The sequence below is a fragment of the Silurus aristotelis genome (assembly GCF_946808225.1).
Source record: "Silurus aristotelis genome assembly, chromosome: 7".
NCBI lineage: Eukaryota > Metazoa > Chordata > Actinopteri > Siluriformes > Siluridae > Silurus > Silurus aristotelis.
In genome coordinates this window covers 29,862,087-29,934,175 of record NC_139580.1, presented here as the reverse complement: position 1 = coordinate 29,934,175, position 72,089 = coordinate 29,862,087, and the positions used below count along the sequence as shown (strand labels likewise).

Genomic DNA, 72,089 nt, shown 5'->3' with positions numbered 1-72,089 from the left:
TCGAGTTAACTAACTACAGGCACAAGTCAGGAAGACAAAAACAATTAAGAAATATTAAAAGAGAAAAAACGGATAGATAGATAGCAAAGTTTGTTTGAAAGACGCCAAGAGATACAAACACGTAACTCGCGGCAAACAAGTCAAACACAGGAAGCTACGTCACAGGAAGCTACGTCATGGTCTAAAGTAAGGAATGGCAGAAAAAGTTTGAGAACCACTGCTGTCACTGCTATTCTTCACTGCAAACTAAGTGTTTTACATCATTGTTGTAGTATAACAAATTGTCTGTTTATTTACAGGGTGACAATACACTCAGGGAAGCCAAGCCAGTGGACATTGAGGTCTAAGGGAGCGGGATAAATCAATGTTTTCCAACCCTGGTGTGATCTAAAAGAATTAGTGTTACGTGTTCTGAGTTGGCCATGCAAAAATTGTAGCTTTAGAACTTTAAAATGCTTAGTGCTCTTAAAACATTATAGATTGAAACATCTAAAGACTGGAAAAGGTTGGTAAGTACCCTGCTTGTACTCAGATTGTCCTTCACTTCACCCACATTTATTAAGAGCATACTCAAGCTGAACAGTTGGGCAAATTGTTTCATTTAAATGTCTGGTATGTAATTTGTGTAAGTGTTACTCAGAGAGGCAATATTTTGAACACCTTGGAGTTTTAAAATATCAGGAAACTATTCATGTGTTTTTAAAGACTTCAGCAGCAATATATATTAAATTCTTTACTACTGAAATTGGACTGCATCTTTAATTTGCCTAGTAAATGTATTGATGTATTGACGTCAGTTCCTGTTTCCTGTTGTTGAACTGTTTGCCGGGAATTTTGTTTGTATTGGCGTTTAAAATTTTCTACAGTTAATTTTTTCTCTTTCATCGATTTAAAATATCTAAATATCGTTTTGATTTCCTGCAACCTTTACTTTCCGTTGGCTCCGTCTCGTCTATTTTTGCTTTCGGAAGAGCCCTTTTTTTTTCCTGTTTGAGGGTTTGAAAGCAGTGAGTGGAGGCCATTCCCACCAGAACTATGAACACACACTACAGTAATCACATTAAGGTACGTAATTTCTCTGCTATGGCGAACATCCAGTTCATTCAGTGTGTGAAGTGTGACATGTTTAGTCAGTCATTCTCTGTCGTTAGCGATCATTTTATCTGTGACAAGTGTAAGCTAGTTTGCTCTTTGACGGAGAAGATCTTAGCATTAGAGGAGCGCATCCAGAGTCTAGAGAGAAGTAGTGAGTGCGAGAGCAGTCCAGGTGTTGCAGGGGAAAGTCTGGATGCCCTAGGTGTAGTTAGCATTCCCCTGACTCCGGCATTAGAGCCCTCGCAGCGGGGCGAATGGGTGACGACTCGGTGGCATACTTGCATTGACAAAGCTAATGCTAAAGCATTCCCACGGGAGCACCATTCCTCTCCGCTTCACGTGTCCAACAGGTTTGCTCTCCTCAGTGAAGCACCCGCTGAGAAATCTGAAAGAGCTCTGGTTTTAGGAGACTCCATTCTGAGGCACGTGAAATTAGCTAGACCTTAAGGGGCACCAGCAGCACAGGTTATGTGTATACCGGGAGCCAGGGCGCCGGACATAGCAGGTCATCTTAGATTCTTAGGAAAGCACAGGTTCTCTAAGATAGTTTTTCACACAGGAGCTAATGATATACGCCTTCCACAGTCCAAGGTTACTAAGAGTTATACCAGACCTGGGCAAACTGCAGCCCGCAGGCCACATCCGGCCCTTTGTACGTCCCTGTCCGGCCCGCGTGAGGCCAATCATAAATTACAGGGATGCACCGAAAATTCGGCCACCAAAAATTTTCGGCCGAAATGCCTAAATCACCGAAACAACACAGCAGAAACACATTGTAATGCCGCAATAAAAAAGCGCAGCCAGCACACGGTTATCTGGATAAGAGCAACATGTCTGCGGTGTGCGGAGAGCGATTTGCAAAACATGCAATGCTAAAATTTCAAGAGGGGGTGTATCTGCAAATAGTTTCTCCAAGTCGGGTTTATATTATCACCTAAAATCCAAACATCCCGATTGCCATTTTAAATATGAGAAGAACGCGGCGAAAAAAAAGTAGTCAATCCGAGCATGCGCATGAGTCTGTAGTGGACGTTTTTAAAAAGGCAGGAAAGTTTTCCAGTGATGGTGCCAGGACAAAAGGCATAACACAAAAAATGATGCAATTCATTGCCTTAGATCAGTGGTCTCTAGTGGCTCGACGGGTTGATTTTTGAAACATTCCCCGTGGATCCCGAAAATAATTATTATTATAATATAATATTATTTATTACACGGTTTTTCTTAATGCTGTAGATTAGAACCTTCCATTCACTTGAACGTTCGGCGGTCAATTATTTTCGTTTAACAGACCCGTTGCTAATAATAATTGACCGCTGCCTGTCTGTCAATACTATGAATGGTAACAAATAAATAGCAATAGTTTATAATAAATAAAACACTTTTGTAATTGATTTATTCTTTGAATTGCAATGCATTGATTTTAGTGAGGTTAGTACTCATTTATAGCCATAAATGCAATGGTTCTAAAAGTTGACAATCTTTTCTTTTGGTGTTTCGGTTTTGTCCTTGGTTTCCTCATTTTTGGTTTTTGGTTTCGGCCAAGAATTTTCATTTCGGTGCATCCCTAAAATATTATTGTTCGTGTGGCCCTCTGACACAATTCAGGTTTCTCATGTGGCCCCTTGTAAAAATTAATTGCCCACCCATGAGTTATACTATAGAGGTGTGTAAATTAGCAAAGGCAATGTCCGGTGCGGTAACATGCTCTGGCCCCATCCCAATGCGACGTGGCGATGTAGCCTACAGCAGGTTATGGTCGCTAAACTGCTGGATGTCCGAGTGGTGCTCCAAAAGCAATGTGGGCTTCATTAATAATTGGAGCATTTTTGAGGGCAAGGCTGGCCTGTTAGGGCGGGATGGTATCCATCCCACCCGGGAAGGTGCTGCTCTCATTTCTTGTAGTATAGGTAATAGTCTCAGAACAGCACTAGTTAACAGTTAAGTGACTGTCTAGAGCCGAGGCCAGGGAGCAGACAGACAGGCTAAACCGACCGTCTGCTAGCTGCATAGAGTCGTCACTCAGGATCCACCAAATTGAGACCAATATTGAAAACATCAGGCAAGAAATCCAGACAATTAATATAAATCCAAATTATTTTACAAGTAACCCTGTAGACAGCAGCGTAATTATAGCAGACAATCAACTACAAAGCTTCACTCCTATTCATGAGAATGACTTAATTGCATTAATTTCCTCATCAAAATCATCAACCTGCATTCTCGATCCCTTGCCTACAAGTTTCTTTAAACAAACTTGTAATTGGTAGAGGTTGTAGAGGTAATTGAACCTGTTTTAAAAATAATAAACTCTTCCATTAGCACTGGTTATGTACCAAAATCCTTCAAACTGGCAGTGATCCAGCCCCTAAATAAGTAACCTGACCTTGACCCATGTCAGCTGTCCAACTACAGACCAATATCAAATCTCCCCTTTATATCCAAAATTTTAGAAAAGGCTGTAGCACAGCAGTTATGCTCACATCTACTTATGAATAACATTTTTGAAATGTATCAGTCAGGATTTTGGCCTCATCATAGCACAGAGACGGCGCAAGTTAAGGTGGTAAATGACCTGTTATTGGCCTCTGATTAGGGTTTTGTCTCTTTACTTGTTTTGCTCGAGCTTAGTGCAACTTTTGACACCATTGATCACACTAGCAAACTTTCCGATTAAGCAAACTTTCCGATTACGTAGCATCTTTGGACAGTGTTTCTGTTTCAGCGTGTACGGCTGTCTAAGACCTTAGTGTTATTATTGACCCTAGTCTTTCCTTTGAGGCTCACGTGAATAATATCACCAAAATCGCCTTCTTTTACCTTAGAAATATTGCTAAAATTAGAAATATGATGTTACAGGATGCAGAAAAACTAGTTCATGCTATTGTTACTTCTAGATTAGATTACTGTAACGCTTTACTGTCTGGGTGTGCAAATAAGTGCAGTTAGTTCAGAATGCAGCAGCAAGAGTCCTCACTAGATCTAGGAAATATAACCACATCACCCCTGTTTTAATCAGTCTACTCTGGCTCCCAATTAAATCTTGCATTGATTATAAAATACTACTACTGACGTATAAAGCACTTAACGGTTTTGCACCACAACATTTGGGTGAACTTCTGTACCAGTATGATTCTCCACGCCTACTTAGATCAAAAGGTGCTGGCTATCTGTTGGTTCCTCAAATAATGAAGACTACAGCAGGGGGAAGATCTTTCTCTTATTAAGCCCCACAGTTATGAAACAGCCTTCCAATCAGTGTTCGGGACTCAGACACAGTCTCAGTGTTCAAGTCGATGTTGAAAACATATTTATTTAGTCAAGCCTTTGATCAGTAGATTTTTTTCTTAGGTAAAGGATCAGATCTGGAGGCAATATGGATATAGAGTGTTTGGTGAACTGGGATATTTGTATGCTGTTGTCCCCTCACATTCACACGTTCACTCAGGTTTGTTGATGGTGGTGTGGTGGGTCGTCTGTTATCCCAGAGATTCCTCATGTCTGTATTACCTTCTGGTTCTCCCTTTTAGTTATGTTGCCATAGCGAGACTTGCCGGAGTCTAAACTGCATAGTGATATTAACTTTCATACAACAATAAGGACACTTAATAATCCATATCCTTCTCTTCCTGTCACCTCTCTCTCTCTCTCTCTCTCTCGGTCGAGTTAAACTTGCTCCTGAGGCTCCAGTGACCATTGTTCCTGCCCCTCTCCCCTCCGTGGATCTTCCCACTTCATCCAGGCCTGCCTCTGGATAGTGTTCTCTTTGACTGGAGGCCACTCTGTGCAGCTTGGGACAGTTTCTCATCAACGCCTTGGTTGTTTTCATGATATTCCGGATTAAGAACGGGCGCTTTGAGGATGGATTGGAATGTAGTTAATGTCAACAGTCTCCTACACTGACTCAGGACTACAATTTGCTTCTGATCACCATCACTGTACCCCGCAACATTGTATATCTGCTTCAAATGGACATTCGGTGCAACCCAGATGAGGATGGGTTCCCTCTTGAGTCTGGTTCCTCTCAAGGTTTCTTCTTTATGCCATCTCGGGGAGTTTTTCCTTGCCACAGTTGCTCATCAGGGACAAACTTACTTACAAAGAACATATTTCCTTTTATCACCACATTATCTGTGTAAAGCTGCTTTAAGACAATTTATTGTTAAAAGCGCTATACAAATAAAAATGAATTGAATTGAATTGAATGTCAATGTTGAAGAGATTCAATTTATTGTGGGTTCAGCATCCACAGCTTTGATCAGAAACATTGTCCATGACACATTAAAATCCAATAACTGCTCAATAACTGCCAATAACCCAGCCATTAGGGAGGCACAAGCCAGTGCACTCTTAGTGCCGGTCCCAAGCCCGGATAAATGGGGAGGGTTGCGTTAGGAAGGGCATCCAGCGTAAAACGTGCCAAATCGAATATGTGGGTCACGATTAAGAATTTTATACCGGATCGGTTGAGGCCCGGGTTACCAACGACCGCCACAGGTATCATTGACCAACAGGGTACCGGTGGAAATTGGGCTACCTTTGGCTGAAGGAGGAGAAGGAGAGGAGGAAGACATCTACAGAGGTGACAGGGAAAGGAGAAGTTTAGGAGAGTAGAGGTTCGGGTTGGTACTTTAAATGTTGGCACTATGACTGGTAAAGGGAGAGAGGGAGCTGATATGATGGAGAGGAGAAAGGTCAATATTTTGTGTGTTCAGGAGACCAAGTGGAAAGGGAGTAAGGCCAGGAACATTGGAGGTGTTTAAACTGTTCTATCATGGTGTGGATGGAAAAAGAAATAGTGTAGGGGTGATTCTGAAGGAAGAGTACAGTATGAGTGTAGTGGAGGTGAAGAGAGTTTCTGGTAGGGTGATGAACGTGAAGCTGGAAGTTGAAGAGATGATGGTAAATGTCATCAGTGCCTATGCTCCACAAGTGGGTTGTGAGATGAAGGAGAAGGAAAGATTCTAGAGTGAATTAGATGACGTGGTAGATGGTGTACCTAGAAATGAACGATTGGTGATTGGTGCAGACTTTAATGGACATGTAGGTGAAGGGAACAGAGGTGATGAGGAGGTTATGGGTAGGTATGGTTCTAAGGAGTGGAATGTGGAAGGGCAGATGGTGGTAGCTTTTGCTAAAAGGATGGAAATGTGGAACTACTGCAGGAGTGATGAGGGAGGCAGCTGGAAAACCACTTGGTGTGACATCTGAAAATAGAAAGGAAGACAAAGAGACGTGGTGGTGGAATGAGGAAGTGCAGGAGAGCATAAGGGGAAAGAGGTTAACAAAACAGAAGTGGGATCAACAGAGTGATGAGAAAAGTAGGCAGGAGTACAAGGAGATGCGGCAGCAGTTAAAGAGAGATGTGGTGAAAGCCAAGGAAAAGGCATATGAGGAGCTGTAGGAGAAGTTGGACACTAAGGAAGGAGAAAAGGATTTGTACCGATTAGCCAGGCAGAGGAACCAAGCTGGGAAGGATGTGCTGCAAGTTAGAGCAATAAAGGATTTCCATCTCCGAAATGTGTTGACTAGTGAGGAGAGTGTTGAGAAGATGGAGGAAGTATTTTGAGCAGCTGATGAACGAGGAAAATCAGAGAGAGAGAAGGTTGGATGATGTGGAGTTGGTGAAGCAGGAAGTGTATAGGATTAGTAAGTAGGAAGTGAGAGCAGCGATTAAGAGGATGAAAAGTGGAAAGTCGGTTGGACCAGATGACATTCTGGTAGAAGCATGGAGATGTTTAGGAGAGATGCAGTGGAGTTTTTAACCAGATTGTTTAACAAGATTCTGGAAGGTGAGCGGATGCCTGAGGAATGGAGAAGGAGTGTGCTGGTGCAGATCTTTAAGCATAATGGAGATGTGCAGACCTGCAGTAACTACAGGGGAATAAAATTGATCAGTAACACCATGAAGTTATGGGAAAGAGTAGTGGAAGCCAGGCTGAGAGAAGAGGTGACCATCTCAAATAAAATTTTATTCGTCACATACATACAGAGTACGACATGCAGTGAAATGCTTTGTATGATTGTCCGGGAATAGAAAGGGGGGGGGGTTAAAACAAGGGGGAAAAAATAAGGCAGATAAATAAAAACAAACTATGTAAAATATAAAATATGTATATATATATATATATATATATATATATATATATATATATATATAGGAAAATAAGAAAAATTGTATATACAGGGTATGTTTATGGATACAGGAGCCGGAGCAGTTGTGACTGCAGCCGACCTCACGGCGCCATCTTGACTTGTGGAAGGAGAAGTGAGCAACAGTATGGTTTCATGCCGAGGAAGAGCACCACTTCCTCGAGAATTGCTTTGAGAATGTTGATTGAGAAGTATAGAGAAAGACAGAAGGAATTGCATTGTGGATTTAGAGAAAGCGTACGACAGGGTGGAGAGAGGAGTTGTGATATTGTATGAGGACATCAGGTGTGTCAGAGAAGTATGTGAGGGTGGTGCAGGACCCCTCCTTGAACTGCCACCTTACCGTGGTGGAGGGGTTTGAGTACCCGAATGACCCTAGGAGCTATGTTGTCCGGGGCTATATGCCCCTGGTAGGGTCTCCTAAGGCAAACAGGTCCTAGGCGACGGGTCAGACTAAGAGCGGTTCAAAACCCCTTATGAGAAATGGTAGACCAAGGACCGTGACGTCGCCTGGTATGGCGCAGCCGGGGCCCCACCCTGGAGCCAGGCCCGGGGTTGGGGCTCGTATGCGAGCGCCTGGTGGCCGGGCCTTCCCCCACGGGGTCCGGCCGGGCTCAGCCCGAAGGAGCGACGTGGGGCCGCCTTCCAGTGGGCTCACCACCTGCAGGAGGGACCGTAAGGGGCCGGTGCTGAGAGGATCGGGCAGCAGTCGAAGGCGGGGACCTCGACAACCCGATCCCTGGACACGGAAGCTAGCTCTAGGGACGTGGAATGTCACCTCGCTGGCAGGGAAGGAGCCTGAGATTGTGCGTGAGGTTGAGAGGTTCCGACTAGAGATAGTCGGGATCACCTCTATGCACGGCCTGGGCTCTGGAACCACACTCCTCGAGAGAGGATGGACTCTCCACCACTCTGGAGTTGCCCATGGTGAAAGGCGTCGGGCTGGTGTGGGTTTGCTTATAGCCCCCTAGCTCAGCTGCCATGTGTTGGAGTTTACCCCGGTGAATGAGAGGGTCGTTCCCCTGCGCCTACGGGTCGGGGATAGGTCTCTCACTGTCGTGTGTGCCTACGGGCCAAACGGCAGTATAGAGTACCCGGCCTTCTTGGGGTCTCTGGGAGGGGTGCTGGACAGTGCTCCGACTGGGGACTCAGTCGTTCTACTAGGAGACTTCAATGCTCATGTGGGCAGCGACAGTGACACCTGGAGGGGCGTGATTGGGAGGAACGGCCCCCCTGATCTGAACCCGAGCGGTGTTCAGTTATTGGACTTCTGTGCTAGTTACAGTTTGTCCATAACGAACACCATGTTCAAGCATAAGGGTGTCCATCAGTGCACGTGGCACCAGGACACCCTAGGCCGTAGGTCGATGATCGACTTTGTGGTCGTTTCATCTGACCTGCGGCCGTATGTCTTGGACACTCGGGTAAAGAGAGGGGCGGAGCTGTCAACTGATCACCACCTGGTGGTGAGTTGGATCCAATGGCGGGGGAGGAAGCTGGACAGACTCGGCAGACCCAAGCGTACTGTGAGGGTCTGCTGGGAACGTTTGGCCGAGTCTCCTGTCAGAGAGATCTTCAACTCCCACCTCCGGCGGAGCTTTGACCGGATCCCGAGGGATGTCGGAGATATTGAGTCCGAGTGGACCATGTTCTCCACCTCCATTGTCGAAGCGGCCGCTCGGAGCTGTGGCCGTAAGGTCTCCGGTGCCTGTCGAGGCGGCAATCCCCGAACCCGGTGGTGGAAACCGGAAGTAAGGGATGCCGCCAAGCTGAAGAAGGAGTCCTATCGGGCTGGGTTGGCTTGTGGGACTCCTGAGGCAGCTGACGGGTACCGGCAGGCCAAGCAAACTGCAGCCCGGGTGGTTGTCGAGGCAAAAACTCGCGGTGGAAGGAATACTTCGAGGATCTCCTCAATCCCGCCGTCACGTCTTCCATTGAGGAAGCAGAGGCTGAGGGCTCAGAGGCGGACTTGTCCATCACCCAAGCTGAAGTCACCGAGGTAGTAAAGAAACTCCTCGGTGGCAAGGCACCGGGGGGGGATAAGATCCGCCCTGAGTACCTCAAGTCTCTAGATGTTGAGGGGCTGTCTTGGCTGACACACCTCTGCAGCATCGCGTGGCGGTCAGGGACAGTGCCTCTGGAATGGCAGACCGGGGTGGTGGTCCCTCTTTTTAAGAAGGGGGCCCGGAGGGTGTGTTCCAACTATAGGGGGATCACACTTCTCAGCCTACCTGGGAAAGTCTATGCCAGGGTACTGGAGAGGAGAATACGGCCGATAGTAGAACCTCGGATTCAGGAGGAACAGTGTGGTTTTCATCCAGGCCGTGGAACACTGGACCAGCTCTATACCCTCTACAGGGTGCTGGAGGGTTCATGGGAGTTTGCCCAACCAGTCCACATGTGTTTTGTGGATTTGGAAAAGACATTCGACTGTGTCCCTTGTGGCGGCCTGTGGAGGGTGCTCCAGGAGTATGGGGTCCGGGGCCCTTTACTAGGGGCTGTCCGGTCCCTGTACGACCGAAGCAGGAGCGTGTCCCCCGGAAGAGCTGGAACAAGTGGCTAGGGAGAGGGAAGTCTGGGCATCTTTGCTTAGACTGCTGCCCCGTGACCCGGCCTCGGATAAGCGGGAGAAGATGGATGGATGGATGGTGGTGCAGGACATGTATGAGGACAGTGTGACAGCAGTGAAATGTGCAGTAGGAACGACAGACTGGTTCAGGGTGAAGGTTGGACTGCATCAAGGATCGGCCCTGAGCCCTTTCCTGTTTGCAGTGGTGATGGACAGGTTGACGGACGAGGTCAGACAGGAGTCTCCAGGGACTATGATGTTTGCAGATGATATTGTCATTGGTGGTGAGAGTAGGGAGCAGGTTGAGAAGAGCCTGGAGAGGTGGAGGTACACTCTGGAGAGAAGGGAAATGAAAGTCAGTATTAGTAAGACAGAGTGCATGTGTGTGAATGAGAGGGAGGGCAGTGGAGTGGGGGGTTGCAGGGAGAAGAGGTGGAGAAGGTGGTGGAGTTCAGGTACCTGGGGTCAACAGTGCAAAGTAATGGAGAGTGTGTTCGAGAAATGAAGAGAAGAGTGCAGGCAGGGTGGAGTGGGTGGAGAAGAGTGATAGCAGGAGTGATTTTTGATAGAAGAGTATCTGCAAGAATGAAAGGGAAAGTTTATAGGACTGTGGTGAGACCTGCAATGTTGTGTGGCATTGAGTAAAAGGCAGGAGGCGGAGCTGGAGGTAGCAGAGCTGAAGATGTTGAGATGTTTATTGGGAGTGACGAGGATGGACAAGATTAGAAACGAGTTTATTAGAGGGACAGCGCATGTAGGATGTTTTGGTGACAAGATGAGGGAGGCGAGATTGAGATGGTTTGGTGTAGAGGAGGGACATGAGTTATATTGGTAGAAGAATGCTGAGGATGGAGCCACCAGGAAGAAGGAAAAGAGGAAGCCCAAGAAGGAGGTTTATTGATGTGGTGAAGGGAAACATGCAGGTAGTTGGTGTGAAAGAGGCAGATGCAGAGGACAGAGTGGTATGGAGACTGATGATCCGCTGTGGTGACCCCTAACTGAAAGAAGAAGAAAAGAAGAACTACTGCTCTGTTAAAGAATTGGTGATCACAGATTTGGTAAATAGCATAGCAAACGATGAAAAAATTGTTTTATTCAGGAGAAGGTTTCGAAGAATGCATGGCACTGTGGTTCTTTATGCCAGTACAGTCGTTTTTTTATGATGATTCCCACTTTAAGAATAACAGCTTTCTCTCTGGAGAGCAGACTTTTACTTCTACTCTACTGTGACGACTTAATCTGCAATAAGGTCTACACTATCATCAATTTACTCAGCCATTTTGTGCAAGACAGATTTGAAATGCTTTGAAGAGAATGGCATTTTTGTGACAGGTTTGGGAAAAATTATAAAAGGCACAGTATTTTCTGTGATTGCAGAAACCTTGGTGCTCACTCAGTCAGTGGGTTTCTTGCAAGTTTTATTGGGTCTTACATTTGCAGATTTTGTACAGTTGCAATTTCAGAAACTTGAAGTGAGGACAGGATCATTCCCTGGTAGAACAAAAGAGCAACACCAGTTAGATGTTGAAGCAGCATTGGCTAGTGCCTCCCACAGCTATTGAGTAAAAAGGCAATGTGCAGTTACTCAAAGATTTAATTATTTTCATGTGACAACAGTTTACCCACCAGATGTACTGCATGATTTACTTGCAGTGGCGAGTAAATCATGCAGTAATTGATTTGGTCTCGTACATACTTAAAAATCCTTTTTGAAGAAAAGCTAGAAATGGTGAGGAGGTTGTTCCTTCATATCAACTCCTTAAAAAGAAAGGCACCTTGAGAGATTTCCTGCTAAAAACTGCAAAAGACCAGAGAGAGCAGAGGTGAACTATCTCCCTCCATATCCAAGTGGAGAAAGTAACGACAGTCTGGAAATAGAAAGACAGGAGCTTATTAATAAAGTATAGAAAAAACAACACCAAGGTGATTAAAAAAAAATGGCCAAAACATTCTTCTATCGAAGGCGTGAGGTTGTGAGTGGCAGTCCAGCTGTAGTAACAGTAATATGATTAAATAATATAAATCATATAAATACCTACAGGATTTAAAGATCTTAAACCCTCACTTCCTGCTATAATACTTTTGTATCTTTTATCTATGGATGTCTATGTGAATGTCTGAACTCATCATGCATAGCATAGCATAGCATAGCATAAGATAAGATAAGACTTTATTAATACTGAGGAAATTCTTCTATCAGAAACTGCTCCAACAAAAGAATGCAAACACGTAATAGTGTTACAAATTATAGTTATGAAAACAAAAAATATTGCACATATTTTATCTGAAGCATATTGCTAAATAATAACATTGCTTATATTAGTTTAAATCCAAGCTTATTACATGTAACCACTATTCATCATTAATATAGTATAATACTCAGCTTTGCAAAGAACTCGGTTCAGAGAGTTCAGTCATGATTTAGAGTAAAGTTTAGCATGTATAACGTTTGGCATAAAGCATATAATCAAAAAGCTTGTAAATGTAATATGTTATAAAGGCCAGTGAGGAGATAATGATAATAGATTAGGTTAGGGGTCAGAGAAAATGGCAGTTTATATAAAATATGTAAAATAAATATATAAAATAATATAATATAATAAGTAAAAAGGCAACATACATTAACTATACTCAATCAGCATATATGCAAATATATTCAAAGCACAAGTAGAAACTTAAGTAAAAAATCATAAAAATATAAAAATAAATTATATAATGTATATAAATATATAAAAATATAAGAAATGAGAAGAGTAATAGGGTAATAGGCACATCATCAGATAATAAAGAACACAGGAGAATAGCTGCAAGAACTTGTATAAAGTTTCTTTTCGGCTTCTCCCGTTAGGGGTCGCCACAGCGGATCCTCCGCACGTTTGATTTGGCACATGTTTTACGCTGGATGCCCTTCCTAACGCAACCCTCCCCAATTTATCCGGGCTTGGGACCGGCACTAAGAGTGGCTGGGGATGGTTCCCTGACCGGGAATCGAACCCGGGTCGCAGCGGTGGGAGCGCTGCATCTTAACCACTAGACCACCAGGGGACCTGCAAGAACTTGTATAAGAGATCTAATGTCCAAAACACACAGGAAGTAAGATGTTTCTATCAGAGCATGAGCTTGAAGACGAGATTTTAAGAAAAGGTGTGAATATTGTGGGTGATGTGATTTGTTGAATTGTTGTGCAAAAGTGCACAATCAGGGGATTTTTTTCCGAAAAGGTCACTATCCACTATAAGCCACTATAAGATTATCAGTATGTATAAACTTACCAAAAAACATGTAAGCAAAAGGTGGGATATGCAAAGCCTCGTAAAATTATTGGTGTATGTGAATTGTTAGGAAGGAGATATTAGAGAAAATATGTAAATGTAACTAGGTGTGAGATATAAAAAGTGAGGATTTTTTTAATATAAATTTTGCACTCGCACGTGAAAGCTGACGAATGCCATTGCTGCCAGGATGGTTCTCTCCCGAGAGCTCCATTGGACAGGCCTGAATTGACTGCATATTTCATCCTTCTCATTCGTGACTGGAAAATGTCTTCATTTGGTTTGTTTCATGTACTATTTGAAGTTTTGACACTTATTGGTAATTGATCATTGATATTTTTAATTGTAGCCAAACTGCAGTGCAGACAGGAAAAAGCTGTAGAGTCACACTATGACCCTGCATGCTCCATTTGTCCACACATGGTTCTTGCTTTAATTGTTCGAATAACTGCTCCTTACACATGCATGCTTTTGTGTTGTCGCTTAATTCATTTAAGTTCAATGTTGTATAAATAAAAGGGTTTTGTAATGATACATTCATTTTTTTTCACAGGAACAAATCATCGAGATTAGACGTGAATCAATTATCCGCTGCCTCATTCTTTACCTTGGATAACTGATTCATGTCTAATCTCGATGCTGTGTTCCTGTAAAAATATATAAATTAGAAGATCTCTTTGAAGATTGCCTGGTGAATTAGGTTTTTCTTTTAAATAATACAGTTTAGAATGTTTTACCAGTGAATGTTAACCCTTAAGTAGAAGAGGGAAGGTAGATGAAGGGGTGGATCTGTTCTGATCAGTGATGGCATAAAGAAACCTTGCAAAAGTCCAAAGTTAAATCTTCTGGAAGAATAAACCAAATGTTTATCTGTCAGTTAATCAAATTAAAGGGTTAGATCACCCCAAAATTAAACTTCTGTCCTTAATTAATCATCCTCATGTCATTCCGAACCTCGTTCATCTTTTGAACACAAAAAGAAATTATTGATGAAATCCCAGAGCTTTCTGTCCCTCCATAGAGAGTACACAGCTGGCACTTTCCAGGCCTAGAAAGTGTGTAAAGACATGTTAAAGGTAGCCTACATGACTCCAGTGGTTCAAACCAGTATTTTATGTGAGTGCTTCGTTTGCACACAAAAAAATTTAACACTTTATTTAGAAAAGTTAATCTACAAGCCACGTTCACAAGATCACCATGACGCATGATTTTGTTGTGTGAACATGTGTTGAAGATTCATATTTTGTAAATAAAAAGTTAAATCATTTTTTGTGCAAACAAAGCACTTCCTTCGCTTCATAAAATTGAGGTAAAACCACTGTAGTCACATGAATTACTTCAATCATGTCTTTTACAAACTATTTGGGCCTTGAAAGTGCTAGTTGTGTAGATACCACCTGGCTCTGACTAGTGAAAATATCTTGTTTTTATGTATTGTTTGCTCTATTTTATGTCTGTCCAAACAAACAAATGTGATATATGGTGCATTGAATGCACACACACACATAATAATTTCTCTCACTGTGGTTTTCTGGAGTCCCAAAGCTTTAGAAATGGCTTTATAACCTTTTCCAAAATAATTGATCTCAATTACTTTCTTTCTCATTTGTTTCTGAATTTCTTCGGATCTCAGCATGATGTCTAGCTTTTGAGGTCCTATTTAAGAGATTTCTTGATGTGAACAGGTGTGGCAGTAATCAGGCCTGGTGATGGTGAGAGAAATTCAACTCAGGTGTGATAAACCACAGTTTTAACAGGGGGGCAAACACTTTTTCACACAGGGCCATGTAGTTTTGGATTTAGTTTTCCCTCAATAATAAAAACCTTAATTTAAAACTGCATGTCGTTTTCACTGGTGTTATCATTTACTAATATTTAATATTTATCAAGTATAACTGCACTGTCTCAAAAAGTCGTTTTATTTTTATCACCTCAAAAAAACAAAAAAAAAACAACTATGACAAAAAAAAAAAAGCCTCTCTTAGATGGTTTAGGGCTGATGGGTATCAATCTAATTTTGTAGCTAATCAACTCACCATTCCACAAACATGTGACATCAAACATGTGCTTTGTGGTTCTCTAATGGTGACTACTTGATCCTATAATCATTTGGATTCTACAACCATTTAGTTTAAAAAAAAAAAATCTCGCCTGTCAGCAAGAATTAACTCTTCATTGTGATGATTGAATAACTGCATCTGCAGGTGAGCTTTGATCAGAAGGTATACAGGTTATATTTGAAGTCTGGTGCTATTTGGAGACTGAAATGTAAATGTAAAGTTTGTATTTAAATGTTTATTTTATTTTATTAGTGTAATGCAATTGACAAATATGTATACGCAAATATGTTTATGCACATGTTTATTATTATTTATTACTATAAGATAATCAGGTTTCTATAGTTTTAATGTTATACTGGTTATTCAGATGCCATCACCATCTTATATGATGTTAAGAAATTACAGAAGAAAAGAGAAAAGATGCCAAGGCTTTTGTGTGGAAGAGGGTGAAATCTTCAGAGCCCAAGTGCATCTTCTTTAATTTGACAACCCAGTAGAGCATTACCTGCTCGTACACAGGCTGACTGGTTGACCACTGAAAGACACATACACATACACATCATCATCATCATCATCATTAATATAATTTTATCACCATAACAGTGAAACATTGTACATTGTAGTGTGTTACATTTGGTTGTGTAAATATGCTTATTAATCATATTTTAGCAAAAACCGTTTCAATAGAAACATGGAATCTTTCAAGAAAAAGTGTTTTAGAATTATTTCATCCCACAGTAACTTCTTGCACAACAGAACAGTTTACCTTTCTGACTGCGGATCCACGCCACTGCTTTCATGGCCAAAAACTGCCACTCAACCTGTGCATCGATCTTAAAGCCATGCAACCAAATCAGAGCCAGAAGTGTAGCCCAGACATCTGGCTTCACCTGAGCACAAAACCAAATATTAATCAATCATATACACCAATAAAGGATAAACCTTTAGATGTGAACTGAACTGAACTGAGACTCCCGCACGCGCACGCACGCGCACACACAACTGTGTGACTGATCTGTACAACCTGGATTCAAACACACAATCATACTCACTTCACACATTCGTGTTCAGCACTACTCATATTATATCACTTCATTACTCCAAACTGTTTACATGCTGTTTTTGCACATCTTTTTTGACTGCTGCTATTACTCTTTTGCACAACATTTTGTTTACATTTTTGTTTAATTACAATGTTCACTCCTGTACTCAGTACTCTTTTACACACTGCAATGTGCAATATAACAGGGTTACTGGCGGCACTATTTTGTGTTTTGTGTATTTGTCTTGTACACTGTCTTGTATTGTATTTGCACTGTTTGCACCAGGTTGTACACGATGCACTTTATGTGGCGAAGACACTTAATAGTCCTTAGCTCTGTGTTTTCTGTGATGTAGCTTTATGTTGTTAAATGTAGCATCAGGGTTTTACTGTGTACTGCGTCAGTTATACATGGTTGAAATAACAATAAAAGCTTCTTGACTTGATTGAGATGCAAGTTGCTCTGGCTAACAGCGTCTGTTTAATGGCGTAAATCAAAATAGGGGGCTAAAAATCTTACAATCACATTTTAATTACTTCAGTTAATGTTGTAAATAGGCAAAACAATATATTACTGCCCAAATACTTACACAGGAAACCAAATAACAAAAGTGGTAGGGGATCAAAATTTGGAAAAATATTTACTTTATATATATATTCATTAATACATTATCAAATGAAGCACTGTTTTATGTCCTGAAATATAACCTTTCTTGGGGGAATACTATAAGCAATATTTGAGTTATATATATATATATATATATATATATATATATATATATATATATATATATATATACACATATATATATATATATATATATATATATATATATATATATATATATTAAACACAGACACAATATGTGTGTATAGTAACCTGTGCAGGAATCTGCCCATTCAGGTCTTTTTCTGTCCTCCCAAACACCTTTGCCAGTTCAGCCTCCATTTCCCAGCAACCTGAAGCCTTCTGGAGGGAGATAAGCTGCAACAATGGGTCCTTTGGAACCTCAAGAGATTCTGCAGAGATATTTGAAACGATGTAGAAACAAATTGATCTTACTGAAGAAATAGTATAAAAAAAAAAAAAAAAGGATCAGTGGCGGGCGGTCAGTGTCAGTAAAACCTTCTCTGCTGGTCTAAACACTTTTAGAAGCACTGACCTACATTTACAACCTAAATTCTAATATTTGTTCCACGAAATTGTATTAATTTATTCCCAACAGTTTATTCTCTTCATTTCGTAGAGTTTCTCTCGGCTGCACTGCTTCCAGTACGTGTATGTGGATGTTAGATTTTTTTTTTGTCCAATCAGATTTCAGCCTTTATGTGCTGCCATGTTTATCTAATCTGCCCAGAGCCTTCAAAGTGTGCTGCTGGCCTTTTTTTTAACCACCGTCTCCTTAAGAAATATCTTGGTTTCTTTAACCAATCAGATTTCAGATTCTCCTGAAAGGGCAGCTAGCTGGCTCAGAATAGCATCAGCATTTTTCTGTCCTCTGATTGGTTGGTCAGAGGGAAACTGTTACAGCCGAGTTCGACTGGTAAAACACGTGTGAAGCTCTACACACGTTAATACATCAGAGTTAGACTTTTTTTATGCCTACGGAGGAAGAAAAATTGATTTGGTTTTGGACACAATACATTTGGAAAAAAAGCTAGACATGGTGAGGACATGTCTCAGCCCGGGAAAGGGTTTGTTCTCCACTTCCAGATCAGTGAATACGAGCGGTACCACTGGATTACAGCCTCTGGGGGCGCTGCACATTATGAGTCTGCATCTTGGGTGAGTAGGTTGGATTTTGTTTACATTTTAATGTTTTTATCATGTTATTACACAAATATTGATTGTGAACTGCTCCAGATGTTGTAGGTGCACAGTTGTGGTTGTAGTGTAGAGGTTTGGAGTCTTAACTGGGTTTGTTGCTTTAGTAAAATGGTTTTCACCTCCATATGTGAAACGTCTCTCTGTAAAGCCACGTGTTGTTATATTGCGTTTTTGTATTGTATTGATGGTTATAGTGGTGGTATTAAGAGGTGGATTCATTTGGGTACGTCCCCACTGAAGGCCCAGGTACCAAATGCACGGCCCGCCACTGATTTATTTTCATATTCATACAGTATATGAGCGCAGTCCTGACATGAACATGCTGAACATTACCTGGGTTTATGTCAAAACCTCCATCACCTAAAGCAATGGAAATTATTTTGTGTTTACCACAAGCATTGAAGATTGAAAGTAAACTTTTTACAAAAAACATTATGATGCTACAACTACATTATAATAATTCTGTCTGAAAGTGTTTTGTTTTCCAAATTAACTCTGATAAAGTAAGAATTCTTTAAAAAAATTATTTTTATATATCTTTTGAAATGCAATAACCTAAGTACTAACAGAAACTAAAATTTGTGTAACCTCCGGTATATTATGTAACACTAAATGGTAAAAAAATAAACTTCTCTAACATATATATGCCTTCACTTTGAGGCATGCTGTTACATATTTAATTTATGTTACAATATTACATTTTGTACACTGGGCCACATCAATTATTTTTCTATAACAGCACAGGAATCTGTTATTCATTATTTAATTTGAATTCATTTTTCACTTCAGTCAGAATTTAACATCTAATTAGTTGAACTTGATTAAACATTTACACTTACTGTAACCTTTTTATTTGAATACACGTTACTAACAAAGTCAGAAAAAAACTCAATGTGCAGACTTACACTCTACCACTGGGAGAAATCCACCAAAACAGTGAAAATAAAAACAATAAAAAGGAAAGCAAAATATTAGTCACATATTCAACACTGAGTATGTAGAGCTTTCAGGGACTAAAACGTTGATTTTGGTGCAGCCCTAAATACAGCTTCAAAAAGATCTATAGATTGTTTGAAAAATGAGTTAACAGTGCTTTTCTTTTCACTGGCATTTATGTATGGTGTATGAAATGCAAATATTTAACTTACTAGCATAATCTGAAGCACCTGCAGGCACACCGGAAAAAAAATAGAATCAGAAACTATGAATAAGTCAAGTCAGTAAATTTAACTATTTAACAACTACAAATTAGAAATTTTAATATTTTGTCATGTTTCACACTAATTTAGTTGTTTATATTGCTTATTTAGTAAAAAATGTTTAAATACAGTAAACACAACTACTTTGCTAAAGTTTTATGTTGAATTAATGTTGATGTAAATGGTTTGCTTTTGTTAACTAATGTAAGTAAAGTAAAGTTTAGGAAATCTTAATGTTATGAGTTACTTGTACTACAATAACCACAGCCACAATTCTGACACATTGGTTAAAAGACCATGATTTCTCTTAAAGATTATAACAAAACTTGCAGACCTTTACCATGGTGTGAAATCACTAAAGCTTTATATAAGATCTTATGTTTGTGCAGTATTTCTTTTTGGATTGTTACTGGCATTGTGTTGTATTTGTAATTAATGATAATACAGTGGAACCCGGTTATGTCGCCGGCGTAGGGGTGTGCCAAAAAGCGCCGAGATAACCGACAATCGAGATAAACGAAAACCAATATGGCGGCAATATATTAACGTGCTTGAAATTTATTTATGTACATGATGGCTGTTAATAAATAAGAATGTACATGCACGTGTTTTTGGAGTTTTTTTTTTTACACAACAGCGTTGCAGCGATTTGTTTGATGAAGGCATGCTATAAAAATGTACATACATGTTTGTTTACACCAAAAGGCATATGTACACCAACTAACAGCAGAGATTTACCAGTATACAATACAAACCACCATCGATTCTCAAAACAAACCTTTATTATATTCTCCAACATTGCAAGCACAAAGATCGCTCACAAAATCACAAAAAATGTGCGGGGTGTAGTTCGTTTTTACAAAAAGCTAACGAGTGTCAACATTAAATTCTCGAGTCATTTCACTCTGACACACAGCTCTGAGTGAGTTTTTCTGCGGCTGAACAGTGCTGTCTCACTACCGGTGATGTAAAACTTTCTATAAGACGCGTCTTATATACGCAAAAATACTGTAGTGAGATGGTGACGTGGCAAAAGCCAGCGATTGGTCATGCGGATAGAGATAACCGACGTTAAGTGGCAAATTTGCCCCCCCTTGTGCTAGATATAGTGAGGAAAATACGTATTTGAACCTGTCCACCCCATACAATCAGTAAGAATCCAACTACTAACATGGCCAAGACCAAAGAGCTGTCCAAAGACACTAGAGACAAAATTGTACACCTCCACAAGGCTGGAAAGGGCTACAGGGAAATTGCCAAGCAGCTTAGTGAAAAAAGGTCCACTGTTGGAGCAATCATTAGAAAATGGAAGAAGCTAAACATGACTGTCAATCACCCTCAGACTGGGGCTCCATGCAAGATCTCACCTCGTGGGGTCTCAATGATCCTAAGGAAGGTGAGAAATCAGCCCAGAACTACACGGGAGGAGCTGGTCAATGACCTGAAAAGAACTGGGACCACTGTTTCCAAGGTTACTGTTGGTAATACACTAAGATGTCATGGTTTGAAATCATGCATGGCACGGAAGGTTCCCCTGCTTAAACCAGCACATGTCCAGGCACGTCTTAAGTTTGCCAATGACCATTTGGATGATCCAGAGGAGTCATGGGAGAAAGTCATGTGGTCAGATGAGACCAAAATAGAACTTTTGTGTCATAATTCCACTAAACGTGTTAGGAGGAAGAAGAATGATGAGTACTATCCCAAGAACACCATCCCTACTGTGTAGCATGGGGGTGGTAGCATCATGCTTTGGGGGTGTTTTTCTGCACATGGTTTCTCAGAGACAGGCCAGAAACCTGAGTGATCTAGAGAAGATCTGTGTGGAGGAGTGGGCCAAAATCCCTCCTGCTACAGGACTACAGGAAACGTTTGACCTCTGTAATTGCAAACAAAGGCTACTGTACCAAATATTAATATTGACTTTCTCAGGTGTTCAAATACTTATTTGCAGCTGTATTATACAAATAAATAGTTAAAAAATCATACAATGTGATTTCTGGATTTTCTTTTTAGATTATGTCTCTCACAGTGGACATGCACCTACGATGACAATTTCAGACCCTCCATGATTTCTAAGTGGGAGAACTTGCAAAATAGCAGGGTGTTCAAATACTTATTTTCCTCACTGTATATTAGGGTTCGTCGACATAAAAGAATCGACATAACCGATTAAAAATGCTAAGACAAAGCGAGAATTTGGCAGTTCCACTTGAAAAACGTCGACTTAATAGGGTTGGCGAGTTAACCGAGGTCGAGATAAGTGGGTTCGACTGTAATAAAAAGCTTTTCTTCAGAACTGAGATTCCTAGTCCAAAAAACAATTCTTGATCTGTTCAATTGAGTCTTAGTAAGTAAATTGTTTAGATTAGAAGGATGTCCAAACTTTTGTAAATGCCACAATTACTTTATATGTGCTGCAAATATAAAATGTGCATTAATATGCAGAAAAAATATTATACAAAATAGTGGTTAGGATTAAATATTACCTGGAGCACTCATTGATAAATCGGGAACCATACCTGTATAGAAAGAAGACATATGATGTGTCAATCACTGTGTTATTTTGCATTGACCAGGTCTGGTCTCATCAAATGACAACATATCTACGGGTTTTATACTCCATAACAATAGCATCCTGTCTTTAATCACTGTAACACTGCAAATACTGTACGTTATTACCAAAGCCAAATCAACAACATGATGTGTTATATAGAACTGGTGAGCTTCTTCTCACTATTATTATCTCCTCGATATTTTTAGGTCACGTCCCTAAACCACCCAAGATGGCAGTTATTAAGCCCCTTATTGAGAAACCTAATTTGGATGAAATTACAGACCCATTTCAAACTTTCCATTTATGTCTAAGCTTTTAGAAACAATTGTGTATGTCCAGTTCTTCTTCTTACTAGAAAACAATATAATTGAAGAGTTTCAGTCAGGTTTCAGGCCCCATCATAGCACAGAAACTGCTCTAGTTAAAAATCACAAATTAACTTTTTTTTAACTTTAGACCAAGGCTGCATCTCTCTGTTATTTTTACCAGACTCTATAGGTCGTGACTTTCTCAGAGATTGCTTACAGAATTACATCAGCATTCAGGGAATGGCAACCCTAACCCCAACCCTAACCCTAAGCTGGTTTAAATCCTACCTGTCTGATCGTTACCATTTTGTAGAATTAAATGAAGAACTATTCAGGTTAATGCAAGTAAATTATGGGGTGCCACAAGGTTCAGTTTTAGGTCCCCTGCTTTTCACAATATACATGCTTCCCTTATATATAATTAGAAGGCATAGGATTAGCTTCCATTGTTATGCTAATGATACCCAGCTATATATATATATATATATATATATATATATATATATATATATATATATATATATATATATATATATATATATATATATATATATATATATACAGTGAGGAAAAAACGTATTTGAACACCCTGCTATTTTGCAAGTTCTCCCACTTAGAAATCATGGAGGGGTCTGAAATTGTCATTGTAGGTGCATGTCCACTGTGAGAGACATAATCTAAAAAAAAAAAAATCCAGAAATCACAATATATGATTTTTAAACTATTTATTTGTATGATACAGCTGCAAATAAGTATTTGAACACCTGTCTATCAGCTAGAATTCTGACCCTCAAAGACCTGTTAGTCTGCCTTTAAAATGTCCACCTCCACTACATTTATTATCCTAAATTAGATGCACCTGTTTGAGGTCTTTAGCTGCATAAAGACACCTGTCCACCCCATACAATCAGTAAGAATCCAACTACTAACATGGCCAAGACCAAAGAGCTGTCCAAAGACACTAGAGACAAAATTGTACACCTCCACAAGGCTGGAAAGGGCTACAGGGAAATTGCCAAGCAGCTTGGTGAAAAAAGGTCCACTGTTGGAGCAATCATTAGAAAATGGAAGAAGCTAAACATGACTGTCAATTTCCCTCAGACTGGGGCTCCATGCAAGATCTCACCACGTGGGGTCTCAATGATCCTAAGGAAGGTGAGAAATCAGCCCAGAACTACACGGGAGGAGCTGGTCAATGATCTGACAAGAGCTGCGACCACCGTTTTCAAGGTTACTGTTGGTAATACACTAAGACGTCATGGTTTGAAATCATGCATGGCACGGAAGGTTCCCCTGCTTGAACCAGCACATGTCCAGGCATGTCTTATGTTTGAGAATGACCATTTGGATGATCCAGAGGAGTCATGGGAGAAAGTCATGTGGTCAGATGAGACCAAAATAGAACTTTTGTGTCATAATTCCACTAAACATGTTTGGAGGAAGAAGAATGATGAATACCATCCCAAGAACACCATCCCTACTGTGAAGCATGGGGGTGGTAGCATCATGCTTTGGGGGTGTTTTTCTGCACATGGGACAGGGCGACTGCACTGTATTAAGGAGAGGATGACCGGGGCCATGTATTGCAAGATTTTGGGGAACAACCTCCTTTCATCAGTTAGAGCATTGAAGATGGGTTGAGTCTGGGTCCTCCAACATGATAATGACCCGAAGCACACAGCCAGGATAACCAAGGAGTGGCTCTGTAAGAAGCATATCAAGGTTCTGGCATGGCCTAGCCAGTCTCCAGACCTAAACCCAATAGAGAATCTTTGGAGGGAGCTCAAACTCCGTGTTTCTCAGCGACAGGCCAGAAACCTGACTGATCTAGAGAAGATCTGTGTGGAGGAGTGGGCCAAAATCCCTCCTGCAGTGTGTGCAAACCTGGTGAAAAACTACAGGAAACGTTTGACCTCTGTAATTGCAAACAAAGGCTACTGTACCAAATATTAACATTGACTTTCTCAGGTGTTCAAATACTTATTTGCAGCTGTATCATACAAATAAATAGTTTAAAAATCATATATTGTGATTTCTGGATTTTTTTTTTAGATTATGTCTCTCACAGTGGACATGCACCTACGATGACAATTTCAGACCCCTCCATGATTTCTAAGTGGGAGAACTTGCAAAATAGCAGGGTGTTCAAATACTTATTTTCCTCACTGTATATATATATATATATATATATATATATATATATATATATATATATATATATATATATATATATATATATATATACCATAATTTATATACCTCATTTTACACAGAATTTTACAAATATTTGTATTTTTTAACATATATAAGCCACTGCTGTCTATAAGCCTGTCCACACTGTCTATTAGTGTCTACACTAATGTACTTTACACAGGCTTTAACGAAAGACATAGCCTGGCACTGCATTTTTTCCGGTATTACTGCGTGTGTTCAAGACTGAGGATTATGTCCTTATTATTTTCTGATGCTGATTTCTAAGTTTTTTTGACTGACCATTAACGCTGTTGCCAAGAAAAATGAAAAAGCACGAGTTTTGGAAACCTGTCTGTGTTTATATGATTTCTGTTGTAACTGGAGTTGGCGAGCGCTCCCTTCACCCAGACTCAACACGCTACAACGGCTTGTATCTAAACAGTAGCCGACCAAGAAAGTCATTGTTCACTGTCTTCCTCCTTCCTTTCACAACTATTTCTCTCGGAAGTTTATCTTTTGGCATCGTCCGGCCTTTAAAAAAAAAACGTTTTTTTCTCCTGATGCCGTGCAGCTCAGAACACAGGTGAGGTGCGTTTTTTCGTTTCTGTTCGGAAATTTCATTGGTCAAATGTTATGGGGTTCAGTTTTTTGGCTTGAAGTTTGTGAGACCGGGAAAAACCCAGAAAAAAAAAATAAATTAGCCGCTTCCTTGTTTAAGCCGCAGGGTTCAAAACGTAGGAAAAAAGTAGCGGCTTATAGTCCGAAAAATACGGTATGTATGTATGTATGTATGTATGTATGTGTGTATGTATATATATATATATATATATATATATATATATATATATATATATATATATATATATATATATATGTATGTATATATATATATATATATATATATATATATATATATATGTATGTATATATATATATATATATATATATATATATATATATATATATATATATATATATATATATATATATATACACACACACACACACACACACACACACACACACACGTATATATACATGTGAACAATTCTGAAATAATGTCATCTTTACTGCTCAACAGTTGAGGGAGTTTTTGTCCTGTCTATACCATGCTACCAGAACACCTTTTTCACAAAATAACTAAGGCATTTAAAAAAAAAAAAATTAATTTCCAGAAAACACACTGATCATAATTAGAGAACACTTTCAGATACCTCCCAGTTATTGGTGTTAATTTGGAACCTGGTGCTAATTACTTTGATTATCTGTCAACACCTATTTAACTGGCAGCCTAACTTCCAGTTTCACTGACTCTGCAAGATGGTGGGCCGTTCTAAAGTGACTGAAAGCCTCCGGCAGCAGGTTGTCCAGATGAAGGCCAAAGGAGTGACCCTATCAGCCATAGCAAGACAAGTTGGTCGTTCCAAATCTGTGATTTCAAGAATATTGAATCTTTACAACATCACTGACTCATTCAAGTCCGCCAAGAAGGCTGTCGTCCACGGAAGACAAATACAAGAGAGGACAGGATACTGCAAAGGATCTCAATGGGCAATCGTTTCCACACTGCAGCTGGAATTGCTCACCAGTTCAGTGCTGAACAGGGTAAGGATCTGTCTCGTCATACAGTGTCTCAACGTTTAAGAGCCTCTTCACTGCTTTGTAAAAAGCATTGTGAAAAGCGCCATAGAAATAAACTTGAATTTGAAAATTATTTTCCACGATGTATCTACTTTAGATTAAAATAATATTTATAACATTTATTTACTTGCATAAACTACTGAGACAAAAAGTCTATATGAATCTAAAACAAAAGGAAACCGAACACAGTATTGGTTAAATAACAGATATAATGTAATATGTTAAATTCTTAATCTAATCTATCTAAATGTGTTGAGCAATTTTCTGTAAGAGCCACTTTGCTAATTGTTGCTGTTAGTAAAACGATATATTTGTATTATTGTATGTGCTCTTTCTTAAACATTGATGTTTTTACAGTGACAGCTCACACAGTGACTTGAATCCTGAACTTTTCACAAGACTTGGGAGAGACAAGACAGTATTGTTTTCCATATAACTCAAAGAGAAAATCGAGAATTATTCTTTTGAAAACAGAACTTAAATTGCAATAACCTAAGTACTAACAGAAACTCTTGTTTAACTCAGAATATTATGCAACTCTAAATGTTAAAGAAGGCTATGCTCAATAATATATTCACTTTGAGGCATGCTGTTACATATTTGATTTATTTTACAATATTATGTTTTTTACACTGGGCCACATCAAACCATCTCATCATATATTATTTTTCTATAACAGCACAGGAATCTTTTATTCCTTATTTAATTTGAAAATTACCTCACTTTAGTCAGAAATCAACAGCTAATTAGATAAACTTGATTAAACATTTACATTTAATGTTCGTGATTAAACACTGTACACTCCCTCATCCCCCACCAGAAAAATACAAAATCTAAATTCCTCCTCGTTAATATTGTGCTCTTAATGTATGTGCACCACTGTCTCATCATGCATTTTACTAAACATTTGTGGATTGCAATTATAACAATAGATAAGAGTAGCTAGTAAAGATTAGGAAAAAGAAAATTACATAATTACTAAATAGAAAAACAGTGTACATCAGTTTAAAATCATACATACGGTTAAAGTAAGTTAAAATTATGTCTGATGGCTTCTCAATCTGACTATGCACCATATTCTATTATACTCTCTTGGTTTTATTGTCTAAATAAAATAAATACCTGCAAACATATTGCATGAATTAAAGAAATATGCAATTACTCTCATGTTCAACAAGTTTTTAGTCTAATGGTTAGCAACTTACCACACAATAAAGAGTCCACTGGTGCAGCCATACACCCTGTACAGAAGGAAACAAAAAGAGTTTATTCATGTGACACTAAGATACTAAGGTGTAAATGCAGAAACGTGCATATAATAATCTAATTCATCACATCGGCTGCCTCCAGTCCTGTTGTTTTTATTATTATAATTATTATTATTGCTTGATTAAGGTAGAAGAGCCTCTTCTGTGAACCTTCTCAAAGACTCCTAAACATTTTCAAATGCTACAACCATATATTTCACTATTTGTCTGTATTTCAAACATAATTACAGACAGATACTCTCTTCAACTTCACTAATCTATTGTTACATTTCATTCCTCTATTTTTTTTTTAATTCTTTTGATTGCATTTAAAATTCATATTTAAGCTAGAGACACTTTAATTGGCTAATAAAAATTTGAAAGGTACTCACTTCAAATTTCACAGCTCATGCTATTTTGGTTTCAGACTGATAACACTGATGACCCCTCACTTTAAATTCATTCCTCCATTTTCCCAATTACTCCCTTTTTTTGTTTTATTACACCCATTAGTTGTTAGGGCCCTCCTCAGAAGCATGCACCTATGGAAAGTGTTAAAAGTTCCAGGTTTCTGGATGTGCACTTGACAGAGCATCTCTCCTAGTATTTCAGAACCACCTGTTTAGCAAAGAAGACCCAGCAGCACCTTTACTTTCTACAGAAGATGAAGAGACCCATCTGGCATCAGTCAGTTAATGGAATGTATACATATATGTCTTTTGCTGTTGTTCTACATGAAGAGGAAGTTTCTTTTCTGGCCACCATCACATGTGACTGGAATACCTAGTTGTCCTAGGATTAATAATGTAAAAAGCACTCACAGAGCCCCTAGCCTTTACAGAAAATAAGAAAAGTACCACTTACTCATTCTTAATGGTTTAACTGCCTTTGGGTATAAAAAAAAGATTCCAGTCACTAATTCGGCAGACTCTGCTGGATTCTTTTTGCGCATAAATAAAATACTGTTCCCCTCTGCCACTTGTCCCCTCAGTGAACTCAGAAATGGACAAATCTTTATCACCTTGACCTGCACGTTAGCTACAAATTATGAGAGGAGAAGAAAAGTGAAAGATGACCTTTACTACCACCACTGCCCACTTTGACTGGGACCAAGTTTTAGCTGATAAACTGCCACACAAAATGAGATTTCTGCCAGACATACTCAGATACATACAGAAACATAGTTGTTAAGAAGAAGAAAGAATAGAATGAGTGGAGGCACAATTTAACAGCCTGGTTGGACAATCAATAATACAAATACTTACGTTTTAAAGCCATTGGTGCAGCCATAGTCTCTGTCAGGTAAACAAAAACAGATTTTTTTTTTTTGCTTTATAATAACTAGCAATTTTATTTAAATAGCAGTTATATAAAGAAGCTCAAATATTTAACTGATATAGAAAACAGTTAATAAATATTTTCAAAATGTATTATTATGTTTTTAATTTACAAATTATATTAAATCTAGGGGGAGTGGTGGCTCCAGCGATTAAGGCACTGGGTTGCCGATTGGAAGGTCTGGGGTTCAAGCCCCGGTATCGCCAAGCTGCCACTCTTGGGCCCTTGAGCAAGGCCCTTAACCCTCTATGCTCCGGGGGTCCCTTACGAGGGAAATATCAAGGTCCGTGACGTCGGAGTGACGTGGGGCCCCTTCCCGTGTGCTCACCACCTGCAGGAGGGACCGTAAGGGACGGTGCTGTGAGGATTGGGCAGCAGTCGAAGGCGGGGGCCTGCTTAGACTGCTGCCCCCGCGACCCGGATTACGGATAAGCGGGAGAAAATGAATGAATGGATGTATTTACAAATTAAATTCTTTTTTCTAAAAGAAACAAATACTTTAAAATGTACTCTTTACATTGTTACAGATTAAAACAGCTGCATCCTTTCAGTGTTTTAATAATAAGCATTACTGCTTGACTATTGTAAAAGAGTCTTTTCTAGGAACAATTTCACAGACTCCTACTCACCGTGCTACAAACTTATCTTTTACTATTTATCATCTTTCAAACGCAATTACATACAAATGTTCTCTTTAAGGTCCACAGCTCTTATCAATTATATTGATTCAATTCATTTATCTCTTTTTTCAATTCTTTTGTTTGCATTTAAGCTAGAGACACTTCAATTGGCTCCTAAAAATTTGAAAGGTACTGACTTCAAATTTCACAGCTCATGCTATTTTGGTTTCAGACCTTTTTTTTTTTTTTTTACTACACCCATTAGTTGTTAGGGCCCTCCTCAGAAGCATGCACCTATTGAAAGTGTTAAAAGTTCCAGGTTTCTGGATGTGCACTTGACGAAGCATCTCTCCTAGTATTTCAGCACCTTTGCTTTCTGAAGAGACCCAACTGATGAAGATGAAGAGACCCAACTGGCATCAGTCAGTTAATGGAATGTATACATATATGTCTTTTGCTGTTGATCTACATGAAGAGGAAGTTTCTTTTCTGGCCACCATCACAGGTGACTGGAATACCTAGTTATCCTAGGATTAATAACGTAAAAAGCACTCACAGAGCCCCTAGCCTTTATAGGAAATAAGAAAAGTACCACTTACTCATTCTTAATGTCTCGACTGCCTTTGGGTATTAAAAAAAGATTCCAACCACTAATTCAGCAGACTCCGCTGGATTCTTTTGCGCATAAATAAAATACTGTTCCCCTCTGCCACTTGTCCCCTCAGTGAACTCAGAAATGGACAAATCTTTATCACCTTGACCTGCACATTGGCTACAATTTATGAGAGAAGAGGATAAGTGGGAGATGACCTTTACTACCACCACTGCCCACTTTGGCTGGGACCATTTCAGCTGATAAACTGCCACCCAAAATGAGATGTCTGCCAGACATACTGTCATATGCCTAAAGGTTCCTCCGGAAGCCCCTTCGGAAGCGACGTCGCATCTCAGAATCTCTTAACCAGCGCCGTCGTGCTTCAAAGTCTCTCCGAAGGGAACGCCACACTTTAAAGTCCTTTTGAGGGCGACGTCACGTTCCCAAGTCTCAGAAAGCACATTCGCACTTCACAGTACCTCCCAAGGCGACGCCCTGCTTCAAACCCCCTCCAAAGACACCGTCACGCTTCAAAGTCCCTCTGTAAGCAACATCCACTGAGGGCGCCGTCGCGCCTCAGACAGCCACAGAGGGCGCCATCGTGCCTCGGACACTCATGGAAGGCGCTGTCACGCCCCAGAGTCCCGCCAAAGGCGCCGTCGCACCCCAGAGTCTGCTCCAAACCTCTGCAGAGGGCGTCACTCAGACTCTGTTCTTTGCCGAGGCCGTCGCTCAGCCTCTGATTTCCACAGAGGGTGTCGCTCAGCCTCTGATGTTTGCCGAGAGGTTCGAGGGCATCTCTCAGCCGCTCCCGGCGCAAATCGCAGACACCTGTCCCTCGTTACCTTTCCCTTTTAAAAGGTCCCGGTCTACTTGGTTGCTACAGTGATCTACCGGACCCCTGACTGCCAGCATTCCCCGCTGGATTATACTCGCTATCCGGATTATACTCGCTATCTGGATGATACCCGCTTTACGGATTATACCCGCTATACGGATTATACCCTCAATCAGGATTCTACTCGCATTATGGTTAGTACTCCTCCTGGACTCGTTTGTCTACTGAACGTTAAATAAAAGTATGATAAAATTACACCCGCTATGCGTGGTCACTGCCGTAACACATACTCAGATACATACAGAAACATAGTTGTTAAAGAGAAGAAAGAATAGAAAGAGTTGAGGCACAATTCAACCACCTGGTTGGACAATCAATTATACAAATACTTACGTCTTAAAACCCCTGTTGAAGCCATACGCCCTGTCAGGTAAACAAAAACAGATTTAATTTTACTTTATAATAACTAACAATTTTTCAAATAGCAGTTATATAAAGAAGCTCAAATATTGAACTGATATAAAAAACAATTAAGAAATATTTTTAATATATATATATATATATATATATATATATATATATATATATATATATATATATATATATTCTTTTTCATTTACAATTTAGATTCTTATTTCTAAAAGAAAAAATACTTAAAAATGAACTGTTTACATTGTTACAGATTAAATCAGCTGCATCCTTCAGTGTTTTAATAATAAGCATTACTGCTTGACTATTGTAAAAGAGTCTCTTCTAAGAACAATTTTACAGACTCCTACTCACCATGCTACAAACTTATCTTTCACTATTTATCATCTTTTAAACACAATTATATACAAATGTTCCCTTTAAGGTCCACAGCTCTTATCAATTATATTGTTTCAATTTATTTATCTCTTTTTTCCCAATTCTTTTCCATTCTTCAACAGAAAAATTTTATATACATTGTATATAATGTGTATATACAGCAAAAGATTATTCAAGCTTAAGCCTCCAAACATTTTTAGTTATATCATGCTTGCATTCATTTAATAGTACTTTTTTTTATATTTCTGTGCATTTTTTTTTTTTTATGTTAAAGCTACTGAGGTGTACTGCTTCTTGGCTGAGAATACCTGTTTCACATATACTTTAAGTATAGTAGGAACACTAGGAACAATTAACAAGCACTCTACCACTGGCCATTTATCTCTCATTCCTGAAATATCCTACTAATCATATTCTACAAGCTGTCTAGCAACCCCTTAGCAACAACTCAGTAATTGCCTTGTAAACATCTGTACACCATAGTAGCCTATATCACCGCCTAGCAACGCCTTAGCAACCTTTACGAGCCTAATTGTTCAAAACAAACAAGTGGAACAGCATAGCGACTATGTGGTAACATCTTAACAACCACCTGGAACATCATATCAGCGTTATAGTATTTTAACACTTCTCTCAAACAGTAACCATGAGATATTATGAACATGTAAAATTTTACCCTTTTGATATGCATACCTGTTGTACCATTTTCAATTCTAAATTTCAACTAGAATCAGAATGCAATTATTTTCAAATCTTAAACACATTTTATGACTAGAACATAGAAAACATATCAAGTGTTTAAAATGAGGAAATGTATTGTAATATTTTAAGAAAAAACATGTAATGTTGAATTTGATGGCCACAACACATCGCAAAAACATTGGGACAGGGCCATGTTTACCAGAATGTAGCATAACTTCTTTTAACAGTCCCATTTATGTCTGCTACAGGGTTCTAGCTGCTGCCTAATAGTTCAAAGATCCAAAGCTGATTTTTACGCTTGTCCCTTGTCCACACAGAGATTTCCCTAGATTTGTATATGCAGTTTAATGCAAATAACACAAGAATGTAATATTTACTTTTCCAGCCTTTTGTTGCCTCATCCCAAGTTTTTTGAGACATGATGTGGTCATTAATTAAGAAGAACTCTTGTGTTCGCTTACTTACAGGAAGATTTCATTGAACATGCCATCATGAGCACTAAACACATTCAAAAACACAGGATGTTAGTTTCTCAATTTAGTGATATATATAATATGTTTATCCACATTAGAATTACAGGATCAGTATATTTTGTTTATCCTTCCCGGGGGCTCACCACCTGCAGGAGGGACCGTAAGGGACGGTGCTGTGAGGATTGGGCAGCAGTCAAAGGCGGGGGCCTGCTTAGACTGCTGCCCCCGCGACCCGAATTACGGATGAGCGGGAGAAAATGAATGAATAAATGAATGAATGAATGAATGAATGAATATATTTGTTTAGAAAAAAAGAATACTGACTTGGGGTAGGAATTCTTCTCTTGACCACTGGTTGCTTCATAGCTTGTCCACTACCCTTATGGATAGCTATAAAGGCCGTGTGTGAGCTGCTCACTCCAGACTGCTTACTCAGTTCCACCACTCTGGTCTTTAGAGCCTCTTTATCAGCTCCTTCATCTTGAGCATCCCTTTCCAGAGAGCGGATCAGAGAGCGGGCGCCCAGCCTGTGGATCGCCAGCCTGCACACACACACACACACACACACACACACACACACACACACACCCACACACACGCACACACAAACCTGAATGAGTATAAAACAACTAAACACAATATTTTCACTGCTCTTGTCATCTTGTAATTAGATTTATAGTATATTCTTGACATGTATCTTCAACAACATATTTTATTTAATCTCAAAAAATCTACATGCCTTAACTACATTACACTAATTTCATTAAAAAAATTACAGAATGATTCAAATCTTCCAGAAACTGATCAGATTATGTTACTATAAGATGCAGTAGCTTTGACAAAAATTTAATACTGTAAGCTGATATATGTAACTGTAACAGCCAGCAACTAAAGCCACCCAGCCAGCATTTATTCTATAATTATTTCAGAACTGTCTTAATCAAACCGAAAAAAAAACTACCGTAATTTCCGGACTATAAAGCGCACCCATATATAAGCCACACGTACTGAATTTTACAAATATTTTTATTTTTAACATAAATAAGCTGCACCAGTCTATAAGCTGTCTACACTAATGTACTTTACACAGGCCTTAACAAAAGACACGTTACACACGGTGTAACGGGTGAAATATGTTGGAGCATAGCAGTATTTTGGGAATAGCCTGGCACTGCATTTTACTGGTATTACTGCGTGTGTTCAAGACGAGGAATATGTCCTTATTTTCTGATGCTGATTTATTAGTTTCTTTGACTAACCCATAACGTGGTTGCCAAGAAAAATAAAAAAGCACGAGTTTTGGAAACCTGTCTGTGTTTATATGATTTCTGTTGTAACTGGAGTTGGCGAGCGCTCCCTTCACCCAGACTCAACACGCTACAACGGCTTGTATGTAAACAGTAGCCGACCAAGAAAGTCATTGTTCAATGTCTTCCTCCTTCCTTTCACAACTATTTCTCTCGGAAGTTTATCTTTTGGCATCGTCCTGCCTTTAAAAAAAAAAAAGCTTTTTCTCCCGATGCCGTGCAGCTCAGAACACAGGTGAAGTGCGTTTTTTCGTTTCCGTTCGGAAATTTCATTGGTCTAATTTTATGGGGTTCAGTTTTTGGCTTGAAGTTTGTGAAACCGGGAAAAACCCAGGAAAAATTCATAAATTAGCCGCTTCGTTGTTTAAGCCGCAGGGTTCAAAACGTAGGGAAAAAGTAGCGGCTTATAGTCCGAAAAATACGGTAGTTTATTCAGAAGATTTTGGAGTATTTACCTGCTGTTCTCAGCAGGCATCAAGGAGAAGTCAACAGTGTTTGAGACCTCTTGACCTCCTAGGTGGTACTGTATTGTTATTTTTCCCTTTGCATCTGGCTTCTGACAATCCTAGGGACAATGAAACTCATGAGTAGATCCAGTGATTTTATCACTGTTTAAGCTTAAAAAAATCATGGACTGATAGATATAAAAATTAAGAGAAACATGCAGATTTTTTTCCTCACAATGCAATCAGAAAAAAAAAAGTTTTTTGGTGAAAAAAAAAAAGCAGATGTTCTCGGTGCGGGGTCTGTGAGCCGAAACCAGGGGGTCTGCAATATAATTAACTTCACGAAATTATAAGAAATGCAGGTAGTCTCTGACTTATGATGGAGATTGCAACTTGAAAATATGTATGTTGAGACATGGTCTGGCCGACCCAGTGGATTTAAGGAATGGTGATCAGTATGGGTTTGTATACTGTTAGACAGAGCACTTAATACTACTGTACAGTATATATGTCTGTGGCAGGGGGCGTGTGGATGAGCTCCGAACGAAATGAGCGGTAAGAAGCACACCTGTGAGACTAATCAGTGCCCTGTTTCAGCGTCTGGCGACACCGATAAAAAGGAGAAACGAAAGCTAAAATTCACTTTGAAACACCAAAAACACAGAAAAATACACGCTCTAACACCGAGACAACTGAACTCTGTCGACCGCTGGTGAGCGTAAGGCACCTCACAAAGTGGGAGATGTGTACATCCTGCCAGCGTCCCAACAAATAGTACCACATATACAGTGCTACTTTGCCTTGTGCACGAATAGGGATGGGTACCGAGAACCGGTATATTTTTGGACCGATATGTAATTGGGTCGAGATCAGACTACTGGCAAGCTTCAGGACAAACAATACAGTTAACGATACTTGTGGGTTTTTTTGTTTTGTTTTTTATCTCTGTATACTTCAGTGTTAATGCTGAAAAAGAATCTGCTGCTTGCATTTTCTATCCCTCTCTTTCTTAATTGTTTGAAGGACCTTTTTGTGTAATAAATGTGTTTGTGCCTTTCTCTGTTTGCTTAAAGGAATTTGTATTAAAGTTCAGCAGTAATAAAATAACTTGAAATTATCTTTTTACATCATGACTTTTTGCACCAAATTATAGAGAGTAGTATCAATAACAGAACTGGTATTATTAAGTGTAAAACTGTTTACACTTAATAAAAAAAAAGTTTTCTCGTGTTGCTACGGTAATCGTAAGATGAAAATTTTATATTATTAATTCACAGTAGAATTTACTCTTAAAGTAATAACAATAATAACGATAAATTATTAAAAGTAATCACACAATATATTATAAAATATATGTATACAATTATATTTAATAAATCTATTAAATATTTGTATTTTATTTTATATTGTTTTAATTTTAAAAGTAAACCTTTGTTGTCCAACACTGTTTGCTAAAACACAAAAGGAATTATTATATTTTTATTTGATTCCATTTTAAAAGATTCCATTGTTGATGTTTTATATCTTCACTTGATTCCACCATTTGTGATAATAAATTTATATTAAATCATAAATCCTGAAATATAAAAAAACAAGTCTGAACTATTTATGGTAAAATTGTTTCAATACAAAATAGTTTCAATCGCATCTAAGAGTGTATGGGGTCCTTGGAAATGTTTCTTCCTTTTAAGTTCCCCAAAATATAAAAACCCTCGTGATAAAGCCCTCACCTCTGCTTTCAGTTGAGCATAAATCAGTGCTCTTTGGCCATGGAAAAGTGAAGTAATTGCAGAGCTCAGACGGGTGCAAGACACACCTTTCCAATCCTCAGTGATATCAATCACTGCTGGTTGTAAAGCATAGCGGAGAGACTGCATTACCTAGGGAATTGAAAATTGGAATTGGAAAGACAATGAACATTTATTAAAAAGGAATAATATTTCCCAGTAAATGCGTCGCCTATTTGTCAAATACAAATTGACAGATATAAGACATGCATATGTTATAAATGTATGTTAAAAATAAGCCATCAAAAACCTTTTAATAAATTGTGTTTACTAGTGAGAAGTGGTTAGGACTGTTAAATTTTTTAACACAATTAGGTTAACGTATAAATTCAGATTTAATTTCTTTGTTGCTGTTCGAGAAAAACCTCGACTTACTTTGGCCTGCATTCGCTCAGTTCCTGTGATGAACTGGGCGTGTCCACAGCTGTTCTCAGCTAATCCTCTAATGAGGGCAGAACTTGCACCTTCACCGATCCCAAATGAGAAGCATCTGTTTAAACAAAAGAATATAAATCCCTTATGATCCTTCGGATATACAATTTTAAGAACTCAACATTTATTTAAATGCATCTAGTGCTTATTGTTTCTGCCACACAAGAACATGTGTAATTGTTACTCCAAAAAATATAATTATTATATGCTTATGTGCAACAAAAAAAAATAGAAATGTGAAACAGATACTCACACACAAACACACATACAAGTAAGACAATAAATCATACCAGGTGTTGGCAACAGTCATAACAGATGTTAAAATATATACTTAATATATACATGATTTCCTTTTTACATTACTGTGTAATAAAACATTTATCAAGAGCTTCTAATCAGACTGTAGAAACAAACACTGCTGCGGTATTATGTGTTCTTCTATTGTAGGTATCTGGTACAGGTTATGGAACTGTTGTTTAAACCAGGGTGCAACTTCTGAAAACATCATTCTAAAATTCTTCAATATTTGCACCACTCAGTTTGCTAAACTGTATTAGAAATCATTTAAATTAATGAAATATCTATAATATTAGTTACTAAATTATTTACATCATGAATGTTTAAAGCTTTTAAGAGCACATGCCTGTGGAAATCAGCATTGCTCCTCACACACTGAAGAACATCTTTGGTGTTTCCTACTTCACCATCTGTGAATATGAACAGCTAAAAATGAGAGTGAGAGAGAGAGAGAGAGAGAGAGAGAGAGAGAGTGTGTGTGTGTGTGTGAGAGAGAGAGAGAGAGAGAGAGAGAGAGAGTGAGTGGGTGAGAGAGAGAGTGTGAGAGAAAGAGAGAGTGAGAGAGAGAGAGAGAGAGAGAGAGAGAGAGAGAGTGAGAGAGAGAGAGAGAGAGAGAGAGTGAGAGAGAGAGAGAGTGAGTGAGTGAGTGAGAGAGAGAGAGAGAGAGAGAGAGGGGGGGGGGGGGGGGGGGGGAAATTAAGCATCCAGGAAAATAATACTAAAGATGCAACAGTGTTTTGAAATAATCCCAATCCAAATAATTAGTACGGTTTAGTTGTCCCAATGCTGAAACACTACAACAGCACTTCTGACAATTAATTAAGAACTCTTTATTTTTAGAAGTGAAATCTTTGAGATTTCTTCATGTGACACATGGCAAACCTATTGGATTTTAAATAATTAAAATTTGTCACATTCACAATCAGGCACAGAACAGTACAAGAGACAAATGCAAACAGGTAAATATATAAATGAAACTTGTCGCTACAAGCTTGAATAAAAGGAAAATTACCTGTCGTGGGTGGTTGGGAATACAAGGTTGTTTGTATATGTGTTCCAGAGGTTGCAGAATCTCTGTACCCCCCATGTCTGCTCCCATCTCCTTTACCTTCCTCACAGCCTGCTCCATAGTGTCCTGACTGTATTGTACACTTTTCCTAAATTCGTAGAATCACACAGACAATACAACAATTCTGTGATTTATTGCATCTTACCAGATCTGTTCACTCTCACTCACACACTTTCAGTAAGCTATCCCTAATTTACTGGGCATGAGGTGGGAACACATACTGGATGAAAAAAACTCTTAGTCAATTCCCCTTCTGCCATGTGTTTGGGAGGTGAAAGGAAACCAGAGAACCCAGAGAAACTCCACAAGGACATATACATGCACAAAAGTACCAGAAAGACTATAATTCAAGCTCAAAATCCAGACCTGTACGAAAGTAATATTACTAATTACTAATTGCTACCATTCGTATCATTTCATCGCCTCTATTCTCGTGTCTGATTTATGAGCTGAGTGACAGAAATACAAAACATTCACTGCTACATATGAGGGTAACTCACGGAAAGAAGGATTCATAGTGAGAGCCAAAGCCATAAATATTGAAGTAACAGCCCATAGGGAGACTCTTCAGCAGCAGGAGCAGAGTGTCCTAAACACATCATCAATAAAACAAAATAAAATTAATTTTATATTACAAATAGTGTTGTTATTAAAAATTTTAAAGAAGTGTTACAGAATAGTTAAGTGTGAGTCTTACCCTGGCGCACGCAATGCGTTCTTGTGCACCTGGTCCATTGTGCATGCTGCAGCTCATACTGCCAGATCTGTCCATAACAAACACAAACTCACCACACGATGACACAGAGGACATCACTGACTCAGGAAACTCAGGATAGAAACTGACCATTACCACAGGGTCTCCCATGAGAGTCCCTAAAATCAAATATAAATAATAGGAAGTGTAAGAAAAATTTAGGTAAAACATTTCCATTCTGGTAAATTTCTGCTTCTGAATCAATATTACATAAATAAAATTAGCATTAGCAACCGAAATCATGTTTATTTAATAGTAGAATTTGCTTGAACACTGGATATTCCAAAAAATTAGTTTTATTCATATAGTTTTGAATAATTTTAATTTTGCTATTTTATTTGGAATTCTAAAGTAGCCTTTTAATTTATTTAACAGATAAAGTTGTACCTGGCTCTGCTGTAGGAGCTCCAGCCTCCACTATAGCAGTGAGCTGATGAGGATTCTGATAATACAGATTCAGGTCAACATCTTGGTCAAACTTATGACCTGCACAAAGGCTTACCTACACACAAAACACACACTGTTTAAAAAAATAATAAAAATGTATATATAATATATATGTGTACACACACACACACACACACACACACACACACACACACACACACACACACACACGCATCCAAATGTAGAGTTCTCAAATAAATATAAATATATATATAGCAGATATGAAAAAATACATTAAATTAAGAATGCTTTTAAAAATAGAGGTGTTAGTGTTTGATTTTTTAAATAAACAAATTAGTAAGTAAATGAACAAAAGAGAGAAATCCAAATTAAATTAATATTCAGTGTGACTGCCCTTTGCCTGCAAACAACATCAGTTCTTTTAGGTGACTTGCACACAGATTTTGAAGGAACTTATTCTGCTGCAGGATAAATTTTAGACCAATCAGATGCCTCCCTGCTTGTACTGCATGATGAATACCTATCTTCCTGTATCTTCCTGTATCTTTCTGTATCTTCCTATCTTCCTAATGTTTAGCATTGAGGAGACAATTAATCCTGACCAAATCTCCATTTGCATAAATGCAGCCAAAAACTTGCACTTTTTACCACACCATGCTTCACTGTTGCCTGCAAACACTCATTATTGTACTGCTTTCCAGCCCCTCAGCAAACAACGTGCCTCCTCATCAGTCCAGAGTACCGGACCTCAACTGATGTCGAATGAAAGTACACATGATGTGTCTTTCATCCGCTGCATTAAGTGTCCTTGGCTGACTACTGCATCTACGGTCCTCAACAGTGCCCATTTCTTTATTCATTTTTGAAATAGCTTGAAGAGCACATCCCTAGTCCCCCCTTAAATCCCCAGTCTGCTTTGAAATGTGTGCTTGAGAGAAACCTTGCTGATGCAGCATAGCTACATGTCTTCCACAATCTCAGCAAACAAACATTGATTTTAGATAGCTATTCTATTCACTCACTTTGCATTTGCTAAACAGTTAAAAATAAACAAGTGAAACAAAGGTAGTCCTCAAATTATGATGGCTCAATCTTTCGATAACTACAGCGATACACAAAATAAAAAATAGGAAAATTTTTGTGCGGAAGGCAAACGTAACAAAGTATAAGCGAGACAATATGTTGGTATGCAGTGTCACCACTTACCATCCACCGCTCGAAAAAATACAAACAATGTAAATACTCTGTATTGCTAAATTATGTATTTGCTAAATTCTTAACAAATAATAGAACAGTTTTAAAGCATAATAGATCTAGTCATGTGTAACAGTTAGCAAGACATTCTCTCTCTGGAATGCGACTTGTTTTTCCCCTCCTTTTCTTTCGCAATCTCTTTCGTGGTGAAAGAATTCTATTATTACTTTATCACCTGACAGCACTTGTTTTAAATGCATTTAGCTTATCTAAATGTTTCTCCTACCCACAGAACTGTTCCGCACTCACTGTGTGTTAGTAACCCAAGAGATCAGTAGAAATACTCAAACAATCCATGCAGGTGTTAGTCAAAACGTTCACACATTTTCCTTTCCTATACATATACACATAAATACATGCATATGTATGATCTAGAATAAATTTGTGTGTAAATACAGACTCTTCTCATATTAGCATCAGGCATACAGTGGGGCTAAAAAAGTTATTAGTCAGCCACCAATTGTGCAAGTTCTCCCACTTAAAAAGATGAGAGAGGCCTGTAATTTTTTATCATCGCTACACTTCAACTATGAGAGACAAAATGAGAAAAAAAATCTAGAAAATCACATTGTCTGATTTTTAAAGAATTTATTTAGCAAATTATGGTGGAAAATAAGTATTTGGTCACCTACAAAAAATGCAAGATTTCTGGCTCTCACAGACCTGTAACTTCTTCTTTAAGAGACTCCTCTGTCCTCCACTTGTTACCTGTATTAATGGCACCTGTTTGAACTTGTTATCAGTATAAAAGACACCTGTCCACAACCTCAAACAGTTAGACTCCAATCTCCACTATGGCCAAAACCAAAGAGCTGTCAAAGGAAAAGGACACCAGAAACAAAATTGTAGACCTGCACCAGGCTGGGAAGACTGAATCTGCAATAGGTAAGCAGCTTGGTGTAAAGAAATCAACTGTGGGATCAATTATTAGAAAATAGAAGACATACAAGACCACTGATAATCTCCCTCGATCTGGGGCTCCACGCAAGATCTCACCTCGTGGGGTCAAAATGATCACAAGAACGGTGAGCAAAAATCCCAGAACCACACGAGGGGACCTAGTGAATGACCTGCAGAGAGCTGGGACCAAAGTAACAAAGGCTACCATCAGTAATACACTAAGCTGAAAGGGACTCAAATCCTGCAGTGCCAGACGTGTCCCCCTGCATAAGCCAGTGCATGTCCGGGCCCTTCTGAAATTTGCTAAAGAGCATTAGTATGAATTAGAAGAGGATTGGGAGAATGTCATATGGTCAGATAAAACCAAAATAAAACTTTTTGGTAAAAACTCAACGTGTTTGGAGGGCAAAGAATGCTGAGTTGCATCCAAAGAACACCATACCTACTGTGACGCATGGGGGTGGAAACATCATGCTTTGGGGAAGACGACTGATCCGTGTAAAGGAAAGAATGAATGGGGCCATGTTTCGTGAGATTTTGTGTGAAAACCTCCTTCCATCAGCAAGGGCATTGAAGATGAAACGTGGCTGGGTCTTTCAGCATGACAATGATCCCAAACACACCGCCCGGGCAACGAAGGCTTTGTAAGAAGCATTTCAAGGTCCTGGAGTGGCCTAGCCAGTCTCCAGATCTCAACCCCACAGAAAATCTTTGGAGGGAGTTGAAAATCCGTGTTGCTCAGCGACAGCCCCAAAACATCACTGCTCTAGAGGAGATCTGCATGGAGAAATGGGCCAAACTAACAGCAACAATGTGTAAAAACCTTGTGGAGACTTACAGAAAACATTTGATCTCTGTCATTGTGAAACAAAAGTTATATAACAAAGTATTTAGATGAACTTTTGTTACTGACCAGATACTTATTGTCCACCATAATTTGCAAGTAAAATGTGATTTTGGGGATTTTTATTTTCTTATTTTGTCTCTCATAGTTGAAGTGTACCTATGATGAAAATTACAGGCCTCTCTCATCTTTTTAAGTGGGAGAACTTGGTGGGAGAAATCGGTGGCTGACTAAATACCTGAGCTGTTTAAACAAGAACTAGTTGTAATGGCCAGATAACTGTGTTGAACCATGAGAGCACCCTAAAAGCTTGCCAAAAAGTCTCTCTCTCACAAACACACACATACCTTTGCATTTGTGTGATCTGTGTTGAGGAACATCAGGGGCTCTAGAGAACATTTAGACTCCACTTTAGTGATGGGGTTTGGAGAGCTCACATGTGCAGTAAAAGAGAGAGAATAGGGAATAGCAGTAGAACTTGATGTTATCTCTGAAACTATACCACCACCGGTACCTGAAAATAAAAAAAGAAATTAAGATTCATTTTCTGGATGTATTAACCATTTACTTCGTCACCAGGATTCCTTATATCTGTGCATGTGAAAATTAAGAGAGTCAGAAATGTTTTCATTATGTAGCTGACAGTAAAATGTGTGCTGATAGATTTGTATGTGTATGTGTATGTTTGTGTGTGTGTGTGTGTGTGTGTGTGTGTGTGTGTGTGTGTGTGTGTGTGTGTGTGTGTGTGTGTGTGTGTATGTATAAAATACCAGCTGGTGTATAGCGGGGGTTAAGCACTGCAGGTAGGCAGAATTGCAGTGAATGATCAGCCTGAACACTCAGCTCAATGATATAAATGAAGGTGACAGCAGCACTCTGACCCGGGGGCAGAGAGCCCACACTCAGCTTAAACACATCCACAGACTCCTCACTCTCCTCCAGCAAAAAGGCTTCTTCACCTGAACTCAGTGCATCATCGTACTGCTCCCGTGCCTGACACAGACACAAAATACATGCCTTCACAAGACATTCTCTACTGTGTGATGAAACTGAAACTATAAAGCATGGCATGCCACCTACTTTATCTTTTTTCACTTGCGCTTTATGGCTGTCTAGACTACACTAAGGTGCAGGTAAGATCATTGATTTATCACCTTCAGGAAAGCTTAGGGTCAGTTATAATAACTTTACTATGCTGATATTTGCATAATCACAGAATTATCTATACAGTACTTATCAAAAATGACCAAACATATTGAGCAATGGTGCTCACAAAAAAAACACACATATATACCACTATGTTGTGAGTGGTGTACTGTGATTAAACAATAAACCAGTCAGGTTATTTGGCATAAGATGTCAAAATTATATATATTTTTTTTACTCACCTCTTGTTTCTCCTGCACCTCAGCCACTATCTCCTTGTCTGCTATCTTTGCACTGAATTGGCAGAGAGCAGCACCTGAAGGCATGGGGAAAACAAACACAGCCTCCAGGGGACTCTTTTCCTCGTTTACATACTGCAAGGTGGAGGTGACCATCCCTACATGCCCATGAACCTGCAGATCCACCTCAATGTGCTTCAGTGGAACTGACACAAAAACATACAAAGGAGTTACAGTTTCTATCATAGTTGAAGATTGGACAGTATTTTCCATAGCACGAGTGGGAACACAAATTTGAATGATAATAAAGACATTAACTCAAAAAGAGAACAGAACAGTAATCATTTATAGAATAAATCAGTGGATCTGTTTGGAGAAGGAACAATCTGCCTTCAGTCAAGCTGTAATGAGAAAAACCCAGTGTATTATGCAGATCATCAAATGATAACCAGAATTCGCAAAATGTTGAAATTGTTTTATTTAACACTGTTTTTCCATAAGTAAACTGGGTTATATATGTGGTTAGCATTCAGTCTTTAAATGGCAACTTTTTTCATGGGTATTTTAAATGTTTGCTCATTATTTCTTGTTTTAAAATGCTATAAACATAAATGACTAGTTTTTGAACTATATAAAGCAGAAACTCAATATTTGACACTCTGAAGGGTTTTCAGAGATTACCACACACATTTATATTCATTTGCACTTGTGTCTTTTACATATAGCCAGACTTTAAAACTACAGTATTATCTACAACAGATCTTTTGAAGCCAGCGATCTCCAAAGATGGCAGCATCTTCAGCCTCTAGGTAGCATTTATAAATTATAATTTATTTAAATAATCAATAAATAATTATAAATTTTGACTACTGTTTGCTGCTATACTAAAACATGTGAGTTAAACAAAAAATGTGAATAAAATGATTTTCTGTGATTTTTTTTTTTAATCAGTCAACATGAAAGGCATAGTGGTTACTTTCACCCTGCAACAATTATGCAATTTTCATGGTCACTGTATAGTAAAGATGCACCGAATATTCGGCCACCGAAAAGACTTTGATCGCCGAAAAAACACGGCCGAAACAGTTTGTTGTGATGACGCAAACAGAAACCGCTGCCTGCACGTGCATGTCTAAAACAACATGTCTGCGGTGTACATTATTATTTAATGTACACATGAGTGCATTTAAGTTAAACATTTAAGTTTGAATTTTAATTTATTTTATCCTCTGCATTGGTGCAATGTGCTATAAACAAATATTTTCATAATTTGTAATTGATTTATTCTTTAAAACTTTAATATTTAATTTATGCAATTGAAATGCCTTGATTTTAGTAAGTTTAGTACACAATCATAGCCATAAATGCAATGGTAATAATAATTGGCATAATTTCTTTCGGTGTTTTGGTTTTCGGCCTTGCTTTCCTCTTTTTCGGTTTTCGGTTTCGGCCAAGAATTTTCATTTCAGTGCATCCCTACTGAATAGTCATTTACTTCCTTCACTGCCACTGCAGTTTTGATGCTGTTTTTGATAAAACTGAAGGTCAGCATCTTCACTGATTTGAATACTGAATTCAGATTCTGAGTAATGGAGTACTTGAAGCAAGAGAATGCACAATAAATATGAAAAATATGACAAAGAAGACCCAGGGCAGATAAGCAAGCAGTGTCACACGCATATGGGACAACATTCCTTTACCAAAACTTCAGCAACTGGTCTCCTCAATACCCAGATGTACATGAACTGTTAAAAGTAGAAAGGATGCTACACCGTGTTAAACGTGGCCCTGTACTAACTTTTTTTTTTTTTTATGTGATGCAGCCATCATCACAATTACCTTAAAGTTCTTTACAATTTCCTCAGTTTAAATATTTATGTTTTCTGTGTTCTATTATGCTTAAAATATTGGTTAATGAGAATGTCAAATCACTGCATTCTGTTTTTATTTCCAATTCATGTAACTAAAGTAAAATACTTGATTATTGTCCATGCTCTGACTTCAAGGTCTTTACTGGTTCCCTTGAAGATTTTAAGCACACAATGGAAATATGCTGCATCATGCTGTTCTCACACACATGCACTGAGTGGTAATAAATACAGCAGGGATTATATCTACAGTAATCAATCATTTTACTCTAGGTTGAAATGATGTGAAATCCTGCAGCCACAGCAGTCTGTTGAAGATAAGATTGGAAACCCCATGATGGACAGTATTGTTTCTCTGGACTGCAGCTGTTCCTGGAAGCGCACGTTGGGTGTTTACAGTGCGCATGTCCCGCCACGCCTGCTTTCTGCGCATGCGTGTGAGTGCGATTTCCAAAGTGAATATTAACGCGCAAAGATTTCAGTGGAGGAAACTTCCGTGATACAAACATTTAAGTAGCGGAAGATATCGAAATTTACCAATACGCAAGGAGTACAGTTTCCGTGTGTATCATTAATACATTAATCCTTTCTGTTGAATAACATTCGCGAAGTCATTAAAGTGTTTCCGGGATCCACCTTGTGATTCAGGATCGGATAAATAACTGCGAGTCAGGGTCACGTGTTTAAAGTGATGAGGAATCAATCTATCAATTACTCTATCTATCTATCACTCTATCTATCTATGGTACAGCACAAAAACAAGAGAAGACCACACGCAACACTCAAAGTCCTACCTGGCTCATTCTTGATTGTCAGCAAGCCACAGTTCATTTTCTTCTTCTTTTTTCAATTTTAACACAAAACCTGAGGATTAACACAAACAATGATCTCAGTTTGTTCAGGAATTCAGTTCAATTAAACACGGAGTCTCTCTCTCTCTCTCTCTCTCTCTCTCTCTCTCTCTCTCTCTCTCTCTCTCTCTCTCACACACACACACACACACACACACACGCATAAAACACGGATAAACGTGAACACAAAACCGAAAGTAACATTGTATGGAAAAACCCCGTACTGTCGAAAGCCAGTAGCCGCCTGCAGTAAGGACGTTTATATTAAAGCTGTAGGACTGTCCGTCACAGTGCTGTCCGTCTCTCACTCGCGCCTCGTCATCAAACTCGAGTTTGTTGTTTTTAGACTTCGACGCTGTCGTTCAGGATAATTCAGTTGTAGGGATGCTTCCCCTTCAGTGCGCATGCGCGAAATCATGACGCATTAGCAAATGTGGGAGAATGAGATCTCTGCAGAACAACAAACAGCGATTTTCTTTAACGTTGTGATTAATTTGTGTTAGTTTAGCGTGCTACCCGGGTGGGTATAAAAAGCTCTACCACTTACAATTTTTTCCTGTCGGCAAATGCTAATATTAATGAAATTGTTTACCCAAATCTAACCATGACTATTTAGCTTGTCAGACTAGAAAACACTACATAAATAAATAAATACATAAATAAAATAATAAGTTAATAAATAGTTGTAAATGTTAATAAATAGTTTTCTAGTTCAAATGTTAAGTGATTATATACAGTGGAATGCATGGACTTCTTGTCTATTCAGAACATTGCTGTTCAGCAGAGAGGAGCTTTAAGCACAGAGCTACCATCCAGATACTAATTTATTCACATGTCCCTTCTGCACATCTCACATATATAAACCCAGACAGTATCATCAAATAGTGGCCCATATAGCTGGGCATAAACTAAGAGCAGTTGAATATGGAGGTGAGTGTGTATGCATATCTTATAAATGTGTAAGAAATTTGTAATCATTTTTAAAACGTCTTCTAACATAGCTGTTCTCACTTTTTACTACTTATTTTATATACAGCTGTAGGCTTGGCTGTGGTCAAAAGCCCAAGCATTTTCACTGCGGTCAGTGTCCACAGTTATACATTATTAAAGGTGCCATAAAAAGGCCATACCCACCCTGTACACATTTTTACTGCACATCTACAATCACCATCTTATTCACCACGAGAATCTCCTTAGCTGACACCAGTACCTCATCCACCATTAGAATCTCCTTAGCTGACACCAGCACCTCATCCACCATGAGAATCTCCTTAGCTGACACCAGCACCTCATCCACCATGAGAATCTCCTTAGCTGACACCAGCACCTCATCCACCATGAGACGAGAATCTCCTCAGCTAAAACCAGCACCTCATCCACCACAAGAATCTCCTTAGCTGAAACCTGCACCTCATTTACCATGAGAATCTCCTTAGCTAAAACCAGCAACTCAGCGGAATCAGCAGCTCCTCTAGTGATTAAAAGAAAGCAAATCACTGTGGAGTGAGTCTGAATTCTAAAAACAACAAAAAAATACATTGAACTTCCGCTCAATGTATTTTTTCACATTTTTTGAATTTTCACCTTATCCCGTAACTTCAACTTGTCATTTACCAGCACAGTGTGTAGCTAAAAAGAATAGGATATATGTTGTAGCAAAATAATTTCGTGGGTCCTGTATTCTTCTTCATTTTGGCAAGAAAATTTGGGGCTTATCACATAAGGTAATGTGCAAAAAGGATATCTGCAATACTTGTGTAATTGCTGTAATTACTCAAAGAAGTGACCTTTTGGTTACATCAGGTGTATTGCACCAAATAAAGAGTTATCATAGGACCTGTTGTCTGAAATTATGGAGCAAAAATGATGTGACAACAAAAGGAAAAACCAATGGCAAGATCAGACTAAATGTAAATGTGCTGCATTTACTAACCTTGTTACTATTGGAGACCCCAAATGCAAGTATTTTATATCGGTAAGTTCCAGTAGACTGGGCATATTTTTGTTTAATTGCAATTCCAAGACAAACATTTGTCACTGCCCTAGTATCAATGGGTATAGATTATGTCTCCATAAGAGCATAGCAAAATGGTGTCTCTTTCAAAAGAAGCAGCAGCTCTTCACACCTATGCCAGAAGCAGCAGCAGAGATTGAACAGAAGAACATGAGGACCTGTTTGGCCTACAGTGGGAATATCCTCCAACTCCAAGAGTGATAGCCTGAATTAGATGGTACAGTATATATTCCATAATAAAAAGCTTCCTGACACATCAGATGTTTTTATGTAAAGAAGGAAGTAATATTCCTTAAGATCTTATTCCTGAGGAGTTCTGCTCTCACTGCCCTAAACTTGTTCCTTTCAGTGCTCTTGTGGGGATGCTCACTGGTGAAGTGACAAGTAGGCATTGCTGGTTTGTCAATTTTGTAGATATTTCTAAACTGTCGGTTTATGTAATTTTTGCATTAGACTCCAGTATTGGACAGTGTTAAAATGTTTAATAATTTTTACTATTACTATATGTTTATTTACTTCATCAGGAATATGCAAATACTAAAGAAATGCAGTACAGTACTTGTGGTATGTTTTACCAATACCAGGACTGGATGCATAAGCTTCACAATTTCAATAATGCTTGGTTTCAATGCTGCTATGAAATGTAAAATACATTAGACTCAAGATTGATTCTTCTTCAAGATCTTAATTTATATTCGTTCTTATGGCTGTTCTTACTCAGGATCATGTGCCAGTTGGAGGAGTGCATTTTATATGGACTACACGTTACCTCCCCAAAGGGGTCGGATTTTCTTCATGCGTAAAATTTGGTAAAATACGGTAAAATATGGTAAAATTTACATTTTGAGGCACTAACTCATCATGATTACGCCTTTTCATGTTTGAAATGTGGACATCATACTTCAGTTGTTGTAATGGACTTGTATATAAAGAGAAATAGCAGAGCATAGCAGGTAAAGAACGGAAATGGCAAAAGTACACACACGTTTCACTTTAGTAGAAGTATAGATACTCATGTTTTAAAAGACACTGGTAGAAGTTGTAGTTTTGACTTCACTTTTTCACACAAGTAATAATAAAGTAGTTTGGGCTTTGCAATGTACTTAAGTAAAAAGATTGAGATGAAGAGATGGAAAGAAAAAGAAGAAGAATATAAACTAATTTAAAATGTTGTTACCTAATGTATCCAAGCTGAACATCTACTATATAGAACACAAGCAGAGAAAAGATGATGATCGGGTGATCAGGAATGTCTCTGTACTCAGTTTACATCACTAACACCCTCTGTCCCATTCACATTAGCCATATTGTGTTGTAGCCTTCTGCCGTGCTCGTTGTTAGCTTCGTAGGCTCTGTGGTGTGTGAAAGCCAGGAAATGACAAGAAATAGGTTGATGGGCTGAAAAAGGTGCTCAAAGAGAAGAAAAAATATTGATCATGTAATCAAAAAGATTAAAAATACAGTAATGAGTCTGGTTTGAAAATGTAATAAGTAGAAAGTACAGATATTTAGTAAAAAATGGAATGATTAAAAGTTAAAAGTTGTCTGAATAATAAATAGTGACGTAAAATAATGATACCAGAAGAATCTACTAGAATCTAAGTATTTAAACTTAGATTCTAGTATAATATTTTAATCAACCTTATCTAGCGTGTGTTATAATCAAACTAATATTAATCCAACAAAATTAACCTAATAATCAATGTAGAACTTATTAGATACAATAGAAGTAGTTTGATAAAACCTATTTAGCCTATATGTTAATCAAGCCTCTATTTACACTAAGTATAAGTGAAATAGTAATAATAAGGCATTTATGTGTGTGAGTAGAATAGAGTCTGACTGATGTTATAAGTGTGTTGAATAGACAAAGAACAAAGACAGCATTGAGGGAGTTTAAGCATGTTTATTGGGATAAAAAAGCTTGTGGGCTTCTGCAGCTGCAGAAGACATGAAGGAGTATTTTGGCTCAGAGTCAGGCGAGGGCATAGGAGCACGGTAACCTGGCAAAGCGACTGGAGAAGTAGGAGAATAATCAGTGGGAGACCAGCATGAGGGATAGGGAGAAAACTGTGGTATTGTTTCAGGGAAGCAGGTGCCATCGCCTAAGTTGTCATCATAAGTTTGGGTCTGTTGATTGAAGGTAGCAGAGAGGTCAGGTGAGGTCTGTGTGCCCATGTCACGCGTAGAGGTGCTCTGCACGATGCGAGGAGGCAGACAGGGATTCTCTTGAACAGTTGGGCTAGAGAGCTGTTCGATAAATCGAGCAATCTCAGTAGCAAGTGAGGAGAGCTGAAATTGGCGGTATTGTCTGCGTAGACCACTCTTAGCAAATGTTCCAGAACGTCTGCGTGATGGAGCTGAGTAAAAGAGACCAACAGAGATAAGATGTTAAACAGGGTAAAATCACGGCGACAAAAGCATAAACTGCTAGGTGCAGGCAAGAGTAACACACATTCAAGAGAAGATTCTACACACTATGTAACAATCAGTTCAGAATGCACAAATAAAGTATAACCTGGGCACTTGCAATTATCAGATTAGAGTAACATAGTCAAGCACATGTAAACAGATAATCTAATACACTGATATAGCTAAAATTCAATAAAATTGGATAGCAAGTAGCATTATAAAAGGATGAAAGCATAACACTTAACCATTGCAGATGCAGGGAGAAAAGGCTGCAAAAATGGTTGTTCACACTTGAAAGACTGAAGCAACGTATGGTTGGATTTAGAGAAAATAAAGGCTTTATACTCACTCATTTTTTAAAATATAAAACCAGACAAAGGCCGAAAATAAGGGGAATGGAAAAAAAGCAGGAACTCCAAATATGGTATTATATGGGATGAATGAACACCAAGGCCAAAGATAAGGGGAATTAAAAAAAAAGGCAAAGTCAGAAAATAAGGGAAATTACTCAAGATGAAGAAATAAGAAAAAAAAAACAGAAAGATACGGTGTCTACAGGGTATAAATACGAGCGCGAGCAGACAGTAGGTGTGCTTCATCATTTTGGCGTGCGCTATCATTTTTTATGTGCTGTTCATTTTGACGTGAAGTACCCACTTTCTATTGAGCTCATTGGAACGTGCATGGAATAAAGAAGTTTTGCTTTTACTCATCCAAGACTGAGGATCCTTTATTGGCGGTTTGTGTCTATTATATTTGCGTTTTTCTAGAATTGGCTGGGCATTATTGGGAATCCTCCGAGCAAAGAATCCACCCTCGATGTGTCGCCTCAGAGACGGGCTCTGAGTTCCGAACTCTCCTCTGGTAAAAAATCACTGAGTTAATTTTTGTTGATTACATTTTTGTTTTTGATCCATTCAGTGACATAAGTGAGCCTTTATGAACATGAAACCTTCAATAGAGAGGTAAAATCCAGGGAGTTCTAGGAGACTTTTTTAGTGAAGAAGACTGCAACTGGTTTGTTGAAGTGTAAGTTGCAACATGACAATTATCATGTGCAATAATGTACACGACTTCCTTGTGTCCTGTACATACTAGTTGGGCTCAATACATCATGTATTTAATGTCTCTTTTCTTGAGTTTGATTTACTACTTATTGTCTGTATTATTTTAGTTGAAGACACAAATGTTTACAGACGCACGACACTATCTGTGATAAACACAGAGTGGCAGAAAGTGCACAGCACAAACACACAGGGCCACATTTCTGAAATAGACATGACAGAGGAAAGACTTAGTGATGAATTAATAAAGCTAAAGGTATGCACCAGCTCAGTATGAATCTCTGTAGCCTCTTATAATTTGCAGTTTAATACTAATGGTGATGTGTGACCAGTGAGGAAAACAATGGATAAACAACCATCGCTATGCAGCCATCACTTTAAATCATTTGCTGCGTTCATGTCATACTTAAAACTAACCCGCAATGAACTAGTTTCACATTGTAATGGTAATTTCAACATATTTGTGCTTTGCCAGGTTGCAAACATTCGAAAACTTTGCAAGGCCTGTGGAGTTGGCATTAAAGGATCAAAGATTGATCTTCTATCCAGATTGAGAGAAGAAATGCAAAACAGAACTGCATACAACAAGATATTTTAAACAGTTTGGGGAATGTCTGCTATATAGTGTGCTCTGTGAGTTCAAATGTACATGTTCTGAAAGTTATTACCTTTTGTTTACTAAACAAACTATACTCCTCTTTGTCAGATGGATGGGCAGCCATTTTATGCCCCTGTGTGGTTTACAGTGTAAAAGTTCTCATCCCTGCCAAAAGTCCTAGAAACTTTACTGCCTTGAACTTTATTCTCATAAAACACATGCCAAACATTTGTATTTATGATTTACCCAGAGGACTTAATAACCAATGCCAACATAAGGAGACTGGAAGCAATGCCATCTGAACCATTTGAGAGGCAAAAGATTCTGGTCCCTGGAAAATGTGCTTTGCTGCAGCTTTTATTTTATCAACACGGTACTTTGGCCCCTACTTCACCTAGAGAGGAGAATGGAGTGGTTTGATCCAATCAATCGGCTGGTCAAAGCATGCCCTAAGAAGACTCTTAGATAACTGAAGATCTAATAATTCTCAGACCAACAGGCCGGCATTGGCTAAGGGTCAATTAAGTGATTTGAGCAACATGTTGCTTACTTTGTTTGAGTATATCATCATATCCCTGATGCATAATCTGCTAGAGATCCGCAGTGCTGTGCATCCCTCTCTTTTGGGCTCTTAGATGGGTGCGGAGTAGAGATGATAAAACTGAAAACTCAAATCCTGGCTACAAAACATATCTCAAAACAGCGTGTCTTGGCATCAGGAAGCACGTGTTCCTGTGTTAAGTAACCAACATTCATTGTCATTTAAGCCTCTTCTCCAGATCTTCTAATCACCAAGCTTTCAACTCTTGCAATACAAAAGGGTATTGCATGAATAGCAGGAACAGTAAAAGATGTGAAAAAATGTTACAAATTTTTGTGTAATGCTGTAAAAAGGCCAATGCTGAAAACTTGCTAAATGGCAACATGTTTGCTAGACATATATAAAGACATTTCCTCATCCAACTTTGTGGGGTAATTCATACCAGACAATTATAGATGATGTGGAATAAAAGCAAGTGTCACGGATAGACCAGGAGTCAGAAACTGGGTGTAATACAGAATGTCTTTATTTGTCTTGGACAGGCATGGAAAACCTGGGGCAAGAGGATGGTCGGGTGCCAGCAGTGAACATTGCGGAACTTGCTGCAAACTGCCACTGGGTGGAACACCCTTGAAGCCAGGAAAGGCCCTCGGCGGAAGTCTGGGGCGGAGCGATGCCCTCGGCGGAGATCGACGCCCTCTGCGTAGGTCTGAGATGGGGCTGCAACCTCGGGACTATGGAGTGCGGCGTCGCCCTCGGCGGGACTCTGGAGCACAGCGGCGCCCTTGGCGGGACTCTGGAGCGTGGTGGTGGAACACCCCCAGTGAAACTCAAGAACTGAGCGCCACCCCCAGCAAGGAACAATGGCTGGGCAATGCTCCCAGTGGGACTTGGAGACTGGGTGATGTACTAAGTGGGGCTTGGAGACTGGGGATTTGGTAGGCTGCGGGGACTGCCAAACTGGAAACCCGGCTCCTGTCGAAAACCAGGATAGCCTGAGCATAAGGTACTCTGGCGCCCCAGATATCTGCAGTCCAGTCCTGGGCCTTCCCAGAGCGGTGGAGCGGTTGGCACCCCTCACACACACCCATCACACACACCCATCACACACACTCTTCACTCTTACAATCAGGAAAGAGGTTCCGAAGCATTCGGGCCTCACATCCAGACTGTGCAACAGTTTTTTCGCTCAAGCCATCAGACTCCTCAACACACAGAGAAGACTCTTGAACTGAACTGTATAAAACTCACACACACTCAATCAACTGTGTGTTACTGAACTGTTAGAAGCTACTGTTACTGTTTCAGCACCACCCATATTATAATGATATTATGCTGTTTACAAGCTGTTCTGCATCTCTTGATTGCTGCTCTTGCTGTTTGTGCACAACTTTGTTTATGTTTACAAATACACTCATTGTACATTGCACATTATACTGTATCACATAATATACAGTAGGTTTACTGGTCGGTGCTATTTCGTGTTTTGTGTATCTGTCCCACACTGTCTTGTATTGTCTGGCTTTTTGTCTGCACTTTTTTGTCTGACATTAAAAGCTTCTTGACTTGACTAAATTTATTTGAATTTTTAATATCACAACGGCCCTTTTGCTGGGAAAATTCCCACCAAAGTGTAGGATTTTTTTTTTCTTATCCCTTGTTATCAGTTCCTTTCGGAAAAAGCATGGCAAATCCCTTTCAGTTATGATTTTTTTTTCTTTTCATATCTTCATGCAATTAATCTTCATATACTGTATTATTAATGTGTTCTTATGTCATACATTTATCAAGCTTTGTCATGGAAATCCAGCAAAGATTTATAGATTGATTGATAGACTGAAAGGCCACACAAAACGGGTACAATTGTGCTTCAAGATTTTGATGTTGCAATCGACTTCCTTGCCCCCACATGCAGGCGCTTTAACAGCATTGTGTGTATGGACAGATCAGCCAAGAGGCTCACTTTCTGTGGTTTCAATATTCTCTTTTCTTTCATGATGTTATAATATGCTGAATGCCGCAAATGTAAATGCAAAGGTTGCAGGGGTTCTACCCCACTGATGACAACTGTCAGGCTGGAAGAAGCATGTAATATTTCATGCAATGTGTTGCTCATGTTTCAACTTGCAACTTTTATTTCTTAGATTTTATTTGTTTGGATGCTTAGGTTTTTTTTTTTTACTATTACATGCTTCAAGTAGAAAATGCTGCACTTATGGATTTAGTTTTTCATTAGGTTGTTAACTATATGGTCAATAAAGTGATCCTAATGTTTAAAGTTTTCAGAGTCATCATTCTAGGTTAACACATTTTATCTTAATTTTCTGGTTAATATGTTTGATTTTATATATCATTTAATACAATCTTCAAATGTCAGTTAAATATAAGTAATTACCTATAAATCTCTGGCTGTATGTTGAGTTATTTTTAGAGGACAGTAAATATGTACTGCTACACAAGCTGCACATTGACTAAAATATATCTGAGTTCCATTTCTATAGTGTCCCTTGAGAACATTCAATAAAATGGTTGGTGAAATGTGTGTTGAATTCCCATTTGTGTGATACTGTATATAGGATAACAATGAAACATCAAAATAATTTGAGTTGTACAATTATACATGATGATTCTTTTGATGTGTTGTATACTGTTGTCATGATATTGTCAGGCGAAAGAACGTGCCGTAAACCGAAGTGAAATCCACAAGGCTTTTTAATGAGAAATAACAAGGCAAAGCACGAAACTAGAAACCGTAATGAAACCCCAGGTTTGCTAAACCAGGTGAGAGCTGTGATCAAGCAGATGCAAAACAAAACCACATAGAGTCACGTAGCCAACTTAAAAATACTGAGTAGCTTGGGACAGTGTTCTGTTGCCTAAGCTGTAGAACGGACAATGAGTTGGTGGAGGAACAGGGGTTATATAGGAGTGATAGGTGAAGGTGTGGCTGGTGGATCCCTGACAGATATGTACTGTACCCTATATTTTATACAAATTTTATTTACTTGACATAAATGTTGTTGTTATATCAACATAGTAAAAATCACTAAATAATAATAATAATTACCAGAGGTGGGAAGTAATGCAGTACAAATTCTTTGTTACTGTACTTAAGTAGATCATATCTTTACTTTGACTAATTACATTTCACTCATTGCAGAGGGGTCAGTGATGTAAACATGACTGAGAACAGAGACTTTTCTGATCACCTGATCATCATCATCTTTTTTCTTTGTTTTCTACAGTATATTTACTTTATTTAAGGTATATTTATTGTGGTAGAATCATATTCAATTTCCACTTCAATCACAAAATTCATGGCTCTTACTGATTATTAGATATCTAAATCTACACATGGAGGTAGATCATTCTCTTATTTGTATCCAAAGTAATGGAATATTCTTTCAAGAATTAAAAATTCTGTCACACTCTCTGAGTTTTAGTCCAAATTACTGACATCACCCATGTCCTAGCAATCAGGGAAGCGGTTTAGAAGCAATCAGGCCGTCACATCCAGACTATGCAAAAATTTTTTTCCCCCAAGCCATTGTTGCTATTGCTGTTTTGCACAAACTTTTGTGTTTACATTTTATGTTCACAGTTTCCCCCCGCTTTCCCGTGGTTCGAACCTTGTGTCCTGGCTTATCATATAATTGCATTTGCCATATAAATAATGAGTTTGGCTGATTTTTAAGGTCTCTCGTGAGAGCACGATAGACCAAAAGACTTATAAGGAAATGTTTTTATGGAGTTTTATGTTGAAATAATGACATTTATTAATATAATTATTAATTATAAAATGAAGTAAAACGTTAATACAGTACAGCGTATATCATACATTGACACAAGGGACAAAGAACATGCAGTGTTGTTTACGAAAGTGTGATGCGGGGATGCTGAAAATATATATAGTGACACTTCAACCAATAAACAAACAGAGAAACTAGGCATAGGCTACGCTACTACAGAACTGTATACTGTACAGTACATGTACTAACTATAATTGTGATAAAGTGCACTGTATTTCTACAAATTACACAAAATTCATCTCGATATCAGTGTTGGGGGAAAGTTACTTTTAAAAGTAATGCATTACAATATTGAGTTACTCCCCAAAAAAGTAACAAATTTCATTACTTAGTTACTTTTTATGGAAAGTAATGAGTTACGTTACTTTTGCGTTACTTTTGCGTTACTTTTTCTTACCTGGCCAAGGCTTGATCTCTTTCAGGCCTTACAGGTGTAACAGGTGAGAAGTTCTTGTACTAGTGTTTAATGCAGTAATGCATGATACCAGTGTAATATAGATAATTGCTATTAAGAAATAAGTTATATTAGGGCAAAAGACATGTCTTAAACATTTAAAACGTTTATTAACTTCTTAAAAAACAATAAGATGATACTAGAGAACAAACAACATCACCCATTAAACATAAATCTGTCAGCTTTAAAATAAAACAAATTTCACATGGCCAAAACAAATGTATGATGATTCCAATAGATCAAAACTCTTGTTTCTATAAAGTGTCCTCAAAACAAAATTTGTTTTATGAAAAAAAAAAAAGTCTAGATCACTTCTGCAATGCAAAATAAGAATTCATTCATTCATTCATTTTCTCCCGCTTATCCGTAATTCGGGTCGAGCAGGCTTTACCCCGCCTTCGACTGCTGCCCAATCCTCACAGCACCGTCCCTTACGGTCCCTCCTGCAGGTGGTGAGCCCACGGGAAGAAAATAAGAATTGTCTTAATGTAATGTTACAGAATTATCTTAATATTGATTTCACAGTTTCATCTAGGTTTTATTTTTAAAGTAACGATTGTAGCGCAGCAGGAGTAGTTTCTCAAAACGCTGGTCTGTACAACGGTTTCTTTTTGGGGGAGATGAGACTTCCAATACTTAACAGCCTCTCAACCGACGCACTGGAATGTGTTGCTGTGTTGGCTTTTAAGAAGATCTTAAAAATCCTGGGGAAATCATGTAAATTTCCCATATCAGCTGATTTCAGGTATTCACAAATCTCCATGTGCAAAGTAATTGCTTGTTCGTCATATGTATTCTCCTCTTCAGCAAATGCGAAGAAGTCATTTTCATGATCTTTGCTTTCAGGAGACTGCAGTGGTTCTTTCTGTAGTATCTCAATAGTGAGAGCACAACACTGTGCTGCCAGAATTATCTTGATGTTGTCTTTTCTTGTTTCATCCCTCAGCCACCGCATCTTGAATTTTGGCAGGGTTACCGCACCAAGCAAAGCTTCGTCACTGTCAAAGATGGAGCTAAACCGTGTCTTGATAGACTGCAAGAGAATTTTTGATTTTCACAGTATATAAACTACTAGACATGCATTCATACCAGAATAACTACACAGTTACTGAACCAAACTAAATAAACACTGAACTGATTAGAACTGAATAATGACCATTTACCATTTTCTTTTTAGAGCTGCTTTACAGCAAATTGAATTTTCTTTGCATCACTGAATCATTATTTTTCTGTTATCCCTGTAAAGCAGTTTTGAGACAATCTATATCGTATAAAGTGTTAAAGAAATTTAAACTAAATAAAACTAAAATCATAATAATAATAATAATATTAATAAGAAAATATTGAAAATTGCATACCTGAGCTATGAGGTCTAGGAGGTCAGCCATCAATAGGAGAGAGGCCATCTTTCAGTGCCAAGATTTTGGCCAGGATTTCAAGGGTAGGTTGAAGGGTGCCATAGAAACAATCATCTTCACCTTGAAGTATATCCAATGCCATACAGACTGGCTTCAGAGCCTTGCAGTATTCTTTAAGGAACTGATACTCTCTCTCCGTAATGCATCTGATGTCCAGGCGAGTGCAAAGTTGATTGAGGTCCACTAAGGGCATGTCTAAGGGTGTGGGATGCACTCCGCTGATGTGGTGGGAGGACATACCTTTCGCTGTCATCTCGTAAAACTTGCAATTCCGTAAATATGACCTCGTCCTTGTCTACATCATTCTCTGCTTCATCATCAGCATGAAACATTCTGAAGGCTTACAAAGTTTGCGCCATAATTAGTGACCGTTGCAGTTATCTTCCCACAAAGAGCAAATGAGCTGTAAATTTGCTTTATCTCCGCTGCGATGGCATCGTACATGTGTGGCGATTGCAGCTTTTTGCCGATGCAGAGTAACAGGATCAATCCAGTGTACAGTAATGCCCAAAAACCTTTAATTCTGAGAAAGCAGTCCATAGATCTGCAGTGGTGGAAACATATTCCAAGTCGGCAAAAGTTTTCTTTAGTTCTGTCTCCATTTCCATATATGCCTTTTTAAAGGTTTTGTGATCGGGCAGCACGCCCCCTGGCCTTTTCCCTGTCACGGAGATTTTGCCGATAATATTAGGAAATGTGGGCATCTCTGCCATCTCTGCTTCTGACTAGCTTCTGTTCCCATGGCTCACACGTCTAAATGCGCGATTCTACGTGATTACGTTCATTTTAATTCAGTATTTTTTTTTTTATGCAAAATAATTTAACTGAAAAGTAACTCGCATTACTTTAAAAAAAAAGTAACTCAGATATTAATGTGTAAATTTATAAAGTAAAGCAATACTTTACTCGTTACTCCAGAAAAGTAATATTATTATGTAACGCACGTTACTTGTAACACATTACCCCCAACGCTGCTCGCTATATTCTTGCAAATGTTTTCTGTGTGTGTCTAAAGTGTGTGGGAGGATGATTTACAGCTTAAACAATAAAAAATTATGTTTGGGGTGGCGTCCGTTTATCGCTTCTTGACTTGACTTGACTACCTTGCATCAGCCTGCTACAGCCTACCTCAGAGGATGATTTCCTTCTAGGGTGCTTTCTTTTGCCACAGACATTAATAAAAGAAACTTCCATGCTGCTTGCAAGACACCATTTTAACTTGCCTACATCATATTGGTCATGGAATAGACAACTTAGCATTAACTTAATAAAACATGATTTAGCACACAGTGCAACACAAAAAGTGGACTTTCAATCCTACACACACACACACACACACACACACACACACACACACACACACACACACACACAAACACATACACACACACACACACACACACACACACACACACACACACACACACACACACACACACAAACAAACAATATTATAGCAATCAGATGGCTAATTTGCATGCTACCGTGAAGCAACTGCAAGCTAAAGTGGATAATCTGGAAAACCAGGGTCGCCGTAAAAACATGAGGATTGTTGGGCTTCACATCTTGAGAAAACCTCTTGCTGTTTTGAGTGTGTATGCCCCAAATGAGGACAGCCCTGACTTTATATCAAAGATGGTCCTATTGTTTAATCACAAGTGTAATGGCCTGGGGATTATGGCTGGGGACTTTAATTGTGTCATGGATAGTAGGTAAGACAGATCATCTTTCACAAGATCATCTGCCCGTTCTTCACGAACTCTGCAAAATATGTGTCACGCTTCAGGCTTAGTGGACAAATGGAGAGAGCTGCACTAAGGGGTCAAGGATTTTACATTTTATTCTTGTCCCCATAATTTTTATTCCAGATTAGACTATCTATTCTTGCCTTCCAGATTTGTTAATTGTGTGAGATCCTGTGAAATCGGTCCAGTGGTTCTTTCAGACCATAGCCCAGTGTATTTAGATTTATCAGGATTTTCAACCCCAAAATCTTATTACTGGAAATTTAATAGTTCTCTCCTTAATGACAACACTTTCTGCCAGTTTCTTGAAGAAAAAATATCCCAGTACTGGCAGGATAACGAATTCTGTCCAGTGAACAGCACCACCAAATGGGATGCGGCTAAGGCCACCTTAAGGGGCCACAATATCTCTTTTACCACATGGATTAAAAAACTAAAGGCAGAGAACAGGAAAACATTAGAGGAGGAGGTTAAAAGATTGGAATTGATTCATAAACCTTCACCCACGTAAAAAAAAACTGGAATCTTCTAATTGGTGCCAGGTCTAAACTAAACGTAAACTATTCGGAAGAATGTAAAAAAGTTAGTGATGTTCAGCAGGCAAAGGTTTTATAAGTATGGGAATAAACTCAGTGATCTCTTGGCATATCAATTAAAATGTGAACAGGCTAAAAGGTCCATTAGTGCCATTGAAACCACTGAGGGAGTAGTTTCACATTATCCTGCTGTAATAAACTCCAGTTTTAAAGATTTTTATTAGAATCTGTACACCTTCCAAGACCCTACCACTTTTTTGGATAGGATAACCCTACGCTTATTCTCAGACGAGGACCAGGCCTTTCTCAATACCCCTCTGACATAAGGTGAAATCTTTGCCGCTATTTAGTCTATGCCTAGTGGGAGGGCACCAGGGTTGGATGGCTTCCCTCCGGAATTTTACAAAATATTTTGGCATGTGCTGTCCCCTATTTTCATGCCAGTAGTTGATAACCTTTTGGAAAACAGTCTTACTCCAGATTCCTGGAGGACTGCTTCTATTAGCTTGATCCTCAAAAAAGGAAAGAACCCATTAGACTGTGCAATAGTTCTTTATGAATGAGCAAGCATTGAGCGGCCTACTTAAAGATTATTAGTTTACCGTTATATCCTCTGACTAAGATTCGAACTGGCCAATGTGCCTCCGTGAGCAGGTATAGTTAGCCGAGCGACTCCAGCACCATAATAAATGATTAGTTGAAAAGACGGAATGCTTAGAATAATCTATTACAATTAAAGAAGAAGTACAAACAATAAGGTGATCAGCTTGAATTAGAGATATTTAAGTTAAATCTTTATTATAAATTGGAGTCAGATTAGAGGTTAAAATTGGATTAATGTAACAAAGTGCAATCTATTCGTGTGAGAAGGATTAACACGCAGCATACCTTCACCCACAACAGAGGATTCCGTCATTGGGCCATTGGGTGGGCACCCTACAAATTGGTGACCCCGACGTGATCTCCCAGTCTCAGGCCAGTAAAGTCTTTCGGCGTGACATTTCAGATTCAACAGATCATGAGGTTTGAGTGTCTCCTTCTCCATCTTCAACTGATCTGGTAAGTTCATTTTGTTTATCTTTTGTTAAGAAAGTCTTAAGGGGAAAGGAAAGAAGCACCCCATATAGACACATTTATAGAACGTCGACATACCCAGGTGATAGACCGGAGACCGTAGAAATCCGGTATAATTTAAGAGTATTAACACAGCATGGATTATCAGGGCGAGAATATGATGAGTGGAGACAAGGGAGTAATGGAGGCTGTTGCCGTACGGATTAAGAATGCGCTTGTGCGTTTACACAACAAAAGAGTGGATCTAGAATGGAATAATGATAAACGTTTAGTGTGGTACTCCACAGTGGGGCAAAAACTCAAGTCGAAAAAACAGTATCAAAAGACTTTGACTGTGATTCTTTATTTGCTCCATAAGAACAACAAAAAGATTATGGAACAGAACATGCGCTCCATTGCAAGCATTAAAGAGCTTGAGAAAGCGTGATTGGATGAGTTGAAGCAACTTTAAGCGCAGGTTGAAGCATCTGCGTACGATAAGCAAACCTGGGCAAGACAGGGCACCGTAATGGAAACAAAAATCAAGAGGCTTTAAAACAAGCTTCGGTTAGATAAAGAATATACCACAGTGCTGGAAGGCTGCTGTAATTCTGCTGGGCTTCCAATAGCTGCGCTTAGATCAGCCGCGATAAATGCTAACCTCGAAAGCGACATTCACAGCGATAGTGATGAGAATGATGTTATGGGTGCAGTAGCCGAGCCCTAAAAATAAGCCAGACAGTGCGCAATTATTCCCCAGAACCGATGAACAACTAGTATAATCATCTACTTAATAACACAGAGTTAAGACACCGCAGCCCAGTAATGTCCCGAACTAGATCTGGAAGTGTTCTCCAAAAAACGCTCAAAGTAGCGGTGCTGAAAAAACTGACAAATGCGGATGACGAAGTTACTACTATTAGCCGCCCGTTAACTTGTGAAGAATGTAACAAGCATAAAGAAGTTGTGGGCATAATGCCACAGAAAGGCCCTTTCCAACCCTACTGGGACAACTTAATGCTGCAGGCATCGGTATCAAATTTAGAGGTAAGGGATGTGTGGCAGGTAGCCCTCCTCACTATGCCTGAAGAGCTGAAATCGAAAATGCCTTCCGAGTTAAGATCTGGAGAAATCATAGTTAAACAGGAAGGTGAAGAAAAGAATGATGTGTATAAGAGGTTAAAGGAAGCGTTATTAGAGCTAAGGGGTCAGCACAAGCTGAAGGGAATAGAATCCTAGAAATAAAACAGGCTAACAAAGAGCCATTTGAAACATTTGCAGAACGCCTATGGGTGACATTTAAAGAACATTCGGGACTGGAAGATGCTCAGCGCGATCAGAAAGTTTTAATACAACTTCTGAAAAACAATGCAAGCCCTCACATTCAGCAGGCCTTAATCCATGGTGCTAAACCACCAGAAAATACCTTAAAATACTGGTGGAGTGGGCTTCCAAAATTGAATGCAGAATTAAACTAAATAAAACACGCTTCACATGTCTCTAATGTGGCTCGTTCTTGTCAATTTCTTCTCTACAACATCCGAAGGATTCAACCATTTCTGTTCACACAGGCTGCCCAGGTGCTTGTTCAGTCTCTTGTCATTTCAAGACTCGACTACTGCAGCCCTCTGCTGGCAGGTCTTCCCCTGAATGCTATTTGTCCACTGCAAATGATCCAAAATGCAGCTGCACGGCTTGTGTTCAATCAGCCCAAGTTCTCCCACACCACCCCACTGCTGCGCTCCCTTCACTGGCTTCCAGTAGCTGCAAATATTAGATTCAAAACACTGATGCTTGCCTACAAGGCCAAAAATGAACCAGCGCCATCTTACCTCAGTGACCTCATCACCATGCTGTCTGAGATCCTCCAGCACTGCTCGACTGGTACCACCTTCTCTCAGAATGAGAGGCAAGTACACTTCAAGGCTCTTCTCTGTTCTGGCACCGAGGTGGTGGAATGAACTTCACCTAGATGTCCGTACAGCGGAGTCCCTGACTATCTTCAAGCGTTGACTTAAGACCTACCTCTTCCTGAAACACTTAAATTAGCACTTTCCAAGTTTGTTGAATTAAAGAGTTATATTTATTTTAAGTTTGTAATCTGGCGTACCAGTGTAGATTTATTCATTACTAGAGACTCAAAGCACTTTTGTACGTCGCTCTGGATAAGGGCGTCTGCTAAATGCCGCAAATGTAAATGTAATGAAGGTAGACAAGATAAGCAAATTGAGCAAAAAACAAAATTCCAGTCACACTGTACTTTTTGCTAGAAAAATAATCATACATCATCATTCCCCCTCTAAAGCAGACAATGGAATACTGAAGCAATTTCATTATAAAACAAACGGAAAACAAAACAAAACAAAGGGAAGAGCAGACACAAAATCAATATAGTCCATACAGCAATCTACAGCTAGAACTCGCGAACCTGTTAGCAAAATATAACAATCCCCGATAGGGATGTGTGGCCTCCGTTGAAATAGGGAGCGTTATCAAAAGCGGCAATCGAATCAAAATAAGAGCTAGTCTTGGAGGCCGGCTAGCTAATATCCTTGTTGATTCCGGTGCTGCATGCTCCTGCACAAATATTCCTTTACTGCTCAGCACACACCAAATTCAGATCAAAGGCATAGGGGACACTGTAATGACAGCAACCAAAACACAGCCAGTACAGCTGGACTTAGGCGTGGCAGTGTTACAAGAGTCATTTTGGTATTTACCAGACAACAGTGATGGTACTGTGTTAGGAATGGACATCATGCAAAAACATGACTTTGTAATTCGCTGTTTTGAAAAACAAATTGAACTGCAAACTAACAGAACAGCCAAAAATCGTTTACCACAAGGCAACCTTAGCATCATGTCCATGCATAACACTTATCCTGTCCATTAGCATTTCATCGACAAACATAATAATGTTTGGGCTAATCATGAACACGACTGCGGTCTCATTGATTTTGGAGTTTGCATTGAGGGAGATCCACCTCCCCCACAAAGGCAATATCGTATCAAGTCAGAGGCAGAAGCTGCCGTGCATAAGATTGTAAAACAACTTAGACTGCGGTGCAGTTCTACTACCAACTCTCCGTGCTTACCAGTGCCAGAACGGAAAATGGCGACTTTGCATTCATTACCAGCGTCTCAATAAAGTTTTGCCTAAAGCAGCACAGATTGTGGTAAACCCAGCTACTATTTTATCTCAAGTATCAACAAATGCCTCGTGGTTTACAGTGCTCAACATTAAAAACGGGTTCTGGTCCATTAAAGTCAAACACAAAGATCAGTGAAAATTGTGAAGCATTTACTATCAATCAAATGCAATATACATGGGTACGAATGCCCCAAGGCCTTCACAACAGCCCAGCAATTTTTCACAGAGCTGTGGCGGATACGCTCAGTCCTTTACTAGGGACTGGCGAAGTCGTTCACTATGTAGATGACATACTGATCGCCACAGAGGGATCATTTGAGCATCACTTACAATTGGTTGATACAGTACTGAGGGTGATGGGCAAATCAGGATTTAAAATTAACAAAGGGAAAGTAAACTATTTAGGATACACGCTTACTCAGAGTCACTGAGCATGATGACAAAAAGAAGTGCATTTCTGAACTGCCCTGACTTCATACTTTAAATGCCTTGCAAAAGGTATTAGGAACAGCTAATTATTTGCGAGACTTCATTCCAGATTTTGCTAATATGTCTGCACCATTACACTTACTGGTGAAAGGTAAAACAAAACCAAATGATGTGATTGAATGGGATAGTGAGCACGATCAGGCTTTTTCAAATTTAAAACAACGTTTATGTTCAGCGCCTGCTCTGGGCTTGCCCAACCCATCATAACCGTTTCACATTCAAGTCGAGACACACAATGTTACACTAAGTGGATGGAGTGCTAGCTCAGGAACATAGAGGAAAATTACGTCCGATCGGATATTACAGCAGGAAAAAATCATTGGTAGAACAGGCTTTTGACACATGTACACAGCATGTACTTGCAGTGCATTGGATGATATCAGAAACAGAACCCATCATTGGTTTCCAGGAGTTTCCTGGAGTTTCCTCCCAACGATTAGCAAGGTGGCTAGCAGATATACAAGCTCAGGAAATTACAATGAAGAATACCCGAATTCTCCCACATCTGCTTGGAGATGGTGAAGGGCATCCACATACATGCCAGCCAGAAAAAGAAACAAAAAGTCTTGTGCATGACCAACCTCTGCCAGGGGAATTTTTAGTTTATGTTGATGGTTCTCATTTTCAACAAGATGGCCAATTCTTTACGGGTTGTGCAGTGTGGGCTCCTCACCTCTCTAACTCAGATACCAAACAACAGATATTGTTCAAATTACCATCAAACATGTCTGCACAAAAAGCTGAACTCATTGCTTTATTGAAAGCAATCAAAGCACACACAGGGGCACTCTGCGTGTATACCGATAGCCGCTACGCATTTGGTGTTGTCAATGATTTAATGGCTCAATGGCAACTCAGAAAATTCCTTACATCTGCACGAACGCAGATAAAACATTTTAACATCATAACAAAAATATAGCAAGTCATACATGCGCATGATACCCCATTTCCGTTGTCAAAGTACGAGCCCACATCACCAAGCATCTTAACGAACATGAGCAAAACAACAACATCGTTGACCAACTGGCTAAATTAGCTGCAGTAGAAGGCAACAGTTGGCAGGGCAACGAGCCATCTGATTCTACCGTGAGTGCAATATAGGTTTCTCCTATAGATCTCAAACAGTACCAAAAAGACTTGTGGGTCCCTGACGGAGATCTCATACCGCATTTAAAGCATGATCAAATGGTTAATGTTATTGAAGGTATTGTACTGAGAAAATTTGTCATTCCTGAAGCCCTACAAAAACCAGTAATCAAGATGTATCATAAGTATGCTCACGTATCACCAGCAAAGACATGGCAAGGAATGACAGCAGATATTGAGAGATTCCCACTCGCAATAACACAGCGAACACAGTGGCATGTGTGATAGCGAACTAAATCATCCCTCTCTGGGGGGGCACCGATTCAAATTGAATCTGACCAAGGTACTCACTTTACCAGACAAGTCATGAGAAACATGTGCAAAATGCTAAACATTAAGCAAAAGTTCCATATCCCATACCGCCCACAAAGTTCTGGAATGGTTGAACGTGTCACCATTAAAGAAAACATTGCCAAACAGGTTGCACAGCACCAGAACAAGTGGACTGAGGCTCTACCCACAGTTCTGACTGTATTGTGAGCAACACCATCAAAGGCAATGGGCATCAGCCCATATGAAATTATGAATGGAAGGGTGATAAAACTGCCTATTGATCCAGAGATTTCCCCAGCAGACTTGGGGCCCCTCATGCTTGCAACTCAGCAGACTATTTTAAAACAATTGCAAGAGCAATTGAAGGTGTTATATGCACACACTGCACTTAAACAACAACTGTCAGATCTGGCAAACGATGCACAATTCAATCCAAACTCTATAATCAAATTTGCAGAAGGAGATATTGTTAAGATTCGTGTCTTTGTTAAACAAAATGCATTTTCCCCAAGATGGCACGGGCCATATGAAATTAAAGCTGTTTGCAACAGCTGTGTGGCCGTGACCATCAGAGGAAAGATGAGATGGTATCACATGTTTCAATGCAAACCGTTCAAAGGTTAATTAAATTAACTGTGATATTTGTGTTATGTCTATTTTTCAGGACAGTAACAGCAATCCCATGGATGCCAGATGTCCAAACAGTGTCGGGTCCCACCAGCATTGAATTAGGAGAACGGGTTACACTCACACACACCCCAAAATGTGGGAGATGGGTATGGAAATATACTAAGGGGCCATCCAAATCGTACACTGCAATTTACATATAAAGATATAGTTACATGGCCTTCCGGTGTAGCACCGGATCCAAATTGTGCAATACAAATTTGCTGTAACACAGGTTCCACTCATCTTCCGGTCAGAAACATAACAGGATATACAGGTGCATCATTATCCTTACATAACATTACCGCCTGGTATAAACTTAAAAGGTATCCAGGATCAAACATTGGTGGTTTGTACACTATATATGAAAATGACAACCAGGGTCAAGATCCTAAAAAGTGTTACTCCACCAAGGATTTAGAACCAGCCCTCTACAGGTGCACACATAGCATAACTCACAATGCTACACATCTAAAATTCACAGAACTTCTGTTCAATCTGTCACACCCAACTACTGATAACAGATTAAAATCTTTTGTCTGGACAAGCCATAAGGAGGGTACATATTGTGTGGGAAAATGTGAGATAGACATGAACAATTTTACAAAACCTCAAAATTGTTCATGGATTATACATCATTGTTTTAATCTAACTACCTGGGGATATAAAAAACCTACACATTGTCCAAGATTACATCCTATCCCTCCTGGTGGTATAATCAAAGGGAACATTAACAAAACTTTGCTTTATGATGTTAACCTTGTAAAAACTCATGTAACATACAATATTTCTAATATCCTGTCTGCCTATGTAAAACATTGTAGTGACAATGATAAAACATATGCATGGTTACAGTCACGCATCGATGATTTAGTCTCTGATTATAAAAACAGACTTGCAGTTCAAATTCCACCTGTCCACACTAGACGAGACCTGTTGGAAATATAGCAGGCCTTTTTGGTTCAATTAATTCTATAGCCAACACTTATAAAATAACAGGACAATCGCAATTTTCAATGTGGTTGGCAAACCAGATGGCCACTGGTTTTCAACACATCACAAATAGTAATGAAAACATTATTAAAGCGGTTAGATCTGAAGCGCAAACGCTTCTCGCAATCAGCTATACAATTTTCAATCAGCCCCGTACCATCGAGCATGACTTAGCCTGCAGAACTTACGCACAAGATCTTTTTACTGTAGCACGACAGGAAATTTTAGATCTACGTCTCCATAAGACACCTAGGCATGTCTTTAATGATCTTATTGAAATTGTAGATTTGCATAGATGGCTTACCTCAGAAAAAATTCAAGATATCAATTATTCTGAACTTTTGTCAATGTTAATGATGTATACTGGCAATGAGTGTTCTGGCTGCATTGGGCTGCATTTTTGCTACTTTCCCTTTAATTCACCCAGATCAGGTATATTGAAATTCCACCACTATACGATCTATTGGCATCGTAGTAAAAGATTAAATCATTAAATGGGACCACCTTACCGGGTATATGACTTTGAGGGGCACTGAGATCCTATTTACAACTCGCACCTGTTGTCATGAAACATCTAGTTATATTATTTGTACTTGTAACACTTTACAACCATTTGCCTCTAATAATTCAAAAATTATTGATGTACAATCATTGCATGGTCATTCTGATGCTGTTCAGATTTCTCATTCACAGTGGTGTGTCATCAGTGAAATGAACTCATTTAGGTATGGAGGTCTGACCTGCACTGCAAATCACACCTTCTGCTTGGAGGTGACAGAGGATTTTTCTATGGGTCAGATAAATATCTTGAGGAGAGTTCCAATGGACATTGATGTATCCCCGTGGTGGGAGGACAACTTCTATGAACAAGGTACACAAACCTTGGTTGACACAATGGACTTGGTGCAGAATATGATTTTGCAGACTGAATATCATCTTAACCAAGCACAGGTGGAGACAAACCTGGCTAAGAGGACTGCAAATATCCTATCCAGCTTATCCACCCCCTCTGCACTGTCTACACCTGGTGGGATTGGGTAATTCGAGTGAATGCCATAAGCAGTTCCCTCATTTTTGTATTCACTTGGTTCCAGTGCTGCTACTTTCGACAGCGCATTCATTCCCTATGTATGTCGGTTTATTCTGCCGTAACCCTTAGTCCTTTGTAGGTACCATCTTTGCATTGACTATAATATCACTGAACCTTGGACAAAAATCACCATCCAATGATGGCCCCTCAGGGACTGCTCTTAATTTTTGCCCCAAGGAGCCAGGGGAGAAACTGTAAGGATGGTCAGATCTGTTCATGGTACCAGACCCCGAGAACTGCCATGCAACTTCATAAGGCCAGACCCCGAGAACTACCATGCAACAAAACAATAAACCTTCTAATCTGAGGGGAGGATCTCTTTGATCTGAGGAGAGTAAACCATTTCTTCAGCTGCCCAGTCACCCATCTTTAAACCCCCCCTTTTCCCTCTGGGGAGATGGCCGGGTCATGAAAAGGTGACTGAGAAGGTTCTGGAATTCAAGCTACTTTACTTGCATAATGTAATAATTACAATTTAGGAATGTATACATTTTACCTTCACATGTTTATTATCATTTTAAAGGTCTCAGTGGGTTGGAAATGTGATCTCAGTCTCATATCAGTAGAACAGACCCCAGGTTTGGGGAAATTCTGTCCTACTGACATAAGGGTTGCCCCGGAGAAGATCCTTACCAGGTGGTCTAGGTGACATTTCGTTTAAGGTCACATCCTGTCCCAAGAAAGGGTGTGCAAAGGTTTTATCACTTTAAATTTACAAGTGTTTACGATGGTTTGGGTTTTTAAGGAAATTTGGCGAAACACTCAGGCAAGCATTCAATAGTCAGAACTTCCCATACAGTCTCTGTGTGTCTCTATTGCCAGGTAGAGTGATTCTTTAACATTTCTTTAGTAAACTGCATTGCTAAATTATTTGGTTTAATGTTGATCATGTAATGTAACTTTCTTCTATTATTTGTTTTAGATGTGACATTTGTTTATTAATTATTGCCTGGCAATTAAGTGTACAATTCTTGATTAACAAGCAGAATTTTGAGTGTGTTCCTTCTTGCCCCACTTCATTCAAGGGGGGGATACACACAACCAATGTGTTGCTTAGGATGCTTAGCTTAGGAGCATGCTAAGTTGGCTCTCGAGGGAGTCAACTGTTAGCATTTTTAGCTGTGTGGCTATGCGCCCCAGAGAGCGCTCTTGTCTGAGAGCTCAGGTCTCCCTCGTGGCTCAGGTCCCGCTCTTGCCGAGCTCCGTGGAGCTCCGTATTTTTTCTCAGAGTAGGGATAATTTTTGAATGCTAGCGAGCCCAGGGACACCTTACAGCCTGCGCTGTTCGAGGAGCTACTGGAGGTAGTGACATGGGCCGTGTCCCAGTAAGCTGTATGAGCGTTTCCCGTGCCCCCTTAGCACAGCCTCCGCCCGAGGTCCTACCGTTTTTTCCCGACCTGCACCGAGGTGTCCAGGTCCTGGGAGACCCCATATGCGGTGCGTGCCTTTTTTCCACTCTCGCTATATGCAAATATTTTAAGGATTTAAGGAGTGCGGCTATGGGGAGATGCCCAGGGTTGAAGAGATGCTAGCTGGCTATCTCTCCCCAGGTGCTCCATCGTTGAAGTCTCCGGTATTGCCTACTAAGCTGTTGAAAGCCACTTTGGCTCTAGTAGGTATGGCTTACTGTTAGTGTTAAGACAGTTTTCACACTGTTTCACACACATTCCTTTGTCTGTTCAGTCTCTATAGGATATTTACGATGTTAGTATGTAAGGTTTACAGGGAGTCTTTATCTGGGCTCACACATCTCCGGCTAGTATATCCTCTGTCTAAACAGGAAACAACTTAAGGTCAGCTTTCTCTCCTCTGTGTGTATATATACGTGTCTGCTGCCTGCAATAAACTGAAGAAGAACATTTGCTGTGTGCGGTGTGATTCTTCCCTGAATTCAGAAAGGCCTACGGGCATCGCAGGTCGTATAGAAAACCTCTCCAAGAATTACATTTCATTTGGGCATGATAAACAGTTTTGGTGTCAGAAGCGAGATACTTTCCGGCAATATCCGAAGGGAGATCACGCATCAAGGTAAGTTTTAGGATACTTTCTTGTTTGCAGGGATTGTCCCGTTTGCCAGCCAATAGGGCTCCATGTGTGTCCGTGTCTTGGTTATGCATTAATTGTTTAATTAATGATAACAATTTTCTTTGGTGGGATGATTTCATCATGACATTGTTTTCCTCACCTTAGACGTAAGATGCAAGATTTGAAGACGTTTTTTACGGTCTGTCTAATATAGGCGATATTGTCTGAAGTATCCAAAAGAATCCACGATAATTTTTATATGCCCGAAAAAAATAGATAAATGAAAAATGTATTGTTTAAAAAAAAAAAAAAAAAAGTGAGAGAAAAGAGAAAAGGAACTAAAGAAAAACGGACATTTTGAAAAGACTTTTACATTTTTCAAAAGACTTCAATCTTGTTTTGGCCTTAAAAGTCAAAATTTGTGATCCAATGGGCTTACTGCCGGAAGAAAATCCCAAAGATTGCATGTATAGGAA

General features: G+C 39.2%; 1 protein-coding gene and 1 pseudogene across 2 annotated transcripts; one reads left to right on the top strand and one right to left on the bottom strand.

The window, feature by feature from the left end:
* Positions 1-15,366: 15,366 nt before the first annotated feature.
* Positions 15,367-46,548, bottom strand: LOC310729348 (von Willebrand factor A domain-containing protein 5A-like). Its single transcript, XM_083547455.1, has 23 exons — positions 46,361-46,548; positions 46,080-46,149; positions 43,421-43,623; positions 42,803-43,025; positions 42,380-42,546; positions 39,014-39,128; positions 38,570-38,745; positions 38,373-38,461; positions 37,816-37,960; positions 37,150-37,229; positions 36,450-36,564; positions 36,018-36,167; positions 34,297-34,406; positions 32,859-33,076; positions 32,523-32,559; positions 28,238-28,278; positions 27,120-27,155; positions 21,705-21,737; positions 19,165-19,182; positions 18,350-18,376; positions 17,069-17,208; positions 15,913-16,036; positions 15,367-15,681 (listed from the first exon to the last, which is right to left on the bottom strand). Exons 2-23 carry the CDS (start codon positions 46,114-46,116, stop codon positions 15,602-15,604), a joined length of 2,364 nt encoding a protein of 787 aa, XP_083403581.1. The 5' UTR covers positions 46,117-46,149; positions 46,361-46,548; the 3' UTR covers positions 15,367-15,601.
* Positions 46,549-61,688: 15,140 nt separating this feature from the next.
* On the top strand, positions 61,689-71,513 carry LOC310729347 (annotated as a pseudogene). The gene is made up of 5 exons (XR_014538389.1): positions 61,689-61,786; positions 67,504-69,626; positions 70,948-71,025; positions 71,070-71,200; positions 71,484-71,513. The product of XR_014538389.1 is annotated as an uncharacterized misc_RNA (transcript).
* The last annotated feature ends 576 nt before the right edge of the window (positions 71,514-72,089 follow it).

What these genes read in the sequence shown, in the direction of transcription:
- LOC310729348 (XM_083547455.1), bottom strand. Translation starts at nt 46,116, where the DNA reads ATGAACTGTGGCTTGCTGACAATCAAGAATGAGCCAG. An exon ending in AGGTGCAGGAGAAACAAGAG is followed by an intron (nt 43,026 to 43,420) that starts GTGAGTAAAAAA and finishes TGTCTGTGTCAG; the next exon opens with GCACGGGAGCAGTACGATGA. An exon ending in CCCCCGCTATACACCAGCTG is followed by an intron (nt 42,547 to 42,802) that starts GTATTTTATACA and finishes TTTTATTTTCAG; the next exon opens with GTACCGGTGGTGGTATAGTT.